The sequence below is a fragment of the Cyprinus carpio genome, chromosome A22 (assembly GCF_018340385.1).
Source record: "Cyprinus carpio isolate SPL01 chromosome A22, ASM1834038v1, whole genome shotgun sequence".
Lineage (NCBI taxonomy): Eukaryota > Metazoa > Chordata > Actinopteri > Cypriniformes > Cyprinidae > Cyprinus > Cyprinus carpio.
The window spans coordinates 10,914,218-10,986,306 of record NC_056593.1 but is presented as its reverse complement, the minus strand read 5'-3'; the positions used below and the strand labels follow the sequence as shown (position 1 = coordinate 10,986,306).

Genomic DNA, 72,089 nt, shown 5'->3' with positions numbered 1-72,089 from the left:
ATACAGTAAATTAACTTTTAAAACCTGATTATATTTAGGTACTCAAACACAAAAGCTGACAAAAGCATTTATGTGTGACAGTCTAGCCTAATAAGGGATATTAGGCTAGATTCAGTGATACACAGCATCTCCCTGACATGCTGCTTCAACACTAACTGTGGTTACTGAAACCACACCTTTTTTCTTTGCGAACATTTCTGCGACATTATGCAAATATTTCCACATAGTGACGTAGACATGTGGGGGCGTGTTTAAATGAGACATTTTAGGGGAACGTGGCAGAGTCTTAACTTTGATAAAGAATATCTCTTTGGGTTTGAGACTTTAGTTTTTGCAACTTTACAGATCTTCTTCATGCACCAAGAGCTTGTAAGACTCCAAAGAAAAAAGGAAAATTTTAAATCGCATCATATGACCTCTTTAAGTGATGTTTCATAAACAAATTTCGGGAGGAGCATGCACGTATAATTAACATGGCCAGTTCATCATTAGTGATTACACCGTTTACCAATCAGCTCAAGAGGAAACACCTATAAATAATCAAGTACGTCCTACCTTCATCTCTCGACTTTCAGAATCCCTCCACCACCCCGATCTCGCACTTTCAGCCAAGTTTCTACCCCAGCTCAGGTAGAAGCACTCAGGGGAGCACTTTGGGCCGATACGCCAAATACGCATAACCTTTATTTAATTATAAGTAAATGTGAACTTATCACAGACCCAATTTTCCGTCCAACGATCTGCCGCATTTGCCGGCCCCATGATAACTCCTACCCCGCCAAACACGGCCGCCGAGCACCAGGCGGTATCGCGACAGGTGCTCTTCTCGACCAGCCACACGCTGTGGCCAATAGACCATGCAAAGCCCCGAGCTCGCCTCACTCGACACCACCATTGTCCTGCTCAAAGACCCGGCTCTCCTCGAGCGCTGGATCGCGGCAACAGCAGTTATTCAACGAGCCTGGGCCACGCCCCAGATCTCACTGCAGCAAAGCCTCACTCGCTTTTCCGGCCACAGCGTAGTTTGAGCCTGCCTCCACTAGCGGCGCAGACTGTGTGTTGCAATTTAATAAATTTTAGAGTTGTCATTCACACTGAAATGTCTAAAGGCATTACATTTGCCTTACTGTGCATGTATAAACCTCACCTAGATGATACAGACATATGTTTCATGCAATTCTTCTGGCAGGATGAATTTATTTATGGAAATATTTCACCATTTACTGGCGCGCTCACTCAGAATTGATCTAAAACGCAACTGCCCTCGTGTTTTCCGCAGGACAGCAATTATGATTAAATTTTCTGTTGTCTTTTTTGGACTGCAATATGAAAAGAGTACAAAGTAAATATCTTTAGAAACAGCATGAAAGTGAATAGCACATAACTGCAAATTAACGTTACTGCTATAAACATGTCTATTGGTACAATGTGCAGTGTTTCCCACAGCCTTACACTCTATTTGTGGCAGCAAATAGCCCCCATATATACATATATATGCAAATTCATTTTCTGCCAGCAGGAGGCGATTTAAGAGCGGGAGAGATACAGGATTCTCTGGTAACAGCTGCAAAACAGCGCTGAGCTCACAAACGCTGCCTTATCAAGCATTACATGCAAAATGAAATGAAAATGAAATCGTAAATTTTCTAAAAACAGTCGGTTTCCTTCTGAAATACAGTGATATAAAAACACCCTCATCGGTTTTTGATTTTGAAACGTGCAGTGCTCATTTTTATTCAATGAAGTCAAAGCCTTTTGGAAAATCTATTTGTGGCAGTCAGTTTTGATACTGTGGTGGCCTGCCACAAATAAATCAATGTGTGGGAAACCCTGATGTGTTACAAGGTTAAAGATTTTTGGTAGTTTTATTTAGCCTCTGTTTCCACAGTCCATACTACAATGTGAAAACAGCACCCTCAAATTAACCGCTCTGGAGAGTGTTTAAAAAGGCTGGAAGTCCAAAACGAGAGGAAAAGATGCTTTTCAACAGGAATGTATTAACGTGGACAAGGCTTGAGGAATTGTCAAATCAGGCAACCAATTGCTAAACCGGCAACACAGTAGGCTACCCAGGCATTTTTAGCTTACCCTGTCAAATGTTACTAACCCTTCTACTTTCCCACAGGCAACAACTACAGCAGCCGAAGCAAGCATGAAGCTGCTTCTACTTGCAACACCGGCCCGCACATCCCAGTTTTTCCATCCTGTTACTTCTAACCCCCTTTTTTCTTTTCAGTGTCCTCCTGTTCAGGTAGCAGACATTAGCATAAGGTTGCCTTTGCTAGCAGTGCAGGCTACACAGGTTCTTCAAGATATCATACACCCCAACCCCTTCCCACGACCTAAAGCTACAGCAGCTGAACCAAACCTGAGACTGCCTCCATTTGTAAACATGCCAAAAACTCTTCCGCTCCATCATACTACTAATAACCATTTTTCTGTTCAGCTGCCTCCAGCTCCCATAGTAAACACTAGCGTTAGGCTGCCTCTGCTAGCAGTGCAGGCTGCACACAGGGTCTTCAGGATTCCCTTCCTTAGGAGCCTTTCCTGTCTTTCCCTACTGCCGCAGCAGTGCCCGCTCCCGCAGGAGCTCTTCCATATTTCCCCACTGCCGCAGCAGTGCCCGCTCCCGCAGGAGCTCTTCCATATTTTCCCACTGCCGCAGAAGTGCCCGCTCCCGCAGGAGCTCTTCCATATTTCCTCACTGCCGCAGCAGTTCCTGCTACCGCAGGAGCCTTGACTAAATTCCCTCACTGCTGCAGCAGTTCCTGCTCCAGCAGGAGCCTTCATCTTTATTTGAATCTGCAGCAGTGCTCGCTTCCACAGAAGCCAATTTCTCTTTTCAGATGCCGTAGCAGTTCCCACAGGAGTTTTCTTTTCAGATGCTGCAGCAGTATCTGCTCCTGCAGGACCTCTTCCATATTTCCCCACTGCTGCAGCAGTTCCCGCTCCAGTAGGAGCCTTTGTCTGTATTTTAATCTGCTGCAGCAGTGCTCACTTCTGCAGAAGTTATTTTCTCTTTTCAGATACCATAGCAGTTCCCACTCCCGCAGGAGCCTTTTCAGTGTTTCCCTACTGCCGCAGCACTAGCTGCTCCCGCAGGAGCCTCTATCCATATATCCCAACTGCTGTAGCAGTGCCTGCTCCCACAGGGGCTCTTCCATATTTCCCCACTGCTGCAGCAGTGTCAGCTCCCGCAGGAGTCTTTTCTGTCTTCCCTACTGCCGCAATAATCGCATCTCCAGCAGGAGTTGTCATCTCTCTCTTTCAAGTGGACACTTCCACGGAAGTCAAATTTTCTTCCTAGACACTGCCGCAACAATTATATACCAAAGGACGTCCAGCACCCATCTAACATTAAGCCCAGCTTTTTGGGGAGTCGTAAAAGTGCGTATCTGGCTGCTGTCCTGTTCTAATTGCTTTTTGGGGAGTACTTTGGGCTGGGCCGGACTCCGGGGGGGGGGATCCCCGGGCTCGCGAGTCTTGCCGGGCTCGGAGCTCTCTCCCCGGACAGCATGCCAAATATGCATAATCTTTATTTAATAATAAGAAAATGTGAACTCGTGAAGTGATGTTTCATAAACAAATTTCGGGAGGAGCATGCACGGATAATTAGCACGGCCAGTTCATCATTAGTGATTACACCGTTTACCAATCAGCTCAAGAGGAAACACCCATAAATAATCAAGTACGTCCTACCTTCATCTCTCGACTTTCAGAATCCCTCCACCACCCCGATCTCGCACCTTCAGCCAAGTTTCTACCCCAGCTCAGGTAGAAGCACTCGGGGGAGCACTTTGGGCTGGGCCGGACTCCAATACGCCAAATATGCATAACCTTTATTTAATTATAAGTAAATGTGAACTCGTGAAATGATCTCTCTCTCTCCATGTAAGCATTCTAAGGTGATTTGTACTAAGAATCAGAATATAAAATATAATCAAATTACAATTAAGTGCAGTTTAATGCAGTTGACTGATTTACTTCATTTACTTCATTTCAAAGATTCAATTTAAACAATACTACACTTCATTCAAATTTCTGTGATTATTTTATCATATTTTATTTATCTTGTTTTTCATGGGTCTCATAATATGCTGTCAGCTCACTGATTTGGGCCACATGATTACTGGACTGATCTGGGTCACACTCCTCCCACCAACAGTCAGCCCTCATTGTTTACCGTGATACACGCTGTGCCATCATTGCCACACATGACCCGGCTCTGGCTGAATGGGTACATGCCAGTGCCGACAGGAGACCAGCAGTGCCAGCTTGCAGCCACATTTGGGCCAAGACCGTTTGCTATGTGGGTAGTGAGGTATAGTTGCCAGAGGAGAAGCAAACTGTGCACCACACTTAACATCACAGAATAGCTCTTCAGTGATGTCTTTAATGCTAAGCAGTGTTTGATGGTCATAGGTAAAAAATGCTGAAACATTTTGTAAAATAGCTAACATAAAACACATTAAAACAAATAACAGATGTGTAAGCACAACAGGCAGCGGATTTTTGGGTTTATTCCCGCAGAACAGGGCATGGCCTGATTTAGGGAAAGAAAGAAATGAGTAATTGTGTGTCACTTATGCACTGAATCGCCATTATCCAAGGCATCTAAAGTTTTAAGGTTTTTTAGAAAGAGAGAAACGCCAAAAATGTTGTTGTGCATACTTGAACTGTTCTCAACCTATGTGAATTAATCCCTAAGAGTGGAAAAATAAAAAAGGAGCTTCTACAAGTGACAGTTCATTGGACACTGGAATGGAGTTCCTTTACCAAAAAGTGGTATACTTCAAGTTTATTTTACTAAGTATACTTAAGTAAAGTTCAAGTATATTTTTAATTATACTTTATGTAGCAAGTATACAAATATCAGTGTTCTAGTAGTATACTTGTACGTGTACTGTTTCAATATTCCTTGGGACTAAATTGGGCCACCTTCTAGTATATAAAAGTATACTTTTAAGTATACTTTAAGTATAACAGTTGCAAACTTTGAGTACACAACTAGTTTACCTCTATGTTTGTAATTTGTACTAGAGCCCTGCGCGGGACTGTTTTCTTAAACCCGCACCCGCCCGCTGCCGCTGAATGTATGACCAGGCCCGCCCGCTCCCGCAATGTTTGTGTCCACTCCAGCCCGCTCCTGCAGACTTTATCACAGAGCTTGTGAAAAATGTACACAAAAAGGTACTCAGACTAAATATTCTTTCAATTTAACAGAATAACAGGGTTTAAACATGATTGCATTTACAGTAAATAATAAACCGATGCTAAACCAAAGCACCACACAGAAAATAAATAATACTAAATATATTATATATATATATATATATATATATATATATATATATATATATATATATATATAGAAACGTAGCGTCTAGTCAGAGACTACTTAAACAAATGAATTTGATCACTGGGCCTTATTGCTTTGCTTACTCCATATTACTATGAAGGAAAAGTATATTGCTGTATATTGCTGGGACTGCTGTCCCAGACTTGTGTGTCTTTCTTCCAAGATCCGCCCATACACACTGACTGCGCACTAGATCTTCCAAGATCTGCCCATACACACCCTCTGATGACGCACTAGATGCAGGAATGCTCGAAATAAAACATGTGACTTTTGAGAGTACAGGAAACTGCTCTTTCCCATTTTTTTCAGTGACAAATTAGAAATGTTTCCAGATGTCTGACTTGCCTTGCTTTGCTTTTGTCAAGAGTTTACTAATTAAATACTTTGTACACTTTGAAGTATAGTCTCAGTAAACTACTAGTAGTTTTACCCCGAGTACTCATAAGTTTTCTTTAAGTGAACTTTACATCATACTTTAAGTATACTACTATGTCCCTATTTAGGTTTTAATTTGTATATATTTTGTAATATGAATATCTGAACATACAAAACATCCAAAGAAAGAACAGGGTGTCTGCGTTTTATTTTAGCTTCATGCATTCTTTTTTAAAACACTTAAATGTGGGTAAGTTTCATAAAAAATAAAGACAACATTTTGAACAAAAAGCTGAAAAAATACTATGAATTGGATTTAGAATGATAATCAAAACATAGATGGAGTCGATCAACACCCCAAAGCTTGACTGTAATTATTACCTACTCCCCCCCCCCCCCCCCCCCCCCCCCCATTTTTCAAAATAGGCATTAAAGTCCACTATCCAAACTTAAATTGTTGGAATTTATGAACACTTTGGAATATAGACCTAAGGTCTCTTTTTAAAGAAGAAAATTTGCAGATTTTGGCAAATGTGGAATTTAAAATGAAATTAAAGTATCAAAAAGGTATAGAAGTTTAAATGTACTGTAAATAAAATGAGCTATATCAATTTTATTTTATTTATTATAAATATTTTACATAACAGGTTTTACTCTAAAATTGGTATAGAATTAAAGCCTTGTGTCTAAATAAGTTATGTTCCAAATTTGAAGTTGATATGAAAAAAATTTAGGTTCCTGTGAGATTCCTGTGCCACTGGGAGCCATCAAAACTCCTCTGAATTTTGTTTAATGAATTTTTCTCTAGATTTCTCTGTCCATTTTTAAAATAACCACCAAATATGGAATACTGAGACTCAGACCTTTCCAATGATATGTTTGTTGCCAAGATTATAAAAAGTTTTGATTCTAAAAGACCGTAATGCATTTTGTAATATGACACTTGATACTGCCACACCTAAGGGGGAGGAGACCGCCATAAGATTTTAAAAGTACCATTTCCATGGTAACGCATTGTCCGATTTCAAAATGGTTTTCACAGGATGAATTCTGAGCTTCTAAGCTTTCAAATGATATATAATTTTTGATGATTACTAAAAGATTTTATCTTTTAGAAAAAGGACAACATCAAAAAAAGAGCGCCAAGCGTCCCACAGGTGGGACGGTGACAGTTAAGGGGTTAAATGTCATTTTAAGTATATTTCTGAGCAGTACATAAAGCCCATTTCTGAGAAGTAAATTAGTAAACTAAAAGCATACTTTCCTAATTTTTAGTTTAAAAGAAGTATACCACACTTGAATAAACTTCTTTTTCGTAAGGGTTGGCAAGGGGATGATATTTCTTACTGGCCTTTAAGGTGATCCCAGGGATTGCTGTGCCCTCTTTGGTTTGACCTTCAGTACTGTATGCCCTGAATTTCCATTATCCTCCAAAAAAAGGCTTAATGGGGGCCTCATGCTTCGAAGCTGTCAAACAGTCCAGTCACACAAGTTTACAATGATGATTTAAAATGAAATTGAGATTTATTAAATCCAGATTAACTAAGCACAGCTGTGCAAATCTTCACGGTTTTAAAATGAGATGGTTATTGGATTAACTACAGTTTTAAAGTGAGATTAAAGTGTTAGCAGTATAGTCTCTACAGTGGTTCAGTGTTACTGAAAAAGATGTCTGTTTCTTTTGTGTTCAGATAAGGAGGTTTATTTTAAATAATGTACAATAATTGCATTGTGGATATTAAACAATTTGTACCTAAAGAGGAACAAAAAAGGAGACTTTGTTCTGCAGACTTGCGCTGTTCTTGTCCTGTTTCAATTTATATGCCTTAGAAGGAAATTGTGGATAAAAAACTGTGGGTTGTGTTGAGAGACTAGTGAATGTTCACTGTCTGAGAATACTAATAGATGCATTGTGACTGTTGCTGGCAATAAAGCAAGAGTTTGTAATTTATATTTAATGTCTGTGTCTGTTATTGACACCTGAAATCATATTTAAATTATTTTAATTAATCCACTCATTAAAAATAATAATACTTATTTAACAAATTCCTTAAAGGGGTCATATGATGTGATTTCAAGTTTGCCTTTCTCTCCGGAGTATTACAAGCTGTTCGTGAATAGATAAGATCCCTAATGTTGCAAAGACTAAAGTCTCAAACCCAAAGAGATATTCTTTATAGAAGTTAAGACTGGTCCACGCCCCCCAAAATGCCTTGTTTAAACATGCCCCCACATGTCTACATCAAGTTGTGGGAAGATTTGCAGAACAGTTTATCAATTTACAGTATTTTCCAGTTGTAGCATAATTTGTAATACAATTATACAATCTTCTATTGCTACTCATTCCGGTCTCATCGTCTTGGCCCTAACTGAGACTTGGATCAAACCTGAAGATACTGCAACTCCCACAGCCCTCTTCACTAATTTCATTTGTTCCCACACCCCTCTACAACAGGGAGGGGTGAAGGTACTGGTCTCCCTATCTCAAAATAATGGAAATTTGATCTTCAACCATCTCCTACACCCAGCCAACATTTGTATGTGGGGCCCATATGGGTATGAAATGGGCTGAAAAATGGGCCCCATGTAGGATTGTCCACATGAATTTCATGTAGGATTGTAATTGGTACTAGGTGGGACCCAAGTGGGCAACATGCACAAAACCCATATCGGTCCCAGCTTTAACCAAGTCAACATTTGTATGTGGGGCCCATGTGGGTTTGAAATGGGCTGAAAAATGGGCTCTGTATGGGATTGTCCGCGGGTTACGTAATGGCCCCATGTTAATTGCCCAGATGGATTTCATGTAGGATTGCACTTGGTACTAGGTGGTACCAAGTGGGCAACATGCACAAGACCCATCTCAGTCCCAGCTTTAACCCAGTTGACATTTGTATGTGGGTCCCATGTGGTTTTGAAATGGGCTGAAAAATGGGCTCTGTATGGGATTGTCCATGGGTTCCATAATGGCCCCATGTTTATTGCCCAGGTGGATTTCATGTAGGATTACACTTTGTACTAGACGGGACCCAAGTGGGCAACATGCACAAGACCCAGCTCGGTCCCAGCTGTCAACATTTGTATGTGGGGCCCATGTGGGTTTGAAATGGGCTGAAAAATGGGCTCTGTATGGGATTGTCTGCGGGTTCAGTAATGGCCCCATGACAACTGCCCACATGGATTTCATATAGAATGGCACTTATAAACAGGTGGGCCCCTTACTGGGCAACATGCATAAGACCCATCGTGGTCCCAGCTTTAGTTTTATTTTTTGTGGGTACTACAAGGTTACTACATGGGCTAAAATATGGGCTGTAAGTGGGTTTGTCCACGGGTTCCATGTCGGCCCCAGCAACTTACTCATTTAGGTTTTATGCAGGATTTCACAGGGCTGTAGGTGGGGCTCAACTAGGAATCATATGCATGTGGCCCAACTAGGGATCATCTGGTTTCCATCTAAATGAGAAGCAACACCACACAAACAAGTTTTAAAGCAGTAGAGAACACAGTGAGACTGAAATATGTTCAAAATCGAGCTTTATTTAACTAACCATCATGTCATGTTTATGTCACAATGGCACAAAACTATTTTAGAACCAGCCATGAGTGTTTGGGAAAGCTGTCAACCCACCAAATTTGAGAACACGATCGTCAGAAAAAAATAACAAGAACTACAACAGCTAGATGCAGCAACTTATAACCTTTTCAGTAAAATTTAAACTGCAGCCATCTTTTTGGTGTATTCTTGATGCCCTTTGTCCTCCTCTGTCTCTTGCTCCAGTGAACCATTTTGACAGTGCCCTCTCAGCTTCTTGCTGGTTGACCTTTGATGTCAGGGGGTTGTTCTTAAGAGGCTCTGCAAAAACAAATGAATTTTTAATTCAAATTAATTAATATTACAAATAGGGATGGTCTGATCAATTTGCCGCAGATCAGTAGCGGCAGATAATCACATTCTGGATGACTCAATTCAGTAGTTATTAAATTTGGCAGATCTAACACACCACTCAAAATTTGATGACAATGAACTTTAGAACTGCAGTCATGTCATCAACAGTGTAGAATTATAACGAGGTCGCAAGAAATATATACACATCTGGTGTGTATGTTCTAAAGAAATGCTATGTGGAGGAACATTGTCTAATGGATTTAAAGCAACAAACCTGAATTGATGCGTCTGCTCTCTGTCTAAGGCAGTCCAAACTCACAGCAGAAAGTATCAGGGAAATTTAGCTTGTATGATTACCTGCGCCTGTCTTTTTTCTTAAAGTTTAATGTACTGCACTATATAAATAAAATAGATTTTCTGACTATTATTTTCATATGTCGGGCTTTACAGAATTAAGTAGGCACGTGGGGAGGAAACTGGAATGAATGGAATTCAGTAAGTAATTCTGTCTGCAGATTTTAAAATGAAATTGGTAACACTTTACAATAATGTTCTATTTTTTGTTAGTTAATTACCTTTGTAACAATGACAAATACTTCTAAAGCATTTATTAATCTTAGTTCATGTTAATTTCAACATTTACTAATACATAACCAAAATAAAACATTTTAGCTCTTAATATAGCTTAATGGACCTAAGCTAATATGAATTAACAATGGTTAGTTGTGTTTTCATTAACTAATATTAACAAAGAATAATACTGTAACAAAAGCATTGCTAAGAGCAATACATCAATCGAATCTGTAAAGGGTCTACTTTTTTTGTATACAGACATAATAACAACAAAACTTTGTGCATTAATAAAATAAAGATAACAAACAAGGAGTGCTGTCTGCAGCCTTTGTCTGCGGTGATCTTCATTTACAAACGCGTCGTTAAAATGAACTGTAACTCAGTGAATATTCAACAAAGAGACATGAGAGAGATATCTATAGAAAGCTTGGCATGTCTACTTGTGCTGCCGAAAACAAATATTCTGTGATAAAGTAATCCATATGAAAACAACGCAATGTCTGTTTTTCACGTCTCCCTTCATTATCTTCTAAGTTGACCACGCCCCCTCGCTGAACGCGCTATTCAGATTCTAATGTATAACTGAAGCACGGCTTGATTCAAGAGGGTCTGGCTACAGGCTTGCACTTGCACTCTCAGACTTGCATTCTCAGACTTGCACTCTCAGACATTTGCACTTCTGCTAGTGACATAACTTGGAGTCTTTATTTTTTATTTTGTTTAAATTTTTTTATTACTTTTTGTTTTAATTTCCCAACATTTTATAACAGTAGCCAGGTGGCGAAGACAAGAAAAAAGAAAGTAAATTACAATGTCACTTGCAATCGCTACTTGTACTCTCTGCTACCTGCGACACTTGCAATCGACACAAATCGTGCATGTTGCCAATGGAGACAAGAAGCTGTGATGGTGATTAAACGATTAAAACTAATTTAGTACTATAACGTACAGGGTCCTGCAAGAAAAAGACAAGACCGGCAAATCCGTGGCCAGAACACCAGAATATTAACGCTTGCGCAAAAGTCTCTCGCTAAGCGTTTTCCTCCCGTAGAAAAACATAAACACTTAACATGGCTTAATGTATTAAGATGCTATTAAAATATCAAATTAAATATACAGTTCATTTATATAATGAATATGTAGCTATATAGTATTTTCCTCACATACCGCAAAATGTGGCATAATGGACTAAGATGATAAAGGCCAAACTCAATATGCTTCTCTACATTATTAAAATACATAACTAATATGTACAGGCAAGCAGGTGAGCCCAGAATAAACGCAACACGCAAAGTTTCGCGTTAAGCATTTTTCCATATAGAATAAACTGTCTACAACTCGTTTATATCACTGTCAATGTCCATTAAGCTACATTATGTGTTTTATTTATAATGATTTTCTATAGGAGGAAAACGTTTAATAATATGTTTGTGGCTTTGCCTTTAGCTACACAGTACATGATTTATTGTACTCTGCAGGGTGTCCTCATTCAGTGTTGTGGAGTTTGTGGATGAGGTTGACTCCGATGGCTGCAAGAAAATTGACATAATTCCATTCGAGTGGTTCAAGGGCACAGAGAGAAAAGTATGCTGGTGGCCACCAGTCTCACTATCCAATGTAATGAAGGCTGTAAAAGAGCACACACCACCAGCCAGCAACTGGATAGCGTGTGATGTGCGTGTAATGGGAAATGCAGGTAACTGATTTTCCTACTTTTTAAATTTAGTAGAATAAATACTGCTATACTTTGCTTCCGTTAATTAGTTATTTGACCCTTGAACTCTTTATGTTTGTGTTCATTTCTTTACATCTTTGTTTTCCAAAGTAATACATAAAGGGCTGATAACTATAGGTTTTCACTCCTACAGGATCACACCAGGCTTGACACAGTTTATTAATTAAATAAGATGTGCTCTTGATAGATAGGGAAAAAAAACCTGCAACCACAATAGCACTTTGCAAAGAAGATGTGAAATCTGATTTATAGTTATTTGGATATATTCTGGAACAAATGTTGCATTCGTGGTACTAAACGCTAATGCATATTTCAAAATCTGCCTCACTCCTTTTGTGTATCATTGTGTTTTAGAGCATCTTATGCCGAAGCTAGGGTTAAATTCCACCAAGCTGAGTATTCATCATACTTGACAGACACAGAAAATATCTCAAGAAAAAAAGGTAGGTGTTATTTGGAGCAATGCAGGTCAATTTCCATGCCCTCTAGAAATAATATGAAGGTGGTAGGTAAGATGTGTCTTAAGCCCCTTTCACACTGCACGTTGGACCCGGAAAATTGCCAGAACTTTGCCAGGTTGCCTTCTGTGTGAACGCAAACATGTCCCAGGATTGATTCCGGGATTGATCCCGGGTTGGGGACCTAGTAACATTGCCGGGTTCAGTCCCAGAACGAGCGCTGTGTGAACAAAAGCCAGAACTAATGCCGTGTCATAGTGATGACGCACGTTATCGCACAACTCTTTTAGCGTGTTTTGCGTCATCTATAATAATCTGTCTAATAATGTCTAAAAATAACAGGTTAGGGCTCTGATAATTTATGAAATATTATATTAATAGGTAATAATATTTATCCACCGTGACTGGGATTTTTGACAAACTGGAGTTCGCCTTACAGACGCATAGACAACTTTATATTTGGATTGCTTCCTCTTCTGTTTAATCTCTTCTGTTTCTGGGTGTTAAAAATATAAAATTTAACGTGACTCAAATGAACGAAATGACTTGAATAAAGATTTGTTCATTTTGATGAACGAGATCGAACAAGAGAGTCAGTAAAATGATCCGGACTCCTGCAGTTTTTTATATATATATTTTTTTTTAAATAGCTACATACATTTATAACACTTTATATTATATGACTTTTGCATAAAATTGCAAAAAAATATTTAATGCTGCTGTGAGGGTTTCTAGCTTTAGGCACACACACAAAATTGTAAGAAAATCACACACAAAAAAAAGGTTCTGCTGCTTTTCTCCGTACTACAGAGATTGAAATTATATCCATTATTATTATTATTGTTAATAATATGATTAAATTTTAACATGAATTTAGATTTTTGAAGTGGTGTTTTAATCATAATATCATACAATTCTAAAATAATAACAAAATAATCACTAGAAATATTTATGATTCAAAGGTTATGTATTTCTTGAATTGATTCAACACACATTTTGTAAAAAAAAAAAAAAAAAAAAAAAAAAAACTTTTCAACTGTTTTGTTATAGGCCTATTAAACGTTACATTGTGTCAATGTTAAAACAACAACTGACATTATTTCAACCATATTTCAACTTTGAGGGTCAGTTATGTGCCAACTACGACCGTAAAGAAAAGTCTGTACTGTTGGTCTCAAAAGAAAACACAAAACACAATATGCTAAATGAATGACACTGCACTTTTTTCTGTACTCTTAATGCTGCAAATATGATTTCTGAATTTACAATGGATTTTCCCTTTAAACCATGAATTTCCATTCTATCTTTCTTTACATGGGCTATTTCATCATCTGAACTGATGTGCCCCTTTCAATAATCAAAACCTTAACCCCAATTTTCAAAATCTCTAGAATTACATTGTCACTCGCTGACTGACCAGAAAACTCTGGAGTATCTCCTTTGAATATAAGGGCATATGGCTGTTGTTAGGGGTTTGATTATTTCTACCCATCTCTACGCCATTATAATTCCATTATTTTGATAGATAATTACCCATTCTTCATATTGTACAGTGACCATTTTCTGGATATTTTGAAACATTTGTATAGAAATTAAAATGACTATATGGAGATAAGCATTTTGCAGTAACTCACAAAGTCAGACCACTAAAAGTTGACACTTTGAATATGTAATGTCAATGATTAGGGTTGGAACTAATGTCTCCTGAACACCCACACTCCAGGACTGGATTTGAAGAGCCATGGCCTGTACCCACATACACTATATTGCCAAAAGTATTGGGACACCCCTCCAAATCATTGAATTTGGGTGTTTCAATCACTTGAAATGGCTACAGTTGTATAAAATCAAGCACCTAGGCATGCAGACTGCTTCTACAAACATTTGTGAAAGAAGGGTCGTTCTCAGGAGCGCCGTGAATTCAAGCGTGGTACCAGGTCTCCACCTGTGTAATAAGTCCATTTGTGAAATTTCCTCACTACTTAATATTCCACGGTCAACTGTTAGTGGTATTATAACAAAGATTATAAATTATAAATGTACTGTATATAATTGTTTTAATGATTGTACAGATATATTTACAAGTGTATAGTTTATGATGTAATTTACAGATGCACCATTTATATTTATTACATAATTCATTATATTCATAATAATACTTGTATGTATTTCCCAATTCATAACCCATATAGAGATTACCTATGTGGGTACTACCTTGGGCCCATGTATGCAATCTATATGGGACTGATTATGTTTGCCAGTGTCTGACCCATATGGTTTATCAAAGTGGGCCCTATATGTTTTTCCCATTCATAACCAATATAGAGATTACCTATGTGGGTACTACCTTGGGCCCATGTATGAAATCTATATGGGACTGATTGTGTTTGCCAATGTCTGACCCATATGGTTTATCAAAGTGGGGCCCTATGTTGTATATTCCCATTCATAACCAATATAGAGATTACCTATGTGGGTACTACCTTGGGCCCATGTAGGCAACCTATATGGGACTGTTTGTGTTTGCCCATGTCTGACCCATATGGTTTGGTCAAGCGGGCCCCAAATGTATTTACCCATTCAGAACTCATCTAGAGATTACCTTTCTGGGTACTACCTTGGGCTCATGTAGGAAACCTATATGGGACTGATTGTGTTTGCCCATGTCTGACCCATATGGTTTATCAAAGTGGGACCCCATATTTATTTCCCCATTCATAGTCCATATAGAGATTACCTATGTGGGTACTACCTTGGGCCCATGTAGGCAGCCATATGGGACTGATTGTGTTTGCCAATGTCTGACCCATATGGTTTATCAAAAAACACTTTAGATGCTCCACTGCACACCTCAGACCACTTCCTCATTACTGCTAACCTCGCACTTACTCCTGAAGCGGCACACACTCCAACGCAGGTCACCTTTCTATGGAATCTACGCTCACTCTCTCCATCTCGTCTATCCTCTGTGGTTTCATCCTCACCTCCTTCACTCTCTCAGTTTTCAGCTCTGGACACGAACAGTGCTACTGACACTCTTTGCTCCACTTTAACCTCTTGCTTGGACAACTTTTGCCCAACTTTGACTGTCCGATGTTATCCGTGAACATCACTCTAAACTCAGGGCTGCAGAGAGGAAATGGCATAAATCAAGAAACTCTACCGACCTCAGTGTGTATCAGTCTCTCCTCTCTTCCTTCTCTGCAAATGTCTTCACTGCTAAAACATCATACTACTACCACATCAAAATTAACAACTGTTGTGATGCTCGCACACTCTTTCAACGACCTCAGTGTGTATCAGTCTCTCCTCTCTTCCTTGTGATGCTTGTTAAATCTGACGACTTTGCAGTTTTCTTCACAAATAAGACAAGAACCACCAGTGACCAATTCTCCACACCGCAGACTGGGGATAACTTCACAATGACTAATGCACACTCTCTCTCCTCCTTCTCTCCACTCTCAGAGAACCATGTTTCCAAACTTATCCTGTCCAATCATACTACTATTTGTCTTCAGTCATACCTTCACTTACTCACATCATCAACACCTCTCTTCACTCTGGAACATTTCCCTCAGCATTTAAGCAGACTCTGGTAAGCCCACTGTTTAAGAAACCATCTCTAAATCCAGCACTTCTAGAAAACTACAGACCGGTATCCCTTCTTCCATTCATTTCAAAGACACTTGAGCGAGTTGTGTTCAACCAGCTCTCTATGTTTCTTGTACAGAACAACCTCCTGGACAGCAACCAATCTGGCTTCAAAAGCTGCCACTCACCTGAGACTGCCCTTCTCTCGGTTACTAAAGCCCTGCGACTGGCAAGAGCAGCTTCAAATTCCTCAGTACTCATCTCGCTGGATCTGTCTGCTGCTTTTGACACCGTTAATCACCAGATTCTAATATCCACCCTCAGAAAGATGGGCATCTCTGGAACCGCACTCCTGTGGTTAAGTCCTACCCCTCAGATAGATCCTTCAGGGTGTCTTGGCGGGGTGAAGTTTTTAAGTCACAACAACTTGCTACTGGGGTTCCTCAAGGCTCAGTACTTGGACCACATTCTCTTCTCCATCTACATGACGTCATTAGGATCTGTCATTCAGAAGCATGGCTTTGCCTATCACTGCTATGCTGATGACACTCAAATCTACTTCTCATTCCAACCAGATGACACGATGGTGGTTGTTGGTATTGTTGCATGTTTGTGTGAGTTTTATTTGTTGGTTGATTGATGATCATCATTTTGATCTGAGTTTTTATGACAGAACTGCTGTTGGTTCCAGCTAACCCATCGTTTCATCACAATTACTCTATACAGCTGTGTGTTCGTCAACCATAAAACTCCTTCCAGGGACAGCCAGAAACCTAGGAGTTGTGATGGATTCATCAGTTAAGCTTCACAGACCATATTGCTACAATGACCCGGTCCTGCAGATTTGCCTTATACAACATTAGGAAGATTAGACCCTTCCTGTCAGAGCAAGCCACCCAACTTCTTGTCCAAGCTCTTGTTCTCTCCAGACTGGACTATGCTCTCCTGGCGGGACTTCCTGCATGTACTGTCAAGCCTCTGCAACTGATCCAGAATGCAGCAGCGAGGGTTGTCTTCAATGAGCCAAAAAAAGCTCACGTTACTCCTCTCCTCTTCAGGTTACACTGGTTACCAGTAGCCGCACGCATCAAATTCAAGGTACTGATGCTTGCCTACAAGATGACCACTGGCACGGCACCAATATACCTAAACTCACTAGTTCAAACTTATGCGCCCTCCAGAAGTTTGCATTCTGCAAGTGAACAGCGCCTTGTGGTGCCATCCCAAAGAGGTTCAAAATTACTCTCACAGACCTTTTCCTGGACTGTGCCCAGCTGGTGGAATGACCTCCCAATCTCAATTCGAACAGCTGAGTATTTACTCATTTTCAAAAAAACATCTAAAGACTCATCTTTTTCACCAGCACTTAACCAACTAATACTAGCACTTACCTTTTCTTTTCTTGTCTATCATATTCTTGAAAAAAAAAACCTGGCTACGTGTTCTGTGCTAGACTAACTGAGACTTGTCATGGCACTTGTACATTGTTGTTGTTCTCTTGTTGGTCTGATTGCTTCTACTGTTCTCATTGTAAATCACTTTGGATAAAAGCGTCTGCTAAATGATTAAATGTAATTGTAAATTAATTGTAGAATTACCAATTAATAGTTTCCCCCATTTTATATTGTTGGTCGATGATGTTTTTTTTATTATTTTGCCCTGAAATGCAACTAAAATAAGTAGGCTATTAATAAAATAACTAACTAGAGAAGGCTAACTATAATCAGCTTGCTTCCATTTAATGAGATAAGTACGGTGGCCGAGAGAGCTCAATGGGCTGCAGCTTAAGAAAACACATGCAAATTGAAAAAAAAAACACCAGCAAATTAGAACATCTTCATCAGTTTGACAACATAAGTTTTGAAATCCTCACAACACATGCAAATTAAGAAACGCGCTGCAAATAGCACTGACCACAACGGAAATGTTTCAAGGGGACCCAAAAAAGTGTCGGACCCGGCTGGGATATTCTTATTGTGCAGTGGCTATTGGTCAGTGGAGTTGTTGGTAAACTGAAAGGTGAGTTTTTGTTTATTTTAACACTTTGATTGCATGATTGCTTTGTCTTTGCGATATTACTAGCCTAAATAAACTGACGAATTACACGATTAACTTTGAAACGTTACAATATAAGAACTTATTTTAATATCCTCAACTAAATATATTTTAAAGGTTAATGAAAATAAATTTGCAATTCTTAATTAATTGTTAAAACCAGGTCAAAATAAATTGCAGATTGACAGTAAGAATAATATTTAAAAATGTAATCAGGCCCTTTTAGTAGGCTAATGAAAGAAAGGACAACGGAATACAAAAACAATGTGCTAACTTCCATCAACTTGCTTTTTGTTTTTCAGATCAAAATGTATTGCCCTTTTTGTGGCTTTCAATGGCCGACTTTGCCAAGATTTTGCAGTTCATGTGGGCGAGATGTAAGCTTTGTCGTAGAGAATGCCCCTAGAACTGCGGGTGATGACCAGGTGTCATGTCAGACTGTGCCCAGAGGTAATATTCTCTTACTGAAATCCCTATATACTGTTCTGTCCATTAAATTATAAGAACTACATTTAGTTAATCTTTTTCTCTCTGTTTCTGATGTGTGTGTGTGTGTGTGTGTGTGTGTGTGTGTGTGTGTGTGTGTGTGTCTGTGTGTCTGTGTGTGCGCGTGTTTTAGTGACTGATGCATGTGCTATTCCAGCAAAGTCAGCTTCAGCTGTTCTCCAGTTCATGAAATACAGAGAACTAAAAGAAACTGAAAGAAAAACATTCTCAAAAAGTAAAAAGAAATCAAATAAAACAGTAAAGGTAAGCTAATCATTATTTAAGTTAATGAAGTTGTCAGACAGAAGCGTATTAACATTTGTATTCCATGGCATCTGTCTAATTAATCATTGACGCGTCTTGTTGTGCATCACTTCCTGTTTGTTGCTACCGTATGCCTCTAGTTTGAGCACCGTCACGTTATTTCTTTATCGTCTATTTTTTTATTCTTGAAATCTATTTTATACACCATCATTTTCGTTTCTATAATGTGTGAATATACAGTATCCTCTATCATATTCTACAACAAAAACAATCAGAGCGCCTTGTTTTCACTAGTGATCGTCGGAGACTCCATCATCCAACACATCCGTGCTACGTTAGCCGAAGGTAAAGTGCACACTCACTGTTCCCCTGGTGCTCATGTTCTCGATGTTTCTGTGCAGATACCCGCAATCCTGAAGGCTGACTAGAGTCAAGTCAAGTCAAGTCACCTTCATTTATATAGCGCTTTAAACAAAAAAGATTGCGTCAAAGCAACTGAACAACATTAATTAGGAAAACAGTGTGGTCAATAATGCAAAATGACAGTTAAAGGCAGTTCATCATTGAATTCAGTGATGTCATCATGCAGCTCAGTTCAGTTTAAATAGTATCTGTGCAATAATTTGCAATCAAGTCAACGATATCGCTGTAAATGAAGTGTCCCCAACTAAGCAATCCAGAGGTGACAGCGGCAAGGAACCAAAACTCCATCGGTGACAGAATGGAGAAAAAAAAAACCTTGGGAGAAACCAGGCTCAGTCTGGGGGCCAGTTCCCCTCTGACCAGACGAACCCAGCAGTTCAATTCCAGGCTGCAGCAAAGTGCAGATTGTGCAGAAGAATTATTCAATTCCTGTGGTCTTGTCCCGGTGGTCATCTGAGACAAGGTCTTTACAGGGGATCTGTCTCTGGGGCTCTAGTTGTCCTGGTCTCCGCTGTCTTTCAGGGCTGTAGAGGTCCTTTCTAGGTGCTGATCCACCATCTGGGCTAGATACGTACCGGATCTGGGTGACTGCAGTGACCCTCTGACTTAGATACAGACTGGATCTGGTGGCTATGGTGACATCGGAATAAGAGAGAAACAGACTAATATTAGCGTAGATGCCATTCTTCTAATGATGTAGCAAGTACATCGGGTGTTATGGGTAGTGTTCCCGGTTCCGGTTTACCTAATTAATGCAGCCTAAAAATCCTTTAACGGATTTGGATTGTCACAGACACGCCAGGCTCCAACCCCGTCCAATCACAGCGCACTCCCTCACCTGAGTACTGATCACACACACCTGCCCCTCATCAGCAGCCAATCAACCAGCACATAAAAGACACTCTCACGCACACAGTCACTGTCCGGTCTCGTTCGCACATAGGATTACCTACCTGCCGATTGTAAGGACTTCCATTGGATTATTACCTGTCTTCCTCGTTCTCAAGTTACCTCCTGTGTCAACTGTGAGTGTGTGTGTGTGTGTGTGTGTCTCCTTCCCGCTACGTCTCCTATATTCGGATTCTTCCTGGACCTTCATCATACATCATCACAAGGACAGTATTCAGTTTACTCTCTCTCTCATCCCTCACCTCAAGAACACTTGTTACCATATTTACTCTGCTATTGTCAATAAACACCACCTTACCTGTTACCTTCTGTCTCCGTCCCTTCTGTATTGTAACATGGATATTAGAAGCGTATTAGTGTGCTATGTGTAAGCCAGGTTAAAGAGATGCATCTTTAATCTAGATTTAAACTGCAAGAGTGTGTCTGCCTCCCAAACAATGTTAGGCAGGTTATTCCAGAGTTTGGGCGCTAGATAGGAAAAGGATCTGCCGCCCGCAGTTGACTTTGATATTCTAGGTATTATCAAATTGCCAGAGTTTTGAGAACGGAGCGGACGTGGAGCACTGTAATGTAACAAGAGCCCCAGTGTGGTCGTGCTTCATGCCGGGTTAACGACACCAAGCAGGGGCAGATGGAGACACTGAAGAGGGACTTCAGGAGCCTGATCGAGACGGTGCTCAGCACAATGCCTGCGGCGACGATCATCGTGTCCGGACCACTGCCCACCTATCGACGTGGACACAAAAGGTTCAGTAGACTTTTTGCTCTAAATGAATGGTTATTGTCATGGTGTAAAGAACAGAAACTGTTCTTTGTTAATAATTGGAATCTTTTCTGGGTGCGTTCTAGGCTTATTCGCGCTGATGGCCTGCACCCCAGCAGAGTTGGAGCGGAACACCTCTCGGACAACATCTCCAGGACTCTACGGATTCTTCCGTTAGAGAAAACCGTACTGTGCCATGGTACAACAATAATACCCACTCTCTCAAGGAAGAAACTCGTAGTCTTGAGCGCAAATGTAGAAAAAATAACTTGGAAGTTTTTAGAATTGAGTGGAAAAACAGTATGTCTAGCTATAAACCCACATAGCAATTTTTCTCTGGCCCAGCTCCGGCCCACACAACCAACTTTTGCTTGGCCCACATACCGCAATGAATGACAGTCCTAGTGTGGACCAGGTCTGGATTCCAGACAAGGGCCAAACATGGGCCATAACTGGCCCAAGTCTCAGCCAAGTTAATTACCCATAACTGGCCCTGAATTGGGCCAGATCAAGATGTAACATTGGAACCAAAACATAACCTTAAGTAAACCATATCAACACCAGTCTTTAACCAGAAAGCCCAAAACTGAGCCACACCGGAGCCTGACACACGGGTGAACTAAACCTGGCAGCCACGATATGGGCCACAGATGGGCCTTGACAGATCCATATCTCAGCCACCTGTATGACCATAGCTGGCCCTATTCTGGGCCAATACGCTGGACCAGATGAGTTCCACATGCCAGCCTCAACACCACCATAACCAAGCCACATACACAACAAGACAGTATTCGGAAAAAATATTTAATTGTGTTAAACATCAAAGCATTGGCATCTGACATTTTTCAGTTGTACTAACAACTCCTCTCTAAAATGACACTCCTCTGTCAGTTCAGTAAAAAATAAATAAAAACAAAAATAAAACAAGAGCCGTTTTTTGGTTCATGATGTTTCACTTTAAATGTAACTTGATCATCCATGTTTCTGGTCATCAAGTTTCATTGCTTTGCCTAATGCTTGAACGTCCATGTTTCTGGTCACGAACAAGATTTACTCACTTAAACATTCATGTTTATGGTCAGGAACAAGATTCACTTAACATATAACACTAGAACATCATGTTTTTTTTTTTGTTATAGTTTAGTTTCACTTAAAATTGATTGTACGTGTTTGTTTTTGGTTAGGAGTAGGTATCTTTATATGACTCTGAAACAGTCATGATTCTGTCACTGAACAAGTTGAACTCTGGACAGAGCTTTTGAACATCTATGCCTAAAGCCTGTTAACCAGTCATATTGTCCTCATGTACTTTGCTCTTCATCCTTTTTTTTTCTGCCACCATCTCTGTCTGGGGCCAGATACAGCCATCTTTTAACGGTGGAATCAATGTCTTTCTCTGTGGCCTCAGATGTTAGACATTTACGCCTCACTTACTATAGTTGAAAGATAATTTTACAAATCCCAGGAACACACTACTGCTTTCTCTTGTAGTATACAGGTCCTTCTCAAAAAATTAGCATATTGTGAAAAAGTTCATTATTTTCCATAATGTAATGATAAAAATTAAACTTTCATATATTTTAGATTCATTGCACACCAACTGAAATATTTCAGGTCGTTTATTGTTTTAATACTGATAATTTTGGCCTACAGCTCATGAAAACCCAAAATTCCTATCTCAAAAAAATAGCATATTTCATCGACCCAATAAAAGAAAAGTGTTTTAATACAAAAAAACGTCAAACCTTCAAATAATTATGTTCAGTTATGCACTCAATACTTGGTCGGGAATTCTTTTGCAGAAAGGACTGCTTCAATGCGGCGTGGCATGGAGGCAATCAGCCTGTGGCACTGCTGAGGTGTTATGGCAGGCCCAGGATGCTTCGATAGCGGCCTTAAGCTCATCCAGAGTGTTGGGTCTTGCGTCTCTCAACCTTTCTCTTCACAATATCCCACAGATTTCTCTGTGGGGTTCAGGTCAGGGAGAGTTGGCAGGCCAATTGAGCACAGTAATAACATGGTCAGTAAACCATTTACCAGTGGGTTTTTGGCACTGTGAGCAGGTGCCAGGTCGTGCTGAAAAAACGAAATCTTCATCTCCATAAAGCTTTTTCAGCAGATGGAAGCATGAAGTGCTCCAAAATCTCCTGATAGCTAGCTGCATTGACCCTGCCTTGAAAAAAACACAGTGGACCAACACCAGCAGCTTGCATGGCACCCCAGACCATCACTGACTGTGGGGTACTTGACACGGGACTTCAGGCATTTTGGCATTTCCTTCTCCCCAGTCTTCCTCCAGACTCTGGCACCTTGATTTCGATAATGACATGCAAAATTTGCTTTCATCGAAAATCCGAGTACTTTGGACCACGGAGCAACAGTCCAGTGCTGCTTCTCTGTAGCCCAGGTCAGGCGCTTCTGCCGCTGTTTCTGGTTCAAAAGCACATGCCTGTGCACGGTGGCTCTGGATGTTTCTACTCCAGACTCAGTCCACTGCTTCCGCAGATCCCCCAAGGTCTGGAATCGGTCCTTCTCCACAATCTTCCTCAGGGTCCGGTCACCTCTTCTCGTTGTGCAGCGTTTTTTGCTACACTTTTTCCTTCCCACAGACTTCCCACTGAGGTGCCTTGATACAGCACTCTGGGAACAGCCTGTTCGTTCAGAAATTTCTTTCTGTGTCTTACCCTCTCGCTTGAGGGTGTCAGGTCGGCAGTCTTACCCATGATTGCGGTTTTGAGTAATGAACCAGGCTGGGAGTTTTTAAAAGCCTCAGGAATCTTTTGCAGGTGTTTAGAGTTAATTAGTTGATTCAGATGATTAGGTTAATAGCTCGTTTAGAGAACCTTTTCATGATATGGCAAATTTTTTGAGAGAATTTTGGGTTTTCATGAGCTGCATGCCAAAATCATCAGTTTTAAAACAATAAAAAGACCTGAAATATTTCAGTTTGGTGGTGCAATGAATCTAAAATATATGAAAGTTTAATTTTTATCATTACATTATGGAAAATAATGAACTTTTACACAATATGCTAATTTTTTGAGAAGGACCTGTAGTTGTTTTCCCATTGTATTTTTTTTTAAGTTTCAGCTTAAAATGACTTCATTAAATATGTAATATAAATCAGTTGTACTTGGGATGTTGTTTATTTTTACTTTTTTTAATTCAGTGTATGTTTTTGTTATGCAAACTTGAGCTTGTATTAAGGCATACACATAAAATGTTCTCTCCCTCCTTCACTTTCTTAATCTCTAATATAGTGCATTCACGCTCAACCAAGCTGGTTCCAGATTTGTTTTTTCCATTCATGCTTTAAGCATTTAAGTAAAGAGAGAGGGAGAGAGAAAAAACCTTTGTGAGGTCAATCTCCACACTGAACTTTGATTTGAAGGAAAAACTTTTTTTGAAAACTGGACAAAAAGACAAAAGGTACAAGACTGTGTACTTAAAAGCTTTAAAAAAAGAACTGCAATCCCATGAAGCACTACACAATCAAATTAAAAACAGAATAACAGTGTAGTTTTTCCAAAAAGTATTCCACTTTCAAACTATTATTTAAAATAATAATAATAATAATAATAATAATAATAATAATAATAATAATAATAAAGCAAGCTGATCTCTTAGGCAGAATCGAGTATAATTGATTAACAAACTTGAAGCTCACATAAAGTCTGTCTTTACAGGTTTACAAAATGGTGTTAAAATTTAATTTCCATTTTAGACTGGAATTTTTACTTCCGGAACCTGACTGTTCTTCATCTGCTCTCTCCTTTTCCTCTGCCCTTCTCTTCACCCCTCCTCTTCCCATTTCCTCTCTTTGTCCTCCCATGTTCTCTTCTTCTTCTCAACTAAAAACTTGAAAATGTATTAAAATAACTTTTGATATTAAAAGTATAAATGACAATATATATTTGTAAGGATCCACCCACCAGGCCCAAAAGGAATCCAGTGGCCTGGTCGAAGGTTTAATGCATATTTGGTCTTTTACTTGCGCTTCTAAATTTTTCAGGATTTATTTTCAGATTTAGTCTAGCTCCACGTTCAATCTGACTCCAATTTCAAGTGATCATTTAATTTAGGCAATATTTCTAATTAAAAACTGATCACAAATATCGATTGTATGTTAATTTATATATTTGATTATTCTGGAAATCCGATACTTTCATATTCATATTCTTTATTCGTTCATTAAGGACCTAACATTGCTCAGAAATTCACTCTGTGAACAGTGAACGCACAAACTTGCCAGTTCTGTAACTTACTCAGAGAATACATGGTGATTATAATACTTTTAAGTGTGGCACCTTGCTAGCAAATAACAAAAATTTTATTTTTTTTCTATAATCATGAAAACTGTAACTTATTAAGCCAGTGATGAACAAAAGTCAAAAGATCCCTAATGGAGAGCCCCCTGCCCCGCTCACAGGTACTTAAGTATGACCTGCCCTGGACACAGATTTGCGGAAATGTTAGACTACACAGTAATCTACTCAAAAAAAAAAAAGATTTCTGAAGAGATCAGGACAGGTCAGGTAAAGTTGTATCATGCCAATCGCATAATGAAACAATTAGAAGCCAATTTAGAAAGGATAATGCAATTGTGAATAGGGTTTGGAATCGTTAGAAATTTTCTGGTTCCGCCTAACGGTTCCGGTTCCATTAAAATCATTAATCAACTATTAAAAAATTGTGGTAAGGAAAAATGCTCAATACTCAATTACTCAATGCTCAATACTGTTTATTACTTATTGTCAACTTAATTCAAAGGTTGGCAATGTCAAAATTCAACACATATTACAGTATACGGATCTTCATAAGTAGGGTTGTTTATTGTTAGAAATTTTCCAGTTCCGATTATGGTTCCACTTAAATGAACTTTTATAAAGTGCTACCACCAGACCCGGAGATCGGCTGAATGGATTCGAAAACGGTTTTTGTAAAATCAAACTTTTTAACTCTAGGGGAGGTTGGCCAAACAATGACCCTATTTTCAAAAATAGTGGAATGTTCCTTTAAAGATGGGTGAAGGGACAGATGAGCAAATGGTCTTTCTCCCAGATCTTCCCGTCAGATTAGAAAGTTTATTGTTTTGTTGGATGTCATGCGTGTTGCAAGAGTTCCTGAGTTTTGGATTCACAAGGAATTGATTTCATAAGGAAATAATTGCACTCCTTATATATTAGAAATAAATGGCAATTTACCAATCACAACATCTCGTATCTGTAGGCGTAGGAAGCTAATCTTTCCATTCAATCCTCTCATGTTAACTCACCAATGAGTTGGTAAACAGACCATGCATGATTCTCCAAACAGACTCCTGCATGTCCGCCCCACAATAAGTGGCCAGTGTGGTTAACCTTTGAACTCATTTATGTAATTAGTTTTAAGCAGTGCGTCTTAATATTTAGAACTTCAATCACTAAATACTAAGATTATTATAGATGAAATTGGTCAAAAAATTCTCTCTTTAAAAAAAAAAAAACTATTGTGTGCACTTAAGAAACTTATTGTGTGCTTCCAAGAAACCGTTTAGGTGCTCACACAATACAATTTCTGGCTAATCTACTGTAAACCACTTCCTTTGTGCGTCACTGCCATTTTACTGTGGGAAAAAGGAGAGCAGAGATGCAAGTTAATTAAGGAAGATGGCTTTCATTAAGGCCCCAGTGTACTCATGGATACGTTTTTTGTTTGTTCAGTGTCAAAAAGAATTTTGAAATGTGCGATCAGCGGTATCCACCTTATTTTTCACCTTAAAACACTTTCACCTTATGCTGAAAACTTTGAACTGTTATAATCTTATTATGATGTCATTATCAATCACAAACACACAAGTTGGAAAGAAAATATTTTTAGCTTATACAGCATTTGAACAAGCTGGACCTCAAAACATGTTGCGTTTATTTATATACATAGGCCTACATAATAGAAAGTTTAAAGGCCAGCAGTTTTACAGTATTAAAAATTAAAAACTGTGTAAGCGTTTCATTTCATCAGAAGTACAAGTCTAAAGCCCTCAAAAACAGATTTCTCCAGCAGATGTGTCAGTCTGACCTCATTGGGCTGAACAAAAGATGAGCATTGCCATAGATGACTTAAGCGTCATGTTATGTAAAGGGGAAGCTCATGAGTCAGCCAATGATAAACAATATGTAGCTATGTTCAGGCTACATATCCAACAAAATCCAAATCTGCACTTTTCACTGTACCAATCTTTTCTTTTTTTCTTTTATGAACCATTAACCCTATACATTTTATAAACATGCAGAACAATGCAAACGGGGCCGTGCTGTGTGCCCCATACAACATTTTGTCATAGTTTTGCAAACAATATGATTACAACAGTGTGATCAGAACATCCAGTGTTCATTATTGTGTGGGCTTTCATGGCTTTGCTTAAACAGTTAGGCCACCAAAAAATAAAATGTTTATTTTAGTTTATGAAGTTGTAAAAAAATATGTGAGAGCCATGTGGGTTGCTTTAATGATGGATGGAGGATTCACTTTTTTGGGCTTCAACTAACCAAACTCCATATTGACCACAACTTGCCAGTCGCCACAATTATAAAGACTGGAAGAGGCAGAACATTTTTATATAACTCCAATTGTGTTCATCTGAAAGGTGAAAAAAATAAATACACCGAGAATTTTGATTTCTGTGTGAACTATCCCTTAAAGCTAATGAGAGAGAGAAAAAAAAAAACTTATTTGGAAAATAAAAGACAGCCAACTAGGATTTAATGGTATAAAAAGAAATGCTCACATATAGGGTTGCCACCCGTCCCTTAAAATACGGAATCGTCCCGTATTTAAAGGTAAAATGATGCGTCCCGTATCAAATCAATACGGGACGCGATTTGTCCCGTATTTTACAAATGCCAACATATAGTTGAATAAACAAAAAAGTATATTGCACTGTTCATAATACTAATAGCAGTTATAATTAAATCAATTTCATACGAGGTATTAGAGAAGCTCATTTGCGCGATTCCATTTTGGCATCTTGTTTTCATGGAGACGGGGAGTCTTCCAGAAACGCGCGCAGTTTTAAAGCCCTTTCATGCGCTAAACCACCGCGTTTTTTTAAAACATCTAGAGCTCACTCACATCCGCCCTTTGAACACAAGACTCTCCAGACGTAGGGATGAATAGGAAAGTTATCAGTGTGTCTATCCTGTAACTAAACGTGCAGTAACTGAACGTGCAGTTTGCAGAGAAGCATTTCAGTTGTTCACGTTGGACTGTCTGACTTAAAGGGATAGTTCACCCAAAAATGAAAATTTTGTCATCGTTTACACACCCACAAGTTGTTCCAAACCTTAATAATTTCTTTCTTCTGTTGAACATAAAAGAAGATACTTTGAAGAATGTGGGTAACCAAAGTAGGGTTGCCACCTTCAGAGAGGCAAAATAAGGGACACCCATTCTCGACACCCCCCCCCCCCCCCCCCATACTCATGCATTCTTATTCTTCAAACTTCCAACAGAACATATAAATATTGTTATTTTAAATTTGATTATTTATAATTATTAATTATTGTTAGTCTTTTTTTTGACAGTTCTGCAGCTGCTACCTGGATGGGATAATTTTTATTATTATTATTATTCATTTGCTCAAATTAGGGCTACATTTATTCGTCCCATTTTTATCAAAATACTAAATAGTAATTTGTAAAAAATGTATATGACATTTTGTATATATTTATGATTAATATAAATTATAAATTAATAAATAGGGTCTAACATTAATTAGAATATATTAATTTATCTAGTTTAGTTTAGTTTATTTGTTTAGCACATGTTTAGTACAAGTACAAAACTATGCAAGGAGGGAACGAAGCCACTCTAGGCTTGTACAGAGTTCCACTCCTGCTCATATTAACTCATGAGACATGCAGACTAAACACTCAAAAACAAAAAAAAACAAAATAAGCAAAAAAAAAAAACAACAACAACAAAAGACAATTCAAAACAACAGTTCATAACGTGAAAAAATGATCAATCTAGATAAAATACAAAAAGAGCAAGCTTTTACCTAGAAAGGACTACAAGTAAGGACATCAAGCTAGCAATAGAAGTCTCTTCAGATGCTTTTTGAAAACCGAATAAGAGGACATTGATCGCAACGATGGGCTTAAATCACTCCAGAGCTTAGGACCTCTAAAGGAAATATTAAATTGAAGTCTTGTAGTTCGTGTGTAGGGTAAAAGAAAAGTATTATTGCTATGTCTAGTTTGAAATGAGTGTACATGTGAGATAGGGATAAACAAACTCTGAAAGGAGTCTGGTAAATCTTGTTTTCTATATATAAACTTATGCATAAATAGACATATAATATAGAGTTAAAAAAGCTGAGGAATGAACTAAAGGACAAACCCTCCTCAATATACCCAACATTTTAGCTGACCTCTTAGATACGAAGTTGATATGATTAGACCATCCAAGACCACTATCTATACTGACTCCCAAAAACTTGGTATGCTGAACCAATTCAATTTGAGTGTTCTATTAATAAAGATTTTAGATAATTCTATAGGATAATGTTTTGTTAATATTACAAAAATCATAAAGTTGCATTTTTTTATATTAAGAGTAAGTTTATTCCATTGAAACCATTCCACAATGGAAGATAGTTCCTCGTTGACCGGTTTTGATTAAGATATTAAAGTCTTGGTGAGAAGCTACAAGATTTGTATCATCTGCAAATAGTATTGGAAGGAGTTTAGTACAAATCGTGGCCCATATCATTAATATAAATTAAAAATAGAAGAGGCCCCAAAATTGATCCTTGAGGGACCCCAATCATAATTGGTGACTTCATGGAGGTATAGCCTTCCAGGTATACATATTGCTCTCTGTTAGCTAAGTAGCTTCTAAACCATCTCAAGGCAACATCCTCCACTCCGTATCTACTAAGTTTAGCAATCAAAATACTGTGACTGACCATATCGAATGCCTTACTCAGGTCCAGGAAGACTCCAAGAGCAAATTTTTTATTGTCAAGAGCTGAAGAAATATAATTCACAAGTTGAATGAGGGCATGCTCAGTAGAGTGTCGCTTCCGAAAACCATATTGATGTTTGTATAAAATATTATTAACATCCAGATGATTAAATAATCTAGAAAAGACAAGGCTTTCCAAGATTTTCGATATACACGGGAGAATTGATATTGGCCTATAATTACCAAATTCCTTGGAGTCACCGGTCTTAAAAATTGGTATAACCCTAGCAACTTTCAAATCCGAGGGACAATTCCAGTTTTCAAAGACAGTGAGAGAAAATGAGTGAGAGGTTCAATAATATAATCAATTGTCTCTTTAATAAGAAGACTTTTAATGCCATCATGAGCATGGGCTGCATTTTTAAGTGATAAAATAATATTACGAACTTCTTGAACAGTTGGTGGGTCAAAATTAAGGAATGGAGGATACTGTCCTTTAATTAAAGAACAGGGATGTACAGTATATCCGAGCCATTAATATTAGATGCTAGTTCAGAACCAACCGATATAAAAAAATTCATTAAAGCCATTAGCAATATCAACAGGGTTGGAGAGAACCCCCTTCTTACTGTTCATTACTACAGGGGCAGTAAATGGGGATTTAGTACGGTTCAGTAAGTGATTAATGAGGTGCCATGTTGTCTTAATGTTTTTAGAAGCTTGAGCAAATTGATTTGAATAATATGCTTTCTTTGCTTTTCTTACTAAAGATGTGAAGTGGTTTTTACATTTCTTATAATTTTCAGTATTAATAGAAGAAGGATTAAAAATAGACCTCCTATAAAGTTTATTTTTTTTCAGAGAAAGCTTTTTTAGTTCATCAGATATCCACGGCTTCCCCTTAGAATATTTATTTCTGGATTTTATACTCATCAGTGGAAATGATAAATCTAAGGCCTTATTAAAAAACTTTAAGAATAAACTATATGCACTATTAACGTCTTGTGACACAAATATCTCATCCCATATGATATTGCCAATGGCAGACTTAAAATGATCAATGTTGTTTCTAGAGAATTTACGATATGTATTTGGCCCATTTTTAGGATAACTAGACATTAATTGTCTGGATTGGATAAACTGAAAGACAGGAAAGTGGTCAGAGACATCACACATCAGGAGGCCTGAAGTGACCTCAAAATTATAAGAATTAAACAAAATATTATCAATCAGAGTAGCAGATGAGGAAGTGATTCTAGATGGTTTTGTAATAAGAGGGAAAAAAAATAAAAGAATGGATTGCATTTAAAAAATCAACTGTTTGTGATAAATCACATTTAAGTAAATTAATATTATAGTCACCAAGTAAAAAACATAATTTGCTTTCTTTGGATATTAACTCAAGTGTTGATTGAAGTGCATCAATTAATGTATTATGGTCTGAATCTGGTGGTCTATAGATGCATCCGATCAGAATACTCTTACCACTGAATTGCTGACAAGATGGAATTTCAATAAATATAGACTCTGTATTAGTGGTGTCTAATTCTGCACTAAGATCATCTCTAGTACCAGCATCAAAGGAATTCAAAACATATAAAGAAACACCCCCTCCTCTTTTGTTTTTTCTACAAGAATGAAATGATACATAATTAGGTAGGGGGAATAAAGAAAATACATCATCAGTCAGCCAAGTCTCAGAAAAGGCCAAGACTGAAAAGGAAAAACTTAAGGTAGACAGAAAAGTTCTCAATTCGTCATGATTTTTAGACATACTATGAATATTCCAATGTAAAGTAGAGAAAAGATTTTTTGGAAATTTTATGGTTTGATACAATGAGTTTACTTGCCCTTCAGAGTAATAGTTACAAGACAGTTTTAATGAGTTTAAATTAGGTTGATTTACATCAGGATTAAAGAAACTATCATAGATGCCACAACTGTCCATGTTCTGCTCTAACGGATTGAAAATAGAAGAATTATCTTCAAAGATGGTCAAGTCAATAGAAGCCATAGAAATTAAACTAGCAAGAGAATCGACACAGACTCACGTGAATATAACTGGCTGTCCCCTGGTTCAGTTGGCCTCCTACTTCAAAAGAACTAATAACTAAAGTTAACTGAATATTCCATCTGTCCCAGAGAATTGGATAATCATCGTCCACAATCAACGACACACACACACAAAAAAAAATAATAATAACGTAGTAGGTCCACACATCCACAATCATATTGTGAATTCATTTCTCATATTTTGATTCTTCAATTTATTTTTGTCATCAGTGGTTCTATTTTTTCTTTTGGTTTTGCTTCAATCTGCTTTTTATTTTTATTTTGTTGTTCCAGTGGATAGTATCTTTGATCTTTTTAGCCTTTTTCAGTTGCCGCGCAGCATAAGCAATATTCCCGTTCTTCCTCGTTAGATGTTCATTCACAAACACTCCCGTACCTTTTAACTTGAACCCTTGTTGTAACAAGGCGATCTTGTCCTTTCTGTTGATAAGACGGATTATGATTGCCGGTGGGGTAGATCTATTTTTGTTATTCCGAGGGAGTGTAAAACAGGCAGAGATCTGATTTCTTTGAATGTGAATATCCTTACTACCGAAGAATTGGATAACCTGGACTTCCAGGGTCTCCGTTTCAGCAGTTGTGTCATCAGCATTGTTTTCCGCAGCGACACTGGAATAGGCACGGTGTCGTGTTTTCAATCCAGAGATAATCAGATCATCCATACGGTAATATTGCTCTACATCATCCAGTCTCTTTTCCATTTCTTTGATCTGATCGTCTTTCTTCTTTAATTTCATTTTATAACCGCTCACCTGAGTTTGTAGTAAATTCACCTGTTTCGTGAGCTGCAGGATCTCCATTTGTTGCGTTGCTATTTTGCCGACATCTAGTTGGATTGAGGCCAGAATCTTTTTAATGTCTTCCATATTGACGATAATCGTAAGCTTTGTCGTTATTGTAATACTAAACTGGCACTTCGATCACTTTCGCTTGGTTTCTCTGGAGGATCAAATACCCAGCAGAGAAAATGCTGCAGTCAGCTCGACCATGAGTTGGACAAAAGGGCACACAGCGGTGGTGTTGCAGGCCATCTTGTATCTTCTAATAATGTCTAAAAATATAAAAATTATGTCTACCATGCTCTAATAATGTATGGAATATTATATTAACAGACTATCCCAATTTTAATAAAACAATAGGGCTATACCTTGAAGCACATGTGTCTGTCACTTTAAATGTATGGTTCACCAAAAATAAAAATTATATAAATCATAATTTAGCCCAGGCTGTTCTAAACCTGCTTAAAGTTCTTTCTTCTGTTGAACATAAAAGAAGATACCTTTGAAGAATGTGGGTAACCTAAACAGCTTCTGGTCCTCAGTAACTTCAAGAAAAAATTAATAAAAAATAAAATCAAATACTAACAGAGTCCTTGGGGACCCAGAAACTCTTTGGTTCCCACATTCTTCAAAGTATCTTCTTTTATGTTTTCAACAGAAGAAAGAAATTATTAGGGTTTGGAACCAACTTGTGGGTGTGTAAACGATGACAAAATTTTCATTTTTTGGGTGAACTATCCCTTTAAGTCAGACAGTCCAACGTGAACGACCTGAAATGCTTCTCTGCAAACTGCACGTTCATCATTAGTTACAGGATAGACACACTGATAGACTTCGCCTATTCATCCCTACGTCTGAGAAAGCAGTTGTGTTCAAAGGGCGGATGTGAGTAAGCTCCTAGATGTTTTAAACCGCGGTGGTTTAGCGCATGAAAGGGCTTCTTTAACATGCGCGCGTTCTGGAGACTGCCGTCTCCATGAAAACAAGATGCCAAAATGGAATCCAAATGAGCTTCTCTAATACCTCGTATGGAAATTGATTTAATTATAACTGCTATAAGTATTATAAACAGTGCAATATACTTTTTTGTTTATTCATCTATATGTTGGCATTTGTAAAATACGGGACAAATCGCGTCCCGTATTGATTTGATACGGGACGCATCATTTTACCTTTAAATACGGGACGATTCCGTATTTTAAGGGACGGGTGGCAACCCTACAAGTGTTACTACATCCTTCTAAAGGAATTACTAATTACTTGGATCAGTATTCTAAATTGAAGATCATGGTAACCCACTAGTAATTACTCAAGTGTTACTACATCCGTCTGGAGATATTATCTAAAATTATACTATTTAAAAATTCACCAAAAACCTCAAAAGCGCGAAACGACTTTACTGTTTGGTTGCACATGATATATTTTTTATCATGACTAAAATTGCTGTAAACATTAGGCTGTAACAAACAACTATTATAAACAGATATTCCCTTTATAATTATGTATTATGTGTCTGGTACCATTTTTATTTATTTTAACAGCTGCACATAAACATCAAACCATTTGATGTCTGAACTGGGAGAAGAAGGAAAGAACAAATTTTGGGTTCTAGCATATTTAATCTCTGTAATGCCTTTTAATGTCTTTCAGAAGACGACCTAGAGGACCCTCTTTGTGCTGTGTCCCAGCCAGTAAGTCCACTCAAAATAAACACAAATGTTCTTTAAGAAGCTTCTCTGTCCTATTTCCTCTCAGTCGCCAAATTTGGCTTTTGTAGGTTAACCAGGCTCTTTCAATATTTTTGTGTATGTTCTCCATGGTTTGGATCAACAAAGTATCTGCTGTGGTTTACTGAGTAGTGACTGTAACCACGATTTCGATAGAAAGCTCTGTAGGATCTCCACTCATCGCTTAATATGGTTGACCCTTGGCGAACATGTCGTCTAATTATGGGAAGCAGATGATCTCTGGAGCGCCTCTCTACAAGCCGCAAAACTGTCCGTCTTCTTTGTCCCTTTATGGCCAGCATGCCAAAGACCCACTTCTTTCTCTTCCACGTCTGTCCAGCTCTTCCTTGTCCATACTACAATTACAAAAACAATTTCAATAACTTGCCTTTCAATGTACACTTACTGAAAGAAGTAATAGTCTATGTAAAAACAATGTAGTTATCTAATGTTAACAAATGAAACAGTTTTGTAAAGTGTTGTCGTAATGCCTTTATTCTGTATTGGTGGCACTAAAGGTCAGAGTGTTTGTTTCCCCAAAAGCATTCATTAGCAACATGGGTTATACGTTTCATTACTAACAGTTGAAAGTAATTGGTGTTTCCCAAAAACCCCAGTTTCTGAAGAATTTGTGTGGTTGTAATAACAGCTTTAAACCTGTGCTTAGAATTTATGGTAACACTTTCTATTTTATTCTTAAGGTATTATAATGAATGAATTATGCGCTATAAAAAACCTTATAATATGTTGTATCATCTCATAAATAATCATAAGAACAGTTTTAATGTATTATAATACTTACTTATTTGTGGTTAAGATTTAAGAGTATGATGATTTATAACACAACACACAATGAAACATGTTGCATCCTCTTAAAGGGTTAGTTCACCCAAAAATGAAAATTAGCCAATAAATTTACATGCACCTTCAAGTCATCCCTAGGTGTATATGACTTTCTTCTTTCAGACAATACAGTTATATAAAAAAATGGGTCTTTGATCTTTCAAGCTATTTAATGCCACTCAGTGGGTGTTGCATGCATCCGTCCAAAAGCAGTTAAATAAAAAGCGCCCATCCATAAAAAAAAGTGTCTCACATGGCTCCAGGGGGTGAACAAAGGCCTTCTGTAGTGAATCCATGCGTTTTTGTAAGAAAACCATCCATATTCAAAACATAATAATCACTTTAATGTAGCTTGTGCTCACTGTTGTACACAGAAGCAGAGCCGGGCGGATGAAGCATGAGGTCAGCGTTGATCTCTTCCCTGCGCTTCTGTGTACGTCACTTCTGAGTGGTGCATGTGCAGCGCTGACCTCCCTACTTCATCCTCCCGGAGCTGCTTCTGTGTACAACAGTGAGCACAAGTTACATTAAAGTGATTGTTACATTTTGAATATGAATGTTTTCTTTGAAAAACACATCGATTCACTACAGAAGGCATTTGTTCACCCCCCCAGAGTCGTGTGAGACACTTTTTTTTATGGATGGGCACATTTTATTTAAACTCCCTTTGGGCGGATGCTGAGTGGCATTAAACAAATTTTCATTTTTGGGTGAACTAACCCTTTAATTTTCAATGGATTATATTTCCCATATCTTGCCATTGTTTAAAATTTGCACAATAATTTAGTACATCTAACATTTACTGTAAAATGACACCAACAAGTACATTTTACTGTAAAATGACAAAGTCTTCATGAAAATATCCAAAAAGTGTGATCTTATTATTTATAAGTGGTCTAACTTCACTTTACTTGAAAGCAGAAAAGATCAGGTATAAATAATAACAACACAAAACACACAACAATAATAGTAATAATAATAATAATGATAATATAAGTAGGCCTATTCTTTCTCAAACCTCCATAAGATCAGATATCAGATCAGATAAATGTGCAATGTCACATTTGCTTTGAACTATTTTAATTGTAACATCAGTATGAGATTATTTTAATGGTATCCTTTAGACAACTGTTGATACGTAACTTTGAAACTACATGTCAGCTAGCAGTAATTGGAGTATAAATTGTATGCTTGTATAACTGTCTGGTAAATATCTGCTAACACTTTATTTTGATGGTTCCTCAACAGACATTCTACTAATTATAAGCAACTTTGCAAGTATGTCAACTTGTCTTGTTGTGTTTTTGGCTGCCAGAATAGAAGGAACAGCACTTTTGGTTCAAAACTAAAGTTTCACCGGATCCCGGCCGACATTCCTTCACAGAAATCAAGAAGGGACAATTGTGGTTGAATGCAATACGGCGTACAGACTAGATAGAGAACGATCATAAAATAATGCTCGTGTTTGCAGTGCACACTTCATAATTAGGTAAAATAATCTATGCATATGTACTGGTGTGGTTGGTTTTATCTAGACAAAATCAGCAAGTTTATGTTTTATAGGTGAAAAGTCGCCAACCTTCAGCGCACTAGCTTGCTTAAATGTTAAACAAACCTACAGCGATAGATGTGTGTGCCATCCTTTGAATGGTCTCTTAAAATAATCCACATTGCTAATCATAGTTAGCCCAGCGATAGGTTACATTAGACAATAAGCCTTGACAAAATGCCCCAAAACCAACCGAAAGTAAATCATATGTTGTCTAGGAAATATCCAAAACTGGGTAAAATGTTTGTCCAATGAGAACAAGATACAAGAACTACACCAGGCTTCAGCTAAAAATAAATAAATTAGTGTATGTAATGTTATCCACTCGTCAGTTATTTTGGTCAGATAACCAGTTTGGTCAGTGGAACTGAGTGATCAACTGAATTAATTGATAAATGTTATGCTAAACTCCCACTTTTTTTATTAGTATTATATTTTTTTTTTTTTTTGTCACGCGTCCCGCATGAGTCAGTGACTGTACATATTTGGACAGTTCCGAACCTTCTTCTGCATCCATGTTTAATAAATCCCTCCAAAAACGTGCTAGCTAGTTTACGGCTTGTCAACATTGCGTCCGCGCATCTTTTTGCCTCCAGCTAAGCCCCGTCCACCCGGAGACGTTGCAATGTTTACAAACTTTTAAGGGGTCTATTAGAATACAGTCAGAATGACTATATAATTTAAATAACGAAAGAAAAAATCCCTGTGTGAGTTTTTATGTATTTAAGTAATTTCACACAAGAATCAGCACGTGACGGTGATCGCAAAATTAATTAAATTAATTTTATACAGCAGTTCAACAGAAAATAAGTTAATTGAGTGAGTTACATTTAGACACATTTTGTCTTTTTTCTGTTTTACAAATGAAATGGTTTCAAACAAAGCCAGAGCAGAGCTGATGTGCATCTCAAAAGCAACACTGCAGTGTTTCGTTTCTGAATTAATCTGTTTTTGAACGAATTGAGTGAGCCAAATATGATCCATTCCTAAAAACAGTAAACTTGATTTGATCCTAATTGAATTTTAAATTTTTTTTTGATGTTTTGATTGAATGATTCATTGATTATCATTATTTGTTCATTTTGTTAGTGTTGTAGAGTGAAATTGAAGATTTGATGGTTAGATCGGTAATTTTAACATGAGCCGAATTCCACAGAAAGGCAGTATGTTGTAAATCAACTCCTAGCACCACAATCAATCTGATAACCAACCAACTCTTTCAGAGAACGCTTTCAAACATTAAACTTCCATGGAACAATTAAGTGAAATTTCATTCGAAGAAGGATGATTGTCTACTTTGGTGGTCGAAAAGGGTTTGTACTCGATCAGCAAGTGGTACAGTCTAAACCTTACAACAGTTGAAAGCCCCTGAGATTAAACCAGATCGTTTGGATTGACTGTCCCCCACCTAGGCGTCAAAACTATCTGTATAATTCTCTCAAGTGAGTACCTTTAACCCCTCTGGTCTCTCTACATCAGGACATATCCTTTACTCCCTCACAATGGGCCACAAGAGAATTGCCTTCTCATCGCCTATATCACCAAAATAGACACTCAAAAACTGCCTGCTAAATGGCATATCCAAGTCCTACTTGCTCACTCCTATCTACACGTGTATCCCCCCCCGACAGTTTGTCTTGTTTGTTTGCTGTGTTTGTCTGCTTCTTCTGCCTTTGTTTCCTCCAGCGATCGACGATGTCTTCAGCTAAACACCCTCGCGATCGAAGGGGGGTATGTAGCGTGAACCAGACAAATTAAAGATTCGATCGGGAGCCTGTTTGAAACATGAGCCGAATTCCACAGAAAGGCAGTATGTTGTAAATCAACTCCCAGCACCACAATCTGATAACCAACCAACTCTTTCAGAGAACAGCTTTCAACATTAACACCATTGGAACAATTATTGACAATTTTCAATTCGAAGAAGAGATTGTCTAATTTGGGGCAAGTAATCGGAAGAAAGGGACAGTCTAAACTCTCACATGTAAAGCCATGAGATTAAACAAGATCGTTGGATTGACTTCCCCCCACCTAGCAAAACCAGACTGAAATTCCTAAGGAGACCTGTTAACCCCTCTGGTCTCCACAGGACATATCCTTACTCCCCAGAAGGCACAGAGAATGCCTTCCAATGCATATATGCACCAAAATGAACTCAAAAAAGACTTCTAAATGGATATCAGTCCATTGCACAAACTCCATATCATACCTGTAACCCCCACATTTGATTTTAACATTGTTTCCTAATCATTTATTGTGTATGTCTTTTTGTAAAAACTCTTGAATAGCTTAAGGGATCATATTCATGTTTAGTATGTGTGTGTTCGAATATTCTTGCTTGAAACGTTTCCGACCATCAGTTATTTGTCAAATGTATCATATTCTTGTTATAGGAATCATGTCCAAATTATACCCTGCAAGAGCGGGAAAATTCGGACCACGAGCTTGATAAGATAACATATGATTTATGAATGGGTGGGACAAACATCGCAACACCACGAGAAAAGACCAATATCTAATTGGTCAAGACAACATTTGAGGTGTGGCCAAAAGGCCAGTTTAAATACTCAGGACACCATCAATATTTTTAGTATAATTTTAGCTTTTAGCTTTTGTCAAGCTTTTGCTATCAGTCATGCCGGCATTTTAGCTTTGCTTGTATTTTTAAGCTTTTAGTCATGCTTTTAGCTTTGAGCTTTCGTTTAGCTTTTGCTATCAGTCATGCCGGCTTTTAGCTTTAGCTTTTAGTCATGCTTTGTCATCACTTTTAGCGTTCTTCGAGCGCCGTTCCAGCGTGCTTCGGCCTGCACGCCTGCTGCTACTTAGCCACGATGAGAAGAAAGAGAAACACCACCTAGTTTCGTCAAACTTTACTTCTTTTCTTTTCCGTTTGAGAGTTCGTGTTCTGAGTTAAGTTTTGTAACGCCGTGTCTCCGAGTCTGACCTCGCGTGCCCGTCTGAAACTACGAACCAGCCCACAACTCCGCATCTTCAGCCAACGCCCAACACGGGGCTTCCCAAGACGTCACTTTCAACGACTACTGAACTTCCAGCCAATCAGCAACCTCGGGAAACCCCCTTTTCAGCGACAACACCAAGGGAACCCCGTTAAACAGGCAACGCAAGTAACCTCCCAGACTCACATCTGTACTGGTGTTATCTAATATAATTTTAACCTCATTGAGGAACTCAGTGCGAGGGTTAATTAAGTGATTAAATGGTTGTTCATGTCTATGCAATTTCACGTATTGCTGTAAACTTGGGATTTCACATTTTCATCCTCTTAAACTCACTCTTTCCTAACGTCTATCCTCCTGCAACTTGTGTGAATGTGTGAGTGCGTGTGCTTATGTGTTAGATTAGTTTATATGTCTTAGATTTATCTAATAAAGGCTTATTTATATTGAAAAGAGAAATATCTTGTGTTTTGTGCTCACAAGTTAATGTCTTAAACTGCCGATCTTGTTACTGTGCTAATTAAAAGTGTTTTCACTATACTTTGGATATTAATATCCAAGTGCAGATTTGATATTATACGGCTCGTTCAGTGAATCGCTGGCCGTCTCAGTGATCAGCCGTGAAACAGTGATTCTGTTCAAATTCCCTTTAAAATCTTAAATGATTCCCTTTGAGCTAAATTGACCTGTTTCCCTTACACTCTGTAGTTATTCGGTGAGCTTGGGACGCTTAGGCTAATGAATAAAATTAACAATGAAATATTGAAATATACTTGATCTGTGACAAAGTTTAAGCTATTAAGCATAGACCTATATTGTAGTTTCAGTATATATATATAGTATATGTATATATAGATGGATGGAGGGTTACAGTGCAACAGTGTTTTTAAATTTTTTTTTTATATTCCAACAAGAGCATCAGCAACAGCACCAACTCAACATGTGTCCCTTCAAAAAATGAAGGAGGAAAATGCTTTTTTAAAAGCTAAAATTAAATTCTTAGAGGACAAATGCAAGGACATCGAAAGTGAGAGAGATTTCCTGCGTAGCAGTCTGACCAATGGTAAATTGTTTTATCTCTAAAATCAACTAAACTTTACAACCAGTTATATGTTTTACTTGGTAATGTGTACTATAAATAGATATTAATTCACTTTTTACTGTGAAAAATGTACATAGTCCACATTATAGCATATCCTGGCATAAGATGGAGCAGGTTACTGTAGTCTGAGGCCTATCTGTTGTTGTTGTTGTTGTTTTAAATTATATTTTGTGGTGTTCTTTAACAAAGGTAGCAGAATATCAACATTTAACAATAGCATTAGACTGGAGGTTGGCAAATATGGAAAAAATTAAATGTGAATGTAAATATGATTTGGTTTGTATTCCTCATCAGCCTTGTCAGCAAAGGAAGACAGCACCGAGACTCAAACCTGCAACCTTCTGGTTACAAGTCCAAATCTCTAACCGTTAGGCCACAGCTGCCTCTATATGATACACGTGTTTGCGTTTTTATGTACATGTTTTTTGCCGTTTGGTTGTAGTTTGCATACAAAACTTATTTTCTGATTATATATAGTGCATGAAATTTAAACGTAATAGGACATAGGTTAATGTACTGCTAGCAATTTGTCCTGCATTAGTTATTGTTTAGTTTTGCGTGAATTATGAAACTTTCTCATTAGTTCTCTGGGAACAATAAAAAAATAGTAGTTATTGACTAGTTAATAGTAAACTACTAGTGTCATCTGTGTGCTATTACTTACTAATTTGTTAATCAGAGTTTCTTGTTAGTTAACAGTAGTTACTAGATTGTTAATATAGCGTTACTCATTTGTTCCTTTGTAGTTATTGATTAATGACGGAACAGTATTCTAAAGTGTTACCAACTAATTAATTTTACTTGGCTGGAACAGCAGCTATGCTAATTATGTCTCTATTTGTTTCTCTGTTTTGCCACAGGATTTACATCCCGTGGTAACTAGGATTTACACAAGCTCCAGTCTGGATCCAGAACACCTGAGAAGAGATGATGCCAACCCCTCAGAGGACCTCAGATGATGCTAACCCAGAGACAACATACAGAACTACCACATTTTGCTATAAGTTTGATTGCATAATTGCTGTTAATAGTGTTAATCATCTATTTGTTTACGTCTTTTATTGATTTTTACGAATATTTCTGCCGTATACACATAAACTGACAGTCACCACTGATAAGCTAATACTAAATATTGTAGAAACTTAATTTTGTGTAAAGATGCTTTGCAATGATTTGTATCGGAAAAAGTGCTATACAAATAAACTTGAATTGAATTGAATTTTTGCCTGATGGTCTAGATTTCTGTTGGGATCATGATCAAGACCAAGAATGGCTTAAAGCCCATGAGAGGAAAAAATCTACCTCTACATGTTGACTCCCAGTGGTCATCTGAGAAACTTTTGGAAGCTGCTGTGAAAAAAACTAAAAAACTAAAATATGGAAGTTACCAGTATGGACATGGAAGATGGAGAAAATGCGTTGCTTTATCCAGATAGCTCCCAGATAAAAAAAATAAATAAAAAATCCCTGGGACTGACAAATTTTACTATTGGACAGTACAAAGAGGCCATTGGAAAGGCATATCAAAGGATCACACTGTACATCTGTACACTTGAGGATTTGTTGTCAAACAGTAAGAATTGAAATAGTTTGTTTTTTATATAATTTATGTGCATTTAAACTAAGTACTTTAAGTGCTATGTGGGATTCCAACTAGTTACTGCCTACATATTTAACAATACTGGACATGTAATTGGAAATAGAGATTGATCACAAAGTCTTTTGTGAGGTCAAGAAGATGACTCAGTTTCAGAAAATGATGATGAAGTTGTTGTTAGGGCGCAACCCAATATGTCCCCTGTTTCTGACACAGTGGTAGGTACATCTCAGGAATTTAGGTGTAAAGCATGTCTGTGCTTACAGTACAACTAGAATGCAGTAAAATCTCCTGTACATGCCAACCATTAGAAATAGAAAAGCATATACAGCGTTGAAGCTATGAATGAGTTTAGAGTTAGAGAGAGTATCATAAAAATTCCACCACCCACCCTCCCTTCCACCCTTTGGACACCAATTCCTGTACAGCCCCCACCCGTCTGTGGCCATCTGTTAATTTATGACTGTTTGGGAAAGATTTTTTGTGTGTGTGTGGGCAGGGTGGGGGGATGGGGGGATAGAAACAATGCAATGACCCTTTTTTCCATAAAAGAGTAAAAACGGGTCAAGGTATGTATTTAAGAGTTGTTAAAACAATTTAAAAACTAGTCAGAGTTTGTTACAAATTAAATAAAAAGAAAAGTAGGTTACTGATTATCTATCTAAAACAAACAAAACAAAAAAGTATCAGATACGTTCGTTAAACAGTACGTGAGAGTCAAAATCTTGTAACATTACAATTTAAAAACTATTTAGAGTTTGTTACCAGTTAGAAAAGAAAAGAAAAATAAAGAGGTTTGCAGTTTTTGTATCTTACCCTGATCTAAAACAAAAAAGTGTCCTTCCAGATACGTTTGTTAAACAGCACGTGGCCGTCAAAATCTTGTAACATTACAATTTACTGTAAAAACTATTAAGAGTTTGTTACCAGTTAGAAAATAAAAGAAAAAATCTTGACTTACCATATTTTAAAACAAAAAAGTATCCTTCCAGATACAATTTTTAAAAGTTAGAATTTGTTACCAGTTAGAAAAGAAAAGAATAAATGTTGACTTATCTTACTTCGATCTAAACAAAAAAGTGTCAGAAGTGAAAGTTAAGCAAACGGTAATTTTTCAATGTTACAAATCAGGAAAGTTAGCGTTTTGCCAAGCCGATAGAAAAACTATACAAGTTTTCTTCTAAACAATTACCTCTAATCCAGAGAAGAAAAAAAAATGTTGTTTGTTTTGATTTATTTTAGTTTATTCAGTTACTCACACGTAATTTAGTAGCCTAATTCCTTTAATCAGTCTTTTATTTTTGTCAATCTTAACTTCTTACATGGTATATTAGTTAAAACATATGTCAAAACTCAGAATGCTTACATCTGGTCCCACTCAAACCACACCCACTAACCGCCCCTAACACATCCCTAACATCAGAGGCTGCAAAGATAGATTTAAATGTATGTTAAAAGAATTAAACAAAGTAATGTTTTTAATAACTCAACATCATTTCTTAATTGATGAAAACATTCTACCTGTTTTTAACATTAGACCTGCATTTTTTACTTTAAAAAAAGGTTACACAAGTTTTCTTCTAAACAATTACCTCTAAGCCACAGGAAAAATTTAGTTTGTTTTGTTTTATTTTATTTTAATTAGTTACACTTAATTTGGTAGCCTAAATCCTTTAATCTGTCTTTTATTTTGTCAATATTAACTTCTGGCATGCTATATCAGTTAAAACATACGTATAGGCATAATATATATATATGTTAAAGACCATATCTAAGTTAAATATTTCATCTCAAAACACTTGAAGTGCATAAAGTAGTAAGAATAAAGAAAAATCAACATTACAAAAAATATATTAAAGAAAATATTAAAGGCTGTGTTCCCCTCCATTTTCTTGTTACTGATTTCTTCTGAGCACGATTCTGACATCCCTCCCCCTCTCTGCCGGAAAAACTTGAAGAATCACAAATGTATATATGTGGCAGGTTTAATAGGAAAAAAAATAAACGTTTAAAAAAAAAGGAAATTTAGGAGAATCAGTGAATTGTGAACAACTTATTACCACTGTTTAAATAATATGTAATCATGTAATCCATAAAAAAGTAACTGTAGTCTGATTACGAGTATTTTAAAAAGTAGTTTACTCTAATTACAAGTACTTGAGTTTTGGAATCTGATTATGTAATCCAGATTACATGTAATCCATTACTACCCAGCTCTGGCCATACGTATGTTTTCATATCTTACAAATCAGACACTGCCAACACAAACAGAACAAAACAAGCATGTGAAACATTTTCTTAACTTTATTCTTCAAAATAAAGTTATTATTTAGGTTGTTTTTTTAAAAATGGTAATTCATCAATTTTCCATTTTTTAAAATTATAGTCATCATGGGTGTATGAAAGTATGCAATGATAGTTTTCTTGGTTGTGTGAATGCAAATATATGCAATAATAATATACAATTAATTTATCAAGATGTGTGTTTTATAGCGTTTATTATGATGTACAATAAACACCATATACTATAGTTCAATATTTTTGTTCCACTATCCCACATGATTTAATGAACTGTTTATTTCTTCTCTAGTTGTGTCTGGTGCAGACGGTGTCTCAGTGTCAGTGATGGAGGGAGATTCAGTCACTCTACACACTGATGTTAAAACAAACCAACAAGAAAAGATTCATTGGTATTTTAATGTCACTCGCATCGCTCAAATCACTGGAGATCAGAGTTATATCTGTACAGATGTTCAGTGTAATGAAGGTACTGAGAGATTCAGAGACAGACTGACGCTGGATCATCAGACTGGATCTCTGACCATCATGAACATCAGAACCACAGACTCTGGACTTTATACACTTATGATCATCAGCAGCAACAGTGATAGTGAAAAGATCTTCAATGTTACTGTCATTGGTGAGTCATGCAGGTTATGTTTCATATCACTGAATTTCTCAAGATCCAGGTATTTAGTCAACAGTAATATTAAATATGAATTAATGAATATTTAAGTAATCAAAATAGTTTAATAGCAACATTTCTTCACACAAGAATCATAAATGGCTGAAAGTATATGAACATTTTTACTATACTTTTTTTTTTTTTTTTACTATATAATAAAAAAAATATATTTTTACTATATACTTTACTAATGCTGATAATTGTTTATTATTAATTGCCCAAATATATGTTGGCAATGCTAGTATTTACTCAATGTAATTCATTAAATAAATACCTGCAACCAAGACAGATGTAAACTGCTGTTAAGAATATGAGAATATTATATTTGTTAGTTAAATGAAAACCAAGTTTCACTCCATCTAGAGCGGTTCAGTCCGACCATCGTGAAGGTGTCATATTCAAGTTCGGATTGCTTGCAAGTGAGCTGGAGTCCAGTCCAGCCTGAGCAGGTCCAGCAGTACCATGTGGAGTATGGAGAGATTCCCAGCGGTCTGGTCTGGAATTTGATCCTGCCTTCCAATCATAGCTCCGCCCTCCTCACCCTGCTCCACCCAGACATGTCCATCTGAGCCTGTACACCAGAAGGTACTTCACCTGTTTGAAGACCACACATGTCCTCTATATGCTGAATATTATTGCTGAATTGTATGTTTTAGCACTCCCGGCGCTAACTGACCTGCAGTTGACCGCAGTGGGGAGGGGATTGGTGCAGGTTGAGTGGCAAGGACAGGGGGCGGGGCCTCTGGGCTACTGGGTGAGTTGGAAGAATGAAGATCAGCCTTTCTCGTCATCCTCATTTTCCTCAATGTACCTGCCGCCAAATTCACTGTCTACAGAGCTGCCTGGTAGCCGTGTGTGTGTGTCGCCAGTGTATCACAGTGCATTCGGGGAGGGGCTCTGCTGCACTACACGCACATAAACTGGAGCTGGTTAAATCAAATCAAATCAAATCAAACTGCAGTGTACTGAACAGAGCAGCATGCAGTGAAACTGTTTGGCTTTTGTCTGTGTTTTCTCACCGCATCATTAGCATGAGTGCAGTGTAAATAAAGCATGAAACTTTTTTCTCCAAATATTCTTTATTTATCTAATACATGTCATGTGCTCATATTTTTGTGGTATTAAAGAGCAAGCACTGTACAGTGCAACACTACCTGGCTACACTGCAAACTTAGAAATCGGTTTCTCTGACCACTGCACGGGGAAAAACTCACTGTTCTTATGCATCTGAAACTGGTTACCAAAAAATAGTTCAAATAAATAAAATGTAAGAAGACAGCCATCAGTGCTGAGAAAATAGAACGAGGTCAAAACATCAGTCATCGGTCATATGAGGGACGTGCCTAACAGTGGTGCTCACACATTCACAGTGTACTGTGTAAGTCAGATGTGTGTGTTGCCAGTCATATTGATTGCTGTGTTATTATAACTGTGATGTTCTGATGTGTGTCTACCACCTAGTGACCCTAAAACACATTATCAACTGAATATTACCACAGGCTTGATTTAATTGTACTTAAGCAGATGTAAAAGACTGAACTGCAATATGTCACCTTCACATTCACTTTCAGTTTCAATAAAACATAAAGGTATCAAACCATTTGATGAGTGTTTGTTTCAACGTTCATATTCCTTCTGTTTCACATCTCTGAATGAAATTATCTTTTTAAGGACGCGAAAAAAATATTTACAATGGTAATCATAGTTTACTTTTCTTCAGGTCAATGATAAAAAGAAGAAGCTCAGAGTTCCTTTTATCCCATTTTTGTATTTCATGTAAAATACTACTATACTATTACTAATAATAATAAAGTAAAAATGTAAAAGAAAATGAAGAAGAGAAATGAGGAGAGTTGGAATGGTTGCCACACTTTAGTTTCAGAGGTAAGGTAATCTCACTAACTCAGTTAAGGCTAAAAGAAGAGGAATCTTTTAACTATACGCACATCATAAACCCGTAATTTTAGGCAAGCACCAGATATGGGTGTCATGTCACTGAAATGGTATTTAAAGTGATGATCATTTTGAAAACCAATCGCTGCTTCATTGTGAAGAAACTCAGTGCCTGGTACCTGGAGCATTTTAGGTCTTTTCTGTTAGAAAGCAGTGGGGAATTGATTCTTGTTCATCACCATAGCCTTCAAGATCATTATCCATTGTCGTCCTATATTGTGGAGGGAAAGCACATGGTTACACTGAAAAGACACATTTGGTGCAGTTTATCATAGCAGTATAGGCTCGGTCAACTCTCGATTTCAGTTTAGATCGATAAACATTTTATAGTCTCTTGGTTGGAAGACCTAAGAAACCTTCCAGGGCTGTGAGCAGCTAATAAATCAGACAGATATACAGGAGTTAACCCATTCAGGGCTTTCAAAACGACCAGCAGTACTTTAAGATCAATTCTATAACAAATTGCGAGCCAGTGCAAAAATATTTATACTGGGGTAATTTGCTCTCATTTATGCACAACAGTAAGGAGACTAGCAGCAGCATTTTGTACAATTTGAAGTCGTTTAAGAGATGCTTGATTAATACCCATATAAAGGGAATTACAGTAATGGAGTCTTGTTGAAATTAAAGCATGAATGACCCTTTCAGAGTCCTTAAAAGAAAGAAATGGTTTCACTTTAGCTAATCTCTGAGATTAAAAAAATATATATTTTGACTACTGTACTTATCTGTTTGTCAAATTTTAGAGCACTATCAAAATAGACCCCCAAATTCTTTACTACTGGTTTCAGTGAAAGAACAGAAAATGTCTCACAGAAAGACAAATGTCCAAGATTTAAGCCAGGGAAGCTAGCAACTTCTGATGATTCAAACATTATAATCTCAGTTTTGCCTTCATTAAGGTGAAGAAAATGTAAGGACAACCAGGCCTTAACATCAGCCAGACACGCCAGCAGAGCATCCAAACCCTTGTTATTAGATTCCAGGGGCAGATAGATTTGGGTATCATCTGCGTAAAAATGGAAGGAGACACCATGTTTCCTAAAAATTTACCCCAGAGGAAGCATGTACAAAGAGAACAAGAGTGGAGCGCGAATAGAGCCTTGAGGGACACCACACCTAAGAGAAGATGCATCTGAAGTAAATTCACCAACACTAACCTTCTATTGTTAAAATAGGATTGAAACCATTTGAGAGCATTACCTTGATTTCCCACCCAGTGCTCCAAACGAGAAATCAAAACAGAGTTGTCAATTGTATCAAATGCCGCCTTCAGATCTAACAGCACTAACACAGCACTTTTCAAACTCAACGGATCGCCGTTATTTTCATAACTACCTGGGGTAGCGTGACTACCTGGGGTAGCATTCAGTTGCTGGTGTGTTTACATTGCACAATGGATTGGCGACAGGGGGGTTTCACATTGACATGACTTCACAATAGGAAGAATCACCGACAGCTCTGTCTGGTCCCCAAACTACGTTTCACAACAAAACACACGCGAGAAGAGAAGTGATAAGGAAATAACGCGAGAACCCACGTGCGTCAGACTGGAGTTCTCGAGTGAGACTGGAAAATATATATATATATATATATATATATATATATATATATATATATATATATATATAATATATATATATATATATATATATATATATATATATGCGTATAGCCCGCAAATTGTCTGTGAGCTGATTTCCAGCTACAAGGAGAAAAAGAAAAACAGATTATGCAGGAGGGAGATGCAGGGAACGGGGATTGGGTGTTCTTATGCTGAAGTTGTGGCTGGTCAAGCAAATATTTGTATGTATGTATGTATGTATATATATATATATATATATATATATATATATATATATATATATATATATATGTATATATATATATATATATATATATATATATTTTATTATTATTATTATTATATTGCTTTTGTTAAAATAATCAAAAGATGGCCACACAAAGAATATTCAGATTTTTTTCCCACCAGTAGTCTGTTTTATTCAAACAATTATGAAAATTTTTGCATTTAGTTACAGAAGAACTTTGCCTGTTGAATATTAAAAACAAATGAACAAAAAAAAATCTGTATCTCCATGTCTGCCATGCAAATAAACTGTTCTGCTCATCTCCAGACTGGATCTCTTCTCTCCACTTTCCGTAATTGCAGATTCAATTATTAGATCTGCCAGCATTAATATTTTTATACTTAGATTTTTGGGGGGGATCAAACTGTAACACCATGTGTCCCAAAAAGACGTAACGCGATAAAAAGTATCTTTTCCATGTAGTTTTTGTCTTAACCACCCACGACAGCGACACGTGACAATAAGCAACACGGAATTCTATTTTAGAATTTTTTTTTTTTTCTGTGACGTCGCAGCAGGAACAACGTACAAAATATGACAGTGATAATCTCAAGTAATGATTATGTGCTTTATTCAATGTTAATAGTGTATAATGTGAGTTTGAATATTATTTTGTATGATCTTTCTAGCCATAGTGAAAGCAACAATAGATATTTTACCTCAGATCTTTGAAATAAATTAGGCTCTGTTCAGTTAAAACTGTTCAGTCCATTCACATTTGAATCATCTATTTTCAGTGTCCACTTTTCTTTACTTCACACTTGCCATGTTTTGCTGTCTCATCAGCAGTTGTGTTGGACACAACAAAGCATTGCAGATCATTTGAACTTTGTGTCAGCACATCATAAATAGAACGAGTCAGCAGTATTCTGTCTGGGATTTGTCGCGCCACGCTGCTCAGCATCCAGTGTAGACAGCATCACTGATTATAAGAAGTTCTATTGTATTTTGTTGCATTGCTCTGTGCCGCGCTGCTCGCGTCCGGTGTAGACATGATGTAAATTAATGTAGCTTTCTGATGCTGCATTTAAATTTTCATGCCACATTATTTGAAATTAGTGGGCCAAACATTTTTCTTTCACCAGCCGTATATATACTATATTTTAGTTGGTAAAAATATTTTTTATTTTCTCTACAATGTTAGACAAAAAAGGGAGATTTGAAACTGGCCTGAAATTAGTCAGCACTGTCGGATCTAAATTAGGCTTTTTAAGAAGTGGGTGTACAATGGTGTGCTTCATGTCATCTGGAATCATTGCCATTTCAAGGCAGCTGTTCATAATCTTAAGAACCGTAGGTGCAATCACCTCAAAAAATATGTTTAAAAAATCGAGGAGGAAGAATGTCATAGGAAGATCCAGAGGGTTTAAGCTGGCTTACAATAACATGTAGAGCAGGCAGAGTTACAGGCTCAAACTGAGTCAAGGTGCTGGTAAAGAGTGGAGGGACAGAGGGATCTTGACAAGGAGAGGGAAAATCTAGCCTAGTATCCCTTATCTTGTCCACAAAAAAATTAAGGAATTTGTCCCACATAGCCAGATACTCTGTAGGAAAGAGATGAACTGAAGGATTAATAGCTGCATTAATAGTGGGAAAAGGTGCTCTTGAATTGTGAAAGTTCTTTTCAATCAAATCTGAAAAGTACTTAAACTTTGCTGTTTTCACCGCTTTCTGATGTTGTATCAGACTGTCACTTAATATTTCATAAGAAATTTGAAGCTTATCTTTTTTCCACCTTCTTTAGAGATAGTATTAAAATACTTAAGATAGTCTGCACCACTCCAATCATCACAAACTAAGCTGGATGATTGGGATACCTCCTTAAAAACAGCTGAAAACTCAGTACAAGTAGTTGGTGTGATTGTATGTGACCAGCGAACAGCCTTATTAGGTCGAGTACTGTTAACATTTGTGGGGACTCTGAACATAATAGGCTTGTGATCTGAGAGCTAAGAGATTAGCTGGGCAATTCACATGTACGTTAAAATCCCCAAGGATTAAAAGTCTATCAAAATTGGGGATGATTCCCCCTAAAAAGTCTGAAAACTCATTAATAAAGTCCTTATGTGGTTTAGGTGGATGATAAATGACTGAGATCACTACTGGATTATACAGTTCCAAAACAAATAACTGAAGTTCAAAAGTTGAATAGATATCCGTCGCTAGCATCCAACAAAAACAGTTACATTTAAAAATAGAAGCCAGTCCACCATCTCGACCCCAAGAGCGAGGAGAGTTTAAGAATTTGCAAACAGATGGTATCAGTTCAGAAAAGGGACTCAGGTCCCCTGGGGTAAGCCAAGTTTCTGTGATAAACAAAAGGGAAACAGTGATGTTTTTAATGCCAAGCAGTGTTTGACGGTCGTAGGTTAAAAGTGATGAAACATTTTGTAAAATAGCTAACATAAATCACATTAAAACAAACAGATGTGTAAGCACAACAGGCAGCGGACGTCAGGCAATACACACCGGCGCCATCTTCCAGTTGAAAAGTGTGGGCTTCCACAATAGAGAGCCTGGAGTGGCCTCTACCAGTGGGACATCATCTGGGATGGGCTCCAGAGTGCATATTTCCACTGTCCAGCAATGGGACGTTGAAGTTTATCCTGCAGAACAGAGGTATGGTCTAAATTTAGGAAAAGAAGGAAATTAGTAATTGTGTAGAGATATAAAGTAACTGAATCTCCATTATCCCAGGTACTAAAGGGGAGGTCGTGGCCTAATGGTTAGAGAGTTTGACTCCTAACCCTAAGGTTGTGGGTTTGAGTCTTGGGCCGGCAATACCACGACTGAGGTGCCCTTGAGCAAGACACCAAACCCCCAACTGCTCCCCGGGCGCCACAGCATAAATGGCTGCTCACTGCTCCGGGTGTGTGTGTGTGTGTGTGTGTTCACTGCTGTGTGTGTGCACTTTGGATGGGTTAAATGCAGAGCACGTATTCTGAGTATGGATCACCATACTTGGCTGTATGTCACGTCACTTCACTTCACTTAAAGTACTGTATAGCTTTAAGGTTTTACAGAAAATTGGAGCTGGATGTTTCAAAGCTCTCAAACAGAGTCCAGTCGATCAGGTCTAAACTGCTGTCTTAAAAATAAGATGGTTTTATCTGTACTGTGGTTCCATGTTGCCTCACATTTTGTGCCTAGAAAGACAGAAATGCCAAAAAAGTGAACAACATATTGATAAATCCAGATTAACTAAGTACAGCTGTTCAAATCTTCACTGTTTTAAAATGAGATGGTTATTGGATTAACGGTTTTAAAGTGTTAGCAGTATAGTTTCTACAGTAGTTCAATGTTACTGAAAAAGAGGTCAGTTTTTTTTTTTTTGTGTGTGTTCAGAAAAGGAGGTTTATTTTAAACAATGTAACCGCATTGTGTATTTTATACAATTTGTACCTAAAAAGAAACAAAAAAGGAGACCTTGTTCTGCAGACTTGCACTGTTCTTGTCCTGTTTCAATTTATATTCCTTAGAAGGTAACTGTGGATAAAAAACTGTGGGTTGTGTTGAGCGACTAGTGAATGTTCACTGTCTGAAAATACAAATCATATTTTAATTATTTTAATTATTTTAATTTATCCACTCATTAATAATAATAATAATAATAATAATAATAATAATAATAATAATAATAATACTTATTTTTGTATTCAATCAAAACAATTCCTTTAGTAGTAATCATTAACAAAGTGCTCCAATGAAACCAATATTTTTTGTTTAAATGTTTCTTAATTTTTGTGTGTGTGTGTGTGTGTGTGTGTGTGTGCTATTTGCAGCTACTTAATATGAATGGCTAATTTTAAGGACCTCATTTGATTAATTCTAACTCAATTCTCAATTGTTGTTGAATTTAATTAATAACATTTCTTGTAATCTGTTGCCAAATTTTATTGAGCAGATTGTAGAGTGTATTATTCAGAGTATATATATATATATATATATATATATATATATATATATATATATATATATATATATATATATATATTTTTTTTTTTTTTTTTTTTTTTTTTTTTTTTTACAGTTTACCAGATCCATTAAAACATGTTTGGGAAGCAGTTAAATAGAAGTTATAGATCAAATTTTGAACACAACATATATGCTTTATTGAAAGATATAGTCTAAATGGTAAAAAAAAAAAAAAAAAAAGGGCTTGGCCCTTTGTCTTGTCCGTGTTGAGGGTAAGATTGTTGTCCTCACACCATGTCACCCCTTACCAAAAAGTCATATACTTCAAGTTTATTTTATTAAGTATACTTAAGTAAAGTTCAAGTATATTTTTGAGAATAATTTATATAGCAAGTACACAAATATCAGTGTTCTAGTAGTATATTTGTAAATGTACTGTTTCAATACTCCTTGGGACTAAATTGGCCCACTTTCTAGTATATAAAATTATACTTTTAAGTATACTTTAAATATAACAGTAGCAAACTTTGAGTACACAAATAGTTTACCTCTATGTTTGTAGTTTGTACTGCAATTATACTAAAAGTGAATTTATACAGGTGCATCTCACTAAATTAGAATGTTGTGGAAAAGTTCATTTATTTCAGTAATTCAACTCAAATTGTGAAACTCGTGTATTAAATAAATTCAATGCACACAGACTGAAGTAGTTTAAGTCTTTGGTTCTTTTAATTGCGATGATTTTGGCTCACATTTAACAAAAAAAACACCAATTCACTATCTCAACAAATTAGAATATTTCATAAGACCAATAAAAAAAACTTTTTTAGTGAATTGTTGGCCTTCTGGAAAGTATGTTCATTTATTGTACATGTACTCAATACTTGGTAGGGGCTCCTTTGGCTTTAATTACTGCCTCAATTCGGCGTGGCATGGAGGTGATCAGTTTGTGGCACTGCTGAGGTGGTATGGAAGCCCAGGTTTCTTTGACAGTGGCCTTCAGCTCATCTGCATTTTTTTGGTCTCTTGTTTCTCATTTTCCTCTTGACAATACCTCATAGATTCTCTATGGGATTCAGGTCTGGTGAGTTTGCTGGCCAGTCAAGCACACCAACACCATGGTCATTTAACCAACTTTTGGTGCTTTTGGCAGTGTGGGCAGGTGCCAAATCCTGCTGGAAAATGAAATCAGCATCTTCAAAAAACTGGTCAGCAGAAGGAAGCATAAAGTGCTCCAAAATGTGCTATGAGCTTCTCCACCCTTCCTCCAGACTCTAGGACCTTGGTTTCCAAATGAAATACAAAACTTGCTCTCATCTGAAAAGAGAACTTTGGACCACTGGGCAACAGTCCAGTTCTTCTTCTCCTTAGCCCAGGTAAGACACCTCAGGAGTGGCTTAACAAGAGGAATATGACAACTGTAGCCACATTCCTTGACACGTCTGTGTGTGGTGGCTCTTGATGCCTTGACCCCAGCCTCAGTCCATTCTTTGTGAAGTTCACTCAAATTCTTGAATTGATTTTCCTCATAAGGCTGCAGTTCTCTCGGTTGGTTGTGCATCTTTTTCTTCCACACTTTCTCCTTCCACTCAACTTTCTGTTAACATGCTTGGATACAGCACTCTGTGAACAGCCAGCTTCTTTAGCAATGAATGTTTGTGGCTTACCCTCCTTGTGAACAGTGTCAATGATTGTCAAAGCTTGACTGTAATTATTACCTAATTATTACCTAGTAATTATTATTATTTTTTCTTGAATGCCAATCTTCACTGAGGACACTGTTTGCTTGAGTTTGGTTCTAGTTCTGTTCTGTGGATTTATTTGCTGTTTTGTTGTTAATTTGTGCCAATAAAATGTTTGATTAAAATATTAAACAAAAGAAACAAAAGAATGGTTTTGTAACAAAATAAATGCACAAAATTAGGCAATTATAAGGATTCTCATAAAAACACTGCACATGAAAGGGTTTTCAACACACAAACCATTAATTTTCACAAAGTTATGGTAAAATAAAGGCCTACAAAAAAATCCTAAATTAAGAGCCGTTCAGGAGTCGAAAGAGCCGGCTCTTCTTTGGGAGCTAGCCAAAAGAGCCGGCTCTCTGAAAAGAGCCGAACTTCCCATCACTAGTAGGCGGCTGCAGGAAGGGGAGGGGTCAAAAAAGACCTTTGAAGTCGGACACTTCCTGAATCTCGCTGTTTTGTCGCCTGCAAACGTCAGCAATGGAGGAGATCGCGTTCGCGTTTTTTATCGCAGACGCAGTAGGTGTAATCTAAATACCACTGTTTTGTCATCATGTGCATCAATTTCTTTGTTCTGCTGAACACAAAGGAGGAAATTTAGAAGAATGTTTGCAAACAAACTTTCTGCCACCATTTCACGTCAATAGTATTTTTCCATACTATGCAAGTCAAAGCTGCTTTGTAGCAAACATTCTTCAGAATTTCTTCCCTTGTCTTAAGCCAGACCCTGACACTTCTCAGATGAAACCACACAAAGATGAGGCATAATGGCTAAACAGTCCATTTAGAATGTATGTGTGCATGTATATTTTTAATGGATTGATTTATTAATTCACACAAACATACAATAGAACAAAGTGAAAAATACAAGGAAGAATTCTAATTAAGAGAAAATAAAATATAATAAACACGTCCTGATTCTTAACTTCACTAGGCGTGTCTTGTTTTTGTTTAGTTCGCATGTAATATATAAATGGGTAATCTAATTCTTAGAATAAAGAGAAAATGTATCAGTTGATATTTTCAGCCAATGAGCATGAAGCTGTGTCGTCACTCAGTCATTTCCCATCATGCTTTTGAATAGCGCAGTCGGTGGGGAGCAACTGCGCTCGACTGCTCAATCCGACACAGCCGCCTCGCCGTCGCGAGAGTTTTTTGACACACGTCAGCATGACATCAGAGCAAGGCGGACGTAACTCAGACACTTTTCTAACCGGCATGCATCTCACCGGTGATCGGTTCTGCGCAGATTTTGCTCATCTCAAACAAGCCTATTTATTTACTTCGGGTCTAGTATAAATTTTGTAGCTTTTCATTAAACTAAAATTCAAATCACATCCAATTTTTTAATTCAAATCATAGCAACAAGGAGGACGTGATCGCATGATATCCTGTTTGTTGCTGTCGTATGCCTCTAGTTTGAGCTCCGTCACGTTATTTCTCTATCGTCTATTTTTTATTGTTGAAATCTATTTTATACACCATCATTTTCGTTTCTATAACTTGTGAATATATCCTCTATCGTATTCTACAACAAAAACAATCAGAGCGCCTTGTTATCACTAGTCTTATTTTGATTTCCCGAGTCCGCTAGTAGCTTATAGCCCATTAGCATCACCAGCGTGGTTGTCCCTTAACCCGCGTGCATCGCTAATACTCTATTCACACACATTACAATTGCTTTACTCACTGTAACTTGCTTTAATGGCGGATGTTTGTCTACCTTTGAGTGCAGGTGACGACACGTTCGAGATGCACTTCGGTGCAGCTCGAGCTGGAGGCCGTGGAGAAGCAGATTCGGGTCCTGGAGCAGAGGCAGGGCCCAGCTGAGAGAGCGGAGAGCCACGATGGAAACCTCCCGGGCTGACGCTCACAAGTCCAGGGTAAGTATACAGCGCGCTGCTAACAGTCCCACCACCTTCACCCTGTGTGTTTCTCTGCACAGGCCCGGTGCACCCAGGACGCGATCTTCCCAGATGTCCTTCACTCCGGCACCAGGACACCACGGACCCTGGGTGCATCCGCAGCGGAGGACGCGAGCCAGGCCCCGGGCGACGACTTCTCCCCCTCCGGTCTTCTCCCCCCTCCGTCCTGCGAGACGGAACGCGACGCTGTGATCATCGGAGACTCCATCGTCCGACACGTCCGTGCTACGTTAGCCGAAGGTAAAGTGCACACTCACTGTCTCCCTGGTGCTCGTGTTCTCGATGTTTCTGCGCAGATACCCGCGATCCTGAAGGCCGATGAGAGCCTCAGAGCGGTTCCTAAAAGAATTTGGAGATTTCCTCTCAGACCTGTTGGTTACCGCTGATCAAGTGCTAATTTTCAGAGATTTTAACATTGATATTGATAATACAAATGATGCATTAGGACTTGCGTTTACAAACTTATTAAACTGTTTTAGAGTAAAGCAAAATGTCACCGGGCCCACTCATCGTTTTAATCATACGCTAGATTTAATTATATCGCATGGAATCGATCTTACTGACATAGATATCGTACTCAAAGTGATGATGTTACTGACCATTTCCTTGTATCGTGCATTTTGCATATAATGATAATAACTATATAGCTTCGCGTTATCATCCGGGCAGAACTATTGTTCCACCCACCAAAGACAGATTCGCAAATAACCTGCCTGATTTATCTCAACTGCTCTGTGTACCCATAAATACACATGAACTAGACAAAATGACTGGCAACATGGGCACTATCTTCTCTAATACATTAGAAGCTGTTGCTCCCCATCAAATTGAAAAAGGTTAGAGAAAAACGTACTGTGCCATGGTACATCAGTAATACCCACTCTCTCAAGAAAGAAACTCGTAGTCTTGAGCGCAAATGGAGAAAAACTAACTTGGAAGTTTTTTAGAATTGCATGGAAAAACAGTATGTCCCAGCTATAGACAGGCTCTAAAAACTGCCAGGGCCGAGCATATCCACAAAACTCATAAAAAAACAACCAAAACAATCCAAGGTTTTTATTTAGCACAGTGGCTAGATTAACAAATAACCAGACGCCACCCGATCTAAATATTCCCTCACAGTTAAATACTTTACGAATTTCTTCACTGATAAAATAGATAACATCAGAAATACAATAACAAATGTAGATTCCACAGCATCTAATACTTTAGTTTTATCCATCGCACCCAAAGATAAACTGCAGTGCTTTACAACTCTAGGACAGGAAGAGCTAAATAAACTTATCACTGCATCTTAAACCAACAACATGTTTATTAGATCATGTACCCACTAAATTACTGAAAGAGTTGTTACCTGTAGCGGAAAAACCGCTTCTCAATATTATTAACTTGTCGTTATCTTTAGGTCACATCCCAAAACCATTCAAGCTGGCGGTTATTAAGCCTCTTATTAAGAAACCACAACTAGATCCTAGTGAACTGGCAAATTACAGACCCATTTCAAATCTTCCCTTTATGTCTAAAATTTTAGAAAAAGTTGTGTCTGCTCAATTGTGCTCCTACCTGCAAAAAAATGATCTCTGTGAAGAATTTCAGTCGGATTTCAGGCCCCATCATAGCACAGAAACTGCAATTGTTAAAATTACAAATGACTTGCTTCTTGCATCAGACCAAGGCTGCATCTCATTGCTAGTTTTACTTGATCTTAGTGCTGCGTTCGACACCATAGATCACGACATACTCATAGATAGATTACATAACTACTATACAGGTATCCAAGGGCAGGCTTTAAGATGGTTTAGATCCTACCTGCTACCCGATCGCGACCACTTTGTTTATTTAAATGGGGAGTCAATCTCATTTATCACCAGTAAAATATGGAGTGCCACAAGGATCTGTCCCCTAGGTCCTCTGCTATTTTCAATATACATGTTGCCCCTTGGTAATATCATTAGAAAATACGGGATTAGTTTCCACTGTTATGCTGATGATACTCAACTATATATCTCAACAAGACTAGGTGAAACTTCAAAACTATCTAAGCTAACAGAGTGTGTTAAAAATGTAAAAGATTGGATGACCAATAATTTTCTCCTATTAAATTCAGATAAGACAGAGATATTACTTATTGGACCAGAAAACATTACACAGAATCTCGTAGATTACAATTTGCAATTAGACGGACGGATGTACTGTTACTTCCTCTACTGTCAAAAATCTGGGTGTTATATTAGACAGTAACTTGTCTTTTGAAAATCATATTTCCCATGTTACAAAAACAGAATTCTTCCATCTTAGAAACATGCCAAGCTACGAAACATTGTTACCTGTTCCTGATGCAGAAAAGCTAGTTCATGCATTCATGACCTCTAGACTGGACTATTGTAATGCACTTCTAGGTGGTTGTCCTGCATCCTCAATAAATAAGCTACAGGTAGTCCAAAATGCAGCGGCTAGAGTCCTTACCAGGTCAGAAAATATGATCATATTACCCCAATTTTACAGTCTCTGCACTGGCTACCTATTAAGTTCCCGTAGTCAGTTACAAAATATTTATTACTTACTTATAAGGCCCTTAATGGCTTAGCTTCCTGTCGTACCTAACTAGTCTTCTACCACGCTACAACCCATCACGCTTCCTAAGGTCACAAAACGCTGGACTTTTGATAGTACCTAGGATAGCAAAGTCCACTAAAGGAGGTAGAGCTTTTTCACATTTGGCTCCCAAACTCTGGAATAGCCTTCCTGATAACGTTCGGGGTTCAGACACACTTCCTCTGTTTAAATCTAGATTAAAAACACACCTCTTTGGCCAAGCATTCAAATAATGCATCTCATATTTTTGGACTGTGCAGTTATATTTGATCAAATGTGCATTATCTATTCTTTAACTTGGGTTAAACTAATTAATTTTTACTTGGCTGGAACAGCAGCTACGCTAATTATGTCTCTATTTGTTTCTCTGTTTTGCCACGGGATGTAACTAGGATTTACGCAGCTTCTAGTCTGGATCCAGAACACCTGAGAAGAGATGATGCCAACCCCTCAGAGGACCTCAGATGATGCTAACCCAGAGACAACATACAGAACTACCACATTTTGCTCTAAGTTTGATTGCATAATTGCTGTTAATAGTGTTAATCGTCTGTTTGTTTACGTCTTTTATTGATTTTTCTGAACATTTCTGCCGTATACACATAAACTGACAGTCACCACTGATAAGCTACTACTAAATATTGTAGAAACTTAATTTTCTGTAAAGGATCTGGATTTCTTTATGCCAAGCATGCTCAACAGTTCATGGATAAGGCGACTTTCAAAATCCCTGCCTTGATCTGAGTGCACCCTTCTTGGCAGACCATAGTGGACAAAGTACTGTTCCCACAGAACCTTAGCAACAGTCGATGCCTTTTGATCTTTAGTTGCAAAAGCTTGAGCATATCTCGTGTAATGATCTGTAACTACGAGCACATTGCAGATATTTCTGGAGTCAGGCTCAATCGTCAGAAAATCCATACAGACAAGATCCATCGGTCCATCACTGTTAAGATGGGACAACTCAACAATTCTCTTAGGCAGCGTCTTTCTCTGAATACACCTCGGACAACTCTTACAGTACCTTTCAATCTGAACTTTCATGCGGGGCCAGTAAAACCTCTCTCGTATCAGGCCCGTTATGTCTTGTCAAACCCCAAATGGCCCGATTTGTCATGCAACGACTGGAGCACAGTTGTTCTGAACTCTTGTGGGAGCAACAGCTGCCGTCGAGCTGGTTTGTTTGGTGGATGGCTCGTTCTATACAACACAGAGTCTCAGACCATTAGCTTTTCCCACTCTTTTAACAACAGAGACACATCAGGATGTTTCTCTTTGTTGGCGTGATTAGCACTTTTCTGAATGATAGCACGCCACACTTCTCCAATCCACGGTACTTTCTGCTGAGAATTTGAGATTTCTGCTGCGCTCAATTTGGGCAACTGCTGAGTATTCAGAAATGACAAGTTGCAATAGGCTCTGGGCACCGCGTCTTTTGATGAGCCCATGAGATCTACCACTCTGCACCGGCGACAGTGAGGTTCTCTGACTTTGGACATGTGACAGATAGCTTGGACTGTGGTGGCAAGCAGTGTTTCCTTCTCCTCATGAGAAGCATTGAGGTTTGCATGAGGACGCCGTGACAATGCATCCACATCTATGTCCTGTTTTCCAGGCCGATACTTCAGACTAAAATCATATGTTGACAATTCTGCCAACCATTGATGCCCTGTAGCGTCAATTTAGCTGTAGTTAAGACATACGTTAATGGATTGTTATCAGTGTGGACCTCAAATTTGACTCCATAGAGGTAATCATGCAACTTGTTGACAACAGCCCATTTCAAAGCCAGAAACTCGAGCTTATGCGTGGGATAATTCTTTTCTGCTGGAGAGAGGCTTCTGCTAACAAAAGCAATTGGGCGCAAACCTTCTCCCTGATCCTGATAGAGGACACCTCCCAATCCTTCTCTGCTCGCATCAACATGCAGCACATATGACAGTTTTGGGTTGGCGATTGCCAGCACAGGCGCCTCTGTAAGACTTCTCTTTAAAGCCTCAAAAGCTTTCTCACAGTCTTTGTCCCACCTAGCCCCAAAAGTCTCAGAAGGATGGTACCAATCTTTTGTTGCTGTGCCTGCTTGTGCTTTCCTCTGCTCTTTGATGTCTTTATTTTTCTTTGCCCCTTTCCCTGTCTTTCCAGCCACAATGCAACCCTGAAGCAACTGGTTGAGTGGATAACAGACTCAGGAGAAATCTTTTACTGTAATATCCACAGAAACCAAGGAAGGAACGAAGAGGAGTGATATTTTCTGGGCGTGGCCATGATTTCACAGCTTCAATCTTTGCCGGGTCTGTAGCAATGCCATTTCTGGACACAATGTGGCCAAGGTAGGTAACAGAAGGGCAGCAGAACTGACATTTATCTAATGATATCTTTAATCCTTCTTCAATCTGTCGAGGACTTTAAGAAGGCGCTGCTCATGTTCCTCTAACGTTCTCCCAAAAACGATCACATCATCCAGATACACCAGCACTTCCAGTAGATTCATATCACCAACTGTCCTTTCCATAATTCGTTGAAATGTGGCCGGGGCCCCACAAATCCCTTGCGGCATCCGCTCAAACTGATAAAACCCTGCTGGGCAAGTGAAGGCTGTTTTTTCTTTATCAGCAGCAGCTAAAGGGATCTGATAATAGCCACTTCTGAGGTCAAGCACACTGAACCACTGGCTACCACCTAGGCAGGACAAAGCATCTTCCACACGAGGGACTGTATACTGGTCTGTAATCGTTCTCCTGTTTAACGTCCTATAGTCCACACACATACGTATGGTGCCGTTTTTCTTGCGAACCACAACTATTGGGGAAGCATAGGGACTTCTAGAGTCTGAAATGATTCCGGCCTCTTTGAGATCATTCAGATGCTTCCTCACATCCTCCAAATCACCCGGTGGTAACCTTCTAGAACGGTCTCTGAAAGGTCTATCATCTGTCACACGAATGCTGTGTTCTGTGCTCTTTGCACAACCCACATCAAACTCACTGCAGGAGAAAACCTCTTTTCTATCCATCATCTTTTGACACAGTCGCTCCTTCCACTCAGGAGGCACAGGGGAGTCACCAAAGTGGAAAGAGGACGGGGACAATTGAGGTGTTGGCAGCTTAGGGCCCTCCTTTTCAAGAACTGTATTTATTACACCTACAGGAAATAGATGAGCAATAGGAATTCCACGTTTTAATGTCATAGTATGACTGGACACATTTCTCATGGTGACTGTGATGCGACGACATTGGACAGCAGTGGACTTTTCAACAACAGGCATGACTAGAAGCTCTTCGGGAAAACAATCCTCCTCTGGACGGTCTATAAGAACAGCTTGGCTAGAGAGACCTCCAGGAAACTTTGGAATACCAATGACTGTTGCAACGCAGCCAGGTGGCAGAGTGAAAGGCTTGTCTCGAGTGAACCAGATTGTTCCTCTTTTTTTCTCAGCTGTGTCATCAGGAGTTTCCCGAAATTTCTCATAAGCTTCTTTTATTACGGGATGAACAGACAGAGTGTTAAGAAAATTGTCTCCTCCATGTGTTTTGCATGCATGGAACAGTCTTCGAACTATAGAGGTGTTTGTGCCAACCACAATGGAAACATCCCCTGTCATGACCGGATCTGGACACACAAGCACAAGTGTTTCTACGGTCTCAGCTACTCCAACTACATCTCCAGTAAACTCAAGCTTCAAGCACATATAACCATTATATGGATACTCCTTTGCACTGAGGCCCCAAATCTCCAGGCACTCAATAGGGGTCAAAGGCAGGTGCTTTAGATACTTGTCATAAAAGGAGCGATACAGTAGGGTAACTTGGGACCCGCTATCAAGTAAAGCTTTGGCGTAAATGCCCTCAATTTGTACTGAGACAATAGCGCTAGGTCCAACTAAACCCTCTGGCAGGTTAGCCTGCTTTTCTGGTAGCGTGTCACACTTTGTGGAACGTATCTTCTCCGGAGCATCAGGCCGTTCCTCTACTGAGCCCCTGGAAAGTTTCCCGTCGGCTGTTTCATTTTCAAGAGACGCTTGTTCACTTTTCTGAGATTTTCTGGGTTTGGACACTCCCGCTGGAAATGACCATCTTCACCACATCTGTAGCAAAAGACATCAGCACGATACGGAGGTTTGGGAGCTCTCTCCTTCACATGTGCATATGAGTTTCCAGTACCTTTCTGGCTGGGGTTCTGGTCTACCTGCTGTGCCACACTTGCTGATGCAGTCACAGAGGCAGAAAGTAGGCGTGCAACATCAGTCTTAAGACCTTGAAATTCTTTCCTTAGACTCTCTATTGCAGTATCTTGCAGGACTGGTGCAGGCTCTGGCAGTACAGGTACAACAGAGGCTGTAGCACACTCTGCACGCTTACTAATAGATAAAGATGCAACCTTCTGTACATTCGGTCTTTCAAGGATCATCTCCTCTTCTTCTCTTACATCCCGAAGCAACTCAGTAAAGCTGGGAGGAGGCTTGAGTTTGTAAGTCAGTCTTATGCGAAGAGCTACAAGGTCATGTGGCAGAGAGCCTCTAGCAACTTGATCAATGCATGCTCGGTTCATTCATATCAATCACTTCATTCCACCTTTACGATGGACTTCATGCAATAGCTTGTCTAATCTGAGTAAGTAGGCTGATAATTTCTCACCATCTTGCTGGAATGTATTACGAAACCTCACCATGAGATCAGCTGCACTGTCTGTGGTTCCAAAAGCTGTTTCAAGGGCTTTAAGGTAATCATTGGCAGTGGCCTGGGGATTAGTGACTCTCAAACCTCTGACAATATCTGCTGCTGCCCCTTTAAGACTCTCAGCTACTCTCTGTCTCTTGACAACATCAGAACACTGCCACTCGTCCAACATGTGGGGTGGTCTGTTCCGCCCAAGCATCATACTCCTCTTCTCCATGTGGAGTGGGTTTTTCAAACCTGAGAACATGCGTAGCTTGCGATAGGCCCGGTCCATCTACAGGCGTGGCTTGACATTTTTCAACTAGTGAGGAGATGGCATTCACCAGCTTTGTGTTCAGGTCTGGAGCGGTGGGTAGAGCAGAAGCAGAGGTTAGTAAGCCTGTGACATCAGCTAGTGTCTTCCCTTCATTTGCTAAGAATGACAGCAACCTGGACTGGAAGTCTCTTTCACCAGTCACATGAACACTCTGGGTCTCAGTAACATTCACTATCCAAGGTCCAAACTCATCTCCAGCTAGTAACTGTTCAGGTATGTCAGTCTTAGTCATATCGTTAATAGTTTCGAATAAAACTAACTGGCTTTTACTGATGTGTTCTACACACCGTCCTCTTATTTTACAGGGACCAAAATCTTTAGCCTCATCCAATACCTTATACATAGTCTCATCAGTAACACCAAGAGAAACCTTACTAAGCACAAACGCTTTCCTTGCATCAATACCTTTGTCTTCACACCATTTGATAATCTGTTCTGACTCCATGTTATATTAGCTTTAGATACACAGAATTAAAAAAAAAATCTCCGTAACGCAATTGGCTTTAGGGCTTTTAAGCTACCTCATTTAACACTGACTTTCCTCTTTTTTTTCTTAGAACATGCTCACAAAAACAAAACAACAATAAACAACATCCCGGACGAGCCCCCACGTGTAACCCTCCTCCTCAATTCCACTTTTTCGGGATTTATCATGTGCATGGGGAAATGAATTGGTAAGAGATTACTAAAATTTAAAATCAGGATGTATACACAGAAACTAAACTTTTGGGCATGCGACTCTGGCTAGAGTGTAGAGAGGCCTGGTTAGCTTAAATATAGCTATACTGCGTTTGTTTGTGAGCATAAAACTCCCATGCACATATACTTAGCCACTATAACCCGTATTTGCAAAAATAAATAAATAAATAAAAGAATCACACCAATTGCACACACTTAAATATCAGACCCCAAAGATTGAATGTTAAACTCAAAATGTATTTATATTCATTTTCAGAACCAAGAGAATTTCTCTTTCAAAATGTCCGCATAGTCCAAATAAAATAACTGAACAGTACCCCAGGTTTTTTTTCCCTCTACTTTTTTCTTATACTTTTTTTTTTGTGGTAGCACAACGATGGCGCGCTTGTTGGAGCTCAGTTTAAATCTTTCCAAAGAATATTGTCTGTACTCACAGTTCCTTGGTAAACAGGAAGATTATAGTGACCGTCTGTTCCAAACCGTTTCTGGGTCTGTCCCCGCGGTGAGATACGCAGTGAAGAAACATGTCCTGAACCTCCGACCCGTCCGTGTTGCAAACAGACACACCTCCGGAATCAGCGCGAATCATGAGCACATCTACTACAGCAACATGTATGGCCGCATCCGAACGCACATGGCTATGGCGTTAGCTCCTCTTCAGTAGAATCTACGTGCCCGATTTAACCAGCTCCAAAACAAAACTCACTCTTCCGTTTTAACAAGATTACACACTGACAAGAAAACAAACAAACAAACAAAAAAAACCCTGGAGAAAAACAAATCCCCCGCCGCTCTTAACTGTGATTATCAATCAAGTAATCAATCGTCCCGCACTTACAACTAGCTCGTCGCTATCTCTAACTTTTTTTTTTCTTTTGTTCCCGCCCCCTCAAAATCCGGTAGGTTGCCAAACTGCTTTCTGGATGGCACTGATTGGATAACAAACAAAACTGACACCTAGCCACCCAATGCAAAATAAAATGACAGAGGGTTCAAAGGTTACTCACAACAGAGGATATCTCAACCCCTTACAATTTTATAACTCAATAACAAATATGAATTAATATTAATTATTAATAACAAAAAGGTACTACACACCAAGAACAATTGAACTGGCCCATATTTCAGAATATACTGTATTTCTGTTAACAGAACACAAAATAAACAATATATAAATTTAGCAGGGTGCTACAGTTGAATGCAGTGAAAACATTACATTACAAAGCTCATACTACTACAATAATAACGCCTTCCATTCTCGCTCGGTCTGCAATAGAGTAAAGGAACACAGTGATGACGAATCATGTCTAGGACAGCGTAGTGATGGTAGGAAGAGGTGTTATTGTTTGATGATTTTTTTGTGGTACCCCTTCCACAGACTCATAGTATCCTTCCTTACTACATTTAATCCTTTTCTTGTCCTCTAGGGGGCGCAGTGCAAGGAATGGACTTAAAAGGATGCTTGTGCACCAAATTCAGGTCTGTATTCAGGAATACGCGTCACTGTTTTCCGTGGCTCTGTCAGCTGCTGTGATTTGATGCAGGAGATTTACAAAGGGTAAGTATTACAAAAAGCTATTATAGTGAGAGGAAAATATTGTCTTTATTATTCAAAGTTAATGTTTAATTGTTTGTGTGTGATTATTTTTAAAAGGAGACCAGGTTAAAAATAAGCTCGGGCATCTGTCAAAAGTCCAAGGATGAGGTAAAATTAATGCAGCTTATTAGTATTATGAGATTCTCAGCTGTGCTTGATTTCACTGCAGGTGTGTGTGTGTGATGTGGCTTCATTCATGTCATTTAATAACAAATCACTATTACATCAGAAAATATTACAGCTCTTCTGATAAAAAAAAAACAAAAAAAACAATGGTGCACATACATTTTTATTCATTCGCTAGTATTTACACTGAATAAATGGAGATTATATCAAAATCATCTAGATGGAAAGTAAACATTTCAGACCTGACAGATCTTCTTGAGTTACTGAAAGCTCTCTCTCTCTCTCTCTCTCTCTCTCTCTCTGGTGCATGCTGGGAATTGGGAAGGGAATCCATGGGAGGGTGATCTAGGTGAGAGGAAATTTTCTAAAACGTTCACCGCTTCTTGCTTTTTATTTTTTTTATTTAATTATTTTGAAAAAGGAAAAAGTTATAAAAAAAAAACTGAGTTTGTTTTCCGTGAGAGTTGTCTTGTGTCGGAGGTAGGGATGGCGTCTCACACTCACACGAGTGTGCAGGCGTCAGGCCTATCGCTCCAGCATGGGATTAGGTGTGTGACTCAGGCAGGTGTGCCTGTAGAAGATGTGTTACTGGATGTGCCAGAATGCTTGGGCCATGAGAATATTGTCTCGGCATCTAGGATGAACAAGGCCATAGTGATATTTTTGAGAGAAGAAAATCTGGTTCATGTTTTGATCGAGAGTGGGATTCCAGTAAGTGGCTCCTTTGTTCCTGTTCAACCTTTAGCTTCAATCACGACGAAGATGATGGTTTCTAATGTTCCAACTTTTATTCCTGATGCCAACATTGAGCGAGAGCTTTCTCGATTTGGAAAACTTGCTAGTGGAATTAGAACGGTTTCACTTGGTTGTAAAAATGCTGGTTTAAAACATGTGTTGTCATTTAGGCGACAGGTGTACATGTTTTTAAATGAACCAACGCTGAATATTTCCTTTCGATGTGTTTTTGAGGGCAAGTTGTACATGATGTACGTGAGCACGGGAGAGATAAGGTGTTATGATTGCAGGAGTATTGGACATGTTATGCTGTCTTGTCCTCACAGAGTTGAATCTGAGAATGAAGCAGGCCCTAGCAATACTTCAGACAAGAGGAAGGAAAATGAAGTGCAAAAGAGTAATGTACCAAATGAAACAGAAGTAGTGAATAATGAGGATCAGAGGATTCAAATTTTGAAAGAAGGAATGATAATAAAAGATTTGTTCCTAATATCGATGTAAAAGATACAGAGGAAGCTTTTGTTAGTGAGAAAAAAGGGAAAAATGAAGAAAATTAATGTCTTTAATAACTGATGCGACTGTTGAGAGAAGTATTGTGGTACAGGGGTCTGAGCAGGGTGATACTGTGGAGAGTTTAGACTCAGAGAATACAGGCCAGATGGATGATGATGTAATCGGTTTAAAATGTGAAGTTTTGGAGAGAGGAAGGATAGTATCTTTGATTAAGAAGGTGCAATCTGAAATGGTTGATGAGGACATGGATGGTGATGATGATGATGATAATGGTGGTAATGGTGGTAATGGTGGTGGTTTTATTTGGTTTTTATGGTGTTTGGTTTGTTTATTTTTAAGAGTTGTGGAGCAGGTTTGAGGCACTAGGTGAAAATAAATTCTTGGATGAAAACCTTTTTGAAAATCTGTTGATGTGCAAATTATTTTTCTGATCTGAAAGAGGTTTGAGACTTCCTGTTCGTTATTGGCAGAGGGAAGGTTGGGGAGAAGATGAACTCAGAGTCAGAGAAAGAGATTTCGTTTAAAAAAAGTTTCTTGCAAAACTGCGAAGGGATAAAACCCCTGTAAAACGTAAATTCAAATAATTGAATCAATGGGTTATACATCACTCAGGATGACTTTACTATACTCTTTATTTCTTTCTTTTCTATTTCTTTATATTTTCTATGGAGATGATAAGGGTAGCCGCTTTAAACATTAACGAAGGGAGAGACAAGAGCAAGAGAGCTTTGGTGGCTGAATTAATTAAAATTAAGAATGTAAATGTTTCTCGTTTGCAAGAAACACATACAGATTGTAAAAATGAAGTAGAGTGGTGTAGATGGTGGGAGGGGGAGAGCGTCTTCAGTCATGGGTCAAATTTGAGTGCTGGAGTAGCTATTCTTTTTTCAAAGAATTTGAACTTAAAAATTTTGTCAACTGAAGAAATAGAAAAGGGTAGAGTTTTAATGGTTGCTGGGGAAATAAATAATTTAAAATGTATTTTCATAAATGTTTATGCTCCAAACAATGGATCAGATCATGTGGAATTGTTTAGGAAGTTGCTGAGTGCATTAAGAAAATGTGATAATGATTCTTGCATAATAATGGGTGGGGATTGGAATTGCACCACAAATTTTCTTTTAGACAGAAACAGAGAAGAGTCTCATCCACTGTCTAGTAATGCTCTTCAGAATATTATTAAAGAGTTTGAGTTGATGGATGTGTGGAGGAACATGAATAAGAGAACTAGATAGTATACATGGGTTAAAATACTAGACTCTAATGTAACTGGAGCGAGATTAGATAGAATATATGTAAGTAAAAACAAGTATGAATAGATTATCTAATGCTAATATTTTCCCTAATGTTTTCCTGATCATCATATTGCAACCATAGATTTTAACATTACTACTTTAGAACGCCCCAGGTTTTATTGGCATTTCAATACTAAATTGTTGCAGTATAGGTCTTTTTGTGAAAAATTTGGTGATTTTTGGGAATTGTGGAGGTTGAATAAAAGTAATTTTGAAAAAATGACACAGTGGTGGGAGGTGGGGAAAACACAGATAAAGGTTTTTTGTCAAAATTTTTCCTACAATACTACTGTGTGTGTTAAAAAGAAAATTGAGCAGTTGGAGAAAGAAATTATTGGTATGGAAAATTTGATGGATGTAAATGTTTTGGGTGTATCCAATCATTTAAGGAATAAGAAACTTGAATTAAGATCTATCTTAGAGGAAAGAGCAAAGGGCGCTTTGATTAGAGCAAGAATTTCTTCTATCAAAGACATTGACTCTCCCACTTCTTATTTTTTTAATCTGGAGCGGAAGTTGCACAACAAAAGCATGTTCTTCACCTGCACAAGGAAAATGGAACATTAACTTCAAACCCAACAGAAATGAGGAAAATGGCAATGGATTTTTATGCTGATTTGTATGGTAATACTGACTGTGACTCTGAGTATATGGCAAAATTATTACAAGGACTTCCAAAGTTGCAACCTGGGGATAAGAAAAAGCTTGACACCATGATCAACCTTAATGAACTTTCAGAAGCAGTTCAGCAACTCTCCACAGGGCGTGCACCAGGAATAGACGGTTTACCTGCTGAATTTTATAAGACTTTTTGGACTGTTTTAGGTGAATATTTTTATGAAGTGTGTTGTGAATGTTTTGAAAAGGGAATGTTACCAATTAGCTGTCAGAGGGCTGTGATCTCTCTTTTACCAAAAAATGGAGACCTAGGTTTTTTTAAAAATTGGCGGCCTGTTTCTTTGATGTGCTCAGACTATAAGATATTGGCAAAAGTTTTAGCCAATAGATTAAAAAAATATTTACATATTGTGGTCAAAGGAGAGCAAACATATTGTATTCCGGGTCGCTCAATTGTGGACAATCTGTTTTTAATAAGACATGTTATTGATGTGTCTTTTAATGAAAATTGTGACATTGGATTTTTGTCTATTGATCAGGAGAAAGCTTTTGACCGGGTGGGCCATGAGTATATTTTTAAAGTCTTGGAATCATTTGGGTTCGGAACTGTTTTATTTCATAGATCCAATTGTTGTACAAAGGGGCTTCAATAATGCTTAAGATGGGGGATGGTTTGACTTATCCTTTGCCAGTGAAAAGAGGTATTCAACAGGGGTGTCCTCTCTCAGAGCAACTATACAGCCTAGCAATTGAGCCCTTGTTGTGCAGATTAAGAAATCGATTAAAGGGTTTTGTGGTTCCAGGTGACCCAAGGGAGCTGAGATATTTTGTGTCGGCTTATGCTGATGATGTAACTAATTTTGTTACAGGGCAAGGAGATATGCAAATATTATGTGAGAGTTTGGATATTTACGGAAAAGCGTCTTCGGCTAAAGTTAATTGGGAAAAATTCATGGTTTTATTGTGGGCCAGTGGGAAAATGGTGGGCCACCGCCACTTCCTGGGGGATTGCATTGGGGAAGAGAAGGTATAAAAATTCTCGGAGTGTTTCTAGGAGTAGAAAGCTATTGAAAAAAGAATTGGGAGGGTTTGCTGGAGAAGGTGTCTGCTAAGTTGTCTAAATGGAAATGGCTATTGCCAGAGCTATCCTACAGGGGTAGAGTTTTGGTTACAAATAACCTGGCCGCCTCCATTTTATGGGACAGACTCAACATTTTAGAGCCACCAGATGACATTGTTAAAAGCATCCAGAGGAAATTGGTGGAGTTCTTTTGGTCAGGACAGCATTGGATTCCTGCGCCAGCTCTGTATCTTCCAACTCAAGAGGGGGGACAAAGTCTGATTGCCATAAGGAGCAGGATCCACACCTTTCGATTACAGGCAGTGAAGAAACTGTTGTATGAGGAGGACGTGGGGTGGACAAATGTGGCATGTGCTCTGTTGAGAAGAACATCGAATCTGGGATATGACAACCAGCTGTTTTTACTGAAAGTTAATGAGCTGGATTTGAATCATTTGACTTTATTCTACCAATCCATGCTAAAAGTGTGGAACATGACTTTTTCTGTGACCAGAGAGATTTTGCGACCGCAGGATTGGATTATGGGAGAACCACTGTTTCCTTTTTCTTGATACAAACAAATATTTTGTCTTCAAGCAGTGTGAGGAACTGTTTGGTCTAAAAAGCGGGATGTATGAAGATCGAACATCTAAGGGATGACAATGGGTGGAGGACGGCAGTTTCATTTCAGCACAAGACAGGAATACGTTCTTTACGTCTCTTGGATCAGATGTTGGAGGAAGTACGCTCGGCGCTGCCTGGAGCCTGCAGAGAAGCATTGGGAATGCCTTCGCAGGGATGGAGCTATAGTTTTCCAGCAATTCGGGTCTCTGCTGCACAGGAATGTTCGGATAATGAAGATACTTTTGTGTCTTTTAAAACTCCAGAGTTGGGATTATTTCAAGATATTGGCAAAAAGGCATTATACATTGTGTCTGTTAAAGTGTCTCATCAAACTGTTTTGAGAAGAGTTAAAAAAAGTGTTTGGGCCAGACTTCAGAGGATGCTAGAGATCTCTGTACAAGCCTCCTATTG

General features: G+C 38.2%; 1 pseudogene; it reads left to right on the top strand.

Moving 5' to 3' along the window:
* Nucleotides 1-20,748: 20,748 nt before the first annotated feature.
* LOC122135015 lies at nucleotides 20,749-47,002 on the top strand (annotated as a pseudogene).
* The last annotated feature ends 25,087 nt before the right edge of the window (nucleotides 47,003-72,089 follow it).